The 72,089-nt window shown below is 37.3% G+C and overlaps 1 protein-coding gene and 1 pseudogene across 3 annotated transcripts; one reads left to right on the top strand and one right to left on the bottom strand.

Annotated features, from left to right (window-relative positions):
* Positions 1 to 29,507: 29,507 nt before the first annotated feature.
* Positions 29,508 to 33,782, bottom strand: LOC113772505. 3 transcript variants are annotated; one of them, XM_027317116.1, is made up of 5 exons: positions 33,740 to 33,782; positions 30,658 to 30,770; positions 30,233 to 30,446; positions 30,075 to 30,156; positions 29,508 to 29,767 (listed from the first exon to the last, which is right to left on the bottom strand). In XM_027317116.1, exons 1-5 carry the CDS (start codon positions 33,758 to 33,760, stop codon positions 29,610 to 29,612), a joined length of 588 nt encoding a protein of 195 aa, XP_027172917.1. In that variant the 5' UTR covers positions 33,761 to 33,782; the 3' UTR covers positions 29,508 to 29,609. The 3 variants fall into 3 exon arrangements, 2 of the variants coding, with proteins under 2 accessions (XP_027172917.1, XP_027172918.1); XR_003468555.1 differs by lacking the exon at positions 29,508 to 29,767 and adding an exon at positions 29,920 to 29,971 and having other exon boundaries at positions 30,654 to 30,770; XM_027317117.1 differs by lacking the exon at positions 29,508 to 29,767 and adding an exon at positions 29,920 to 29,971.
* An 18,030-nt stretch (positions 33,783 to 51,812) lies between these two features.
* LOC113771204 lies at positions 51,813 to 57,259 on the top strand (annotated as a pseudogene).
* The last annotated feature ends 14,830 nt before the right edge of the window (positions 57,260 to 72,089 follow it).

Raw genomic sequence — 72,089 nt, 5'->3', positions numbered from 1 at the left:
AATTTAAAATTTAAAATATTTCCACTATCTACTTCATGTTACCACTTATAGTTTGTTATTTATACTTTAAATCCTTTTTACTCCTTAATTAAAGACAAATGTTCATTTGTATGTTATTTTAATACAATGTTAAATTTTTATAATTAAGAAATATTTGTCACCACACTAACCCTATAACCACCCCTACAAATGAGCTTTGCAAATTACAATCACGTTTCAAAAAAATCACAAATGCACAACTAAATGTAAAGTTGAGGGGGTAAAGTGCAGATAAATGTAAAATTAAGGGACTTACTATATTTAACCCTAAAAAAAATCCCAAGAAGATTTTTGTATTTATTTTAATACATAAAAAGTAGTGGGTTATAACCAACCCTATCACTAGTCAAATTTAAAATTTAAAACTTTTCCATAATCTACTTCATAAACCGTTTATAGTTTGTTGTTTATACTTTTAATCCTTTTTACTCCTTAATTAAAGACAAATGCTCATTCACATGCTATTTTAATACAATTTTAATTCGGAAGCATACAACGTGATCAAGAAACAGCAGAACCAATTAGGACTAGATTTTGACCCAACAAAAAAATTAGGCCTAGATGCCACTGGTACGTTGCTGTAACTTGCGATGCCAATTAGGACTATTTAGCACTTTTTTCTTTTGCAAGGAGTTAGGACACTGTAAAGCTTATTTAGGCAAAATTTGGCTCATCAGTGATTTGAGTATCAAGTTATTGAATATACTACAAATCCTATAATATCAGTCTGCTACAAAAAATAATATTTTACTAGCATGTGGTATTTGCGTACAAAATTTTAGAGGTAAATCAAATGCTTTTACTTATATTCTATATAATTTAAATAGTTTTTTAGCGAATATAACCATACTGTGCTGGACCATCACTTTGTACAATTGGAGTTAGCAAATTGTATATCAATCACAATTTAGATTTTGCTCGATACCTGCGCAGTTGGTGAGTTCCATCATTAACACTACATCAAACTTTTAATGTTGTTTCATACTCTTATCAACATGTGTTTAAAATTGAAAATGATACATGTGCTCGAAAGTTAGTTACGTGGTTAAGGTAAGCGATTTTACAACATCACAAGCATTGTTGATAGCAAATTCAAAGAGAATATGGATATCCGAATATACAATTATGCATACGATAAACTTACTCTGTTTAATTTAATTATTGCACAAATTTTTTAAATTTATAATCATAACCTATACATTCTTTCATTCTTATTAGGTTAAATATTTTCGAATACTTGCTTACATTCAGAGCATTAACATAGAAAAAATGTTCTATGAGTTATGCAAAAATTGTGGACAACTATGTGAAGGTCATTTTTTGCATTGTAATGACGTGTAATTTCATGTACCTTTAATTTCAACAAATTTTTCTGTATTGTATATAACATTTTATTTGTCAAACAGGTACAATGTTAACATACAAATCAAAGATTCCAGTGATAACATGCATCTTAATCTACAGGACAGACATGCACGATTCGTATTTAGTTGTAATGCTTCTTATCTCAGAGAATTACAAAGAAATGTAGAATTTCTTGATATATGTTTATTTTTTATAATGCTATTTATAAACTATGTAAAAAAAATACACTAATTTTGAATTTCGCATGTACTTAATTCACAGGACAATGGTGATAGGTTGTTCAACCAACGAATCAATTCATGCAAAGATTGTGCATTTTCATTTGTAGTACGCATTGCACAAAATTCAACGGAATAAATTAAATCACCAATTTTGGCTTTTGTATTAAAAGTTGATTGATGTGAAGAGTGTTCGCACCTTTATACAAGATTATCAAATAGAATGCATAATATTTGTAAGTATTTCATTTTAACAACATTTAATTATATTCATTTTTATTCATATATCATTCATTTTCTAATAAAAATTTTTATTATTTTTTCAGGATTTATCTTCTGAAAAAAGGTAATTTTTGAATAATATACACATTCTATCATATTTCAAACTATTGTTAGATAGATATTATATTTTAATTGTGTTGGTACAATTTTTTAACCTTTTTTAATTCACCCTTTTATTTTCATTTTTTTAATAATATTAGCATCGTGCGTAGCACGGGTATTCATACTAGTATTTAATGTATCTTCAAGGAAATAAAAAAATCCGTTGATTTGACCCTTAGTAAATCCGATGATTGTTGTTTGACACGACTATATATTCATATGTCACACTTAGGGATGCAAACGAATAGAGTCGAGTCGAACTTTGGTCTAATCGAATTGATCTTCCAGTTAATTTTATGAAAATCGAACTCATGATTCCATGTTTGAAGCCCTAGTCACGTTTGGATAGATTCCATGTTTAAAGATCTAGTAGCTCAAATCGTACTACACCATCTCGTTAAAATGATGTGGCAAAATCTAATCAATTGAATTTTTTAAAAATCATGCCTATCCAAATTTTGATCCATATTCACAAGAGTATCATCACAAGTTAAAAGCGTGGTTCGCATAGGATTAATGAAAATCACCATAAACCGCCTATTATACAGGTGCAATATTTCAAGCTTTTATCTTTATTTAAAAGCAAGAGGGAAAAAAATAGTTGATTTGAGATAAAGCAGTAGCAGTAAAGAAAAAGGAAGCAGAGGGGACGATTATAAGTGAAGTGACGGAGAGTGGAAATGGCAGACGAGTGCGGTGGCCTCGTGCATGTCTGCCTCCGCAGAGCTGTGTCGCCAATATTTATACAAAGCAGATCAAGTCAACCCCACCACGTACTTCTTTTGAATACTTTTGCTCTGTTTGGATGTAGGAGTTTTTCAAAAAATAGTTTTTTAAATACTATAAAACTTTTTTGTAAAGATATTTTAAAATATATTTTGAGGTACCTTTTAAAACTAAAATATTTTTAGGATATTTTCTAAAAATTAATACTTCCACCCACAACTACAACCACCACCTCCTCCCTCCAACTCCCCCTCTCTCTTTCTCCTCCCTCTTCCCCTTTCTTCTTCCTCCACCCATCCCTTTCCCCTCCACCTCCAACCCTCCTCTCTCCCCCTCGATGCACGACCAAATCAAGAAGGGAAGGGAAGAGTTTGGGTGGGAGATAGGAGGAGGAAGAAAGGGGAGAGAGAGGAGGAGGAAGAGAAAGGGAGGAATAGGAAGATGAAGAGGGAAAAAGGAGGGGGTGGTGGTGATAGATAGAAAATGTTGTAGAATTTTTTATATATATTTGTCAGTTGTTTTTGATATATTGTATGGATGAAATATTTTTTGAGTTATTTTTATTTGTGTATTATAACTCCATTCAGATTAGTTATTTTTTGGGGTGTTTTAATTTGTATGCAAGTATTCTAGCCCCAACTAGTCTTAATCTATTCTTCTTCGGACGTGGTTGAACCTCCTCTGGCTGGGGATATGATGCATGGGAGATAGATTCATGCAATAGTAACGTAACAGGTTTTAAGGCTTCCTTTTGGCCTCAATAACAATTTGCTAGAACGTAACAGGTTTTAAGGCTTCCTTTGGGCTAGAATTTTTGCTCCATTTGGATTAGTTATTTTTTGGAATGTTTTTAAAATATTTTACTATAGTAGTGTATATGAAAAATTTTTACTATAGATGTTTTTCATGATGTTTTTGAAATATATTTTGAAGTACTTTTTAAAACTAAAATATTTTTAAAATATTTTTTAAAAATTAATACTACCACCCACAACAACAACCACATCCAACACTACCCCCACCTACCACCGTCACCACCTCCTACCTCCTACCTTCTCCTCCCCCCTTTCTTCCTACTCCCTCTTTCCTCTTTCCCTTTCTTCTTCGTCCACCCATCCCCTTCCCCTCCACCCCCCAGCCCTCCTCTTCCCCCCCTCGATGTGGTCGCACCGCGACCAGATCGAGAAGGAAAGGGAAGGGTTTGGGGGTGGGGGATGGGAGGAGGAATAAGGGGAAGAGGGAGGAGGAGGAAGAGAGAGGGAGGGGGAAGAGGAGGAAAAGGAAAGAGGGAAGGGATGGTGGTAGGTGGTGGTGATAGAAATAAAATGTTGTAGAATTTATTTTTTTAAAATTTTTTTGTGTATATTTGTGAATTATTTTTGATATATTGTATGGATGAGATTTTTTTTAATTATTTTTATTTGTGTATTACTGTAATATTGTATTTGAAAAACTTATTTTTTTATAAAATAAAGTCAATATTATTATTACATAAATTAGTTTTAAATCGTTTCAACACAAATTTGCTTGATAAAGAAATCTATACTAAGATTACACCGTAAATCACAAACTAGAAGTGGCAAAATGGATTCATATCCACCAATCCATCCATATAAACCAACATTAAATAGATTTGGATGATCCATATAAATTCAATGGTTTTAAATAGATAACCATTTAAATCCAATTATGTTGATGGATTTAAATGAATTATTCATGTCATCCATATACATCCATTTAACTTAAAAAACAGTCAACCTAGATAGGATTGACTAGGAGCTAATTAGTGCTTACAAATCTTTTTGGGTGGATTTTCTTATTTTTGTTATCATTAGTTGAGTGAATCAGAGCTGAACCGTATCGCTCGTGCAGTCTATGAACCGGACACGTGACACTTGTACATGTAACAAGCATTAGTTGGCCCGGTTACCAAAGAGACCCATTTATTTGGGTAAGAGCTGTGTTAAGGTGAAATAGGATGGGATTATACAATGTTGCACCTTCCAATCAGATGATATTTCTTCTTGGGGAGATCCAATCAAGTGACTTAGCGACATGTGATGCAACGTACGGCTGTTGATAGGTTTTGGTGGGTCCAGTTAAAATAATTTTTTATTTTTTTAATTCTTTTATTTATAAAAAGAACATTTCTTAAGATACGTAAATGACACCTTCTTCTTCTTCTTTTTTAAATAAGTGGAAGGTTTTGAATCCAAATTCTCGTACTTACAATCCCTCTCCCTTTATCACCCAACCCAACTAGGTACTATGTGTACATGTAATGAAAATATTTTACTTGTCAAATAACATAAGATTTCTTATTAGAACTCCACTTTTATTCAAATCATCCCTCTTGAACAGGAGTGCAAAAAATTGGAAACGTAAACTTCTTTTCACTGTAAAGCCGTATTCAATTCACCCAAAAGTTATAAAAATGTAGCCAAGTTCTTAACTGTTCATTACTTTACAAAATGATACTTAAACTAATGATGAAAGGTTAAATTGACCACAATAGTTAAATTTTCTTGGAACTAAACTAATTTTATGAAGAACTGAAATAGAGTAGTAGTACAAGCATTTGTTATTACCAAAAGGTTTTAGGTGATTTAAGTTGGGGATCTTGTATTTTTTGAAAAAAAAGCATTTGGATCTTAAATTTAGGATTTGGGAGAGTAAATGGATAAATGGATGGATCATGGTTTACACTATCCATTTAAATGACATCCATATAGATCCATTTATTAAATGGTTTTAATTGGATTGGATCAATTTGATCCACTATCCATTTAACTAAAACTATTTATCAACCATATATCCATTTTGCCACATCTATCACAAACCATCGATCTTGTCGCGCCCCATTTTTTAAGAAAAATTAAATTAGTTTGGGAAAATGAATTTTTGATTTAAAAAGAAAATGAAAAACATAGGTCTAAATGAGACTTGAAAATGCGACGATTTGACCTAAAATATAGTTTAAAAAGGGTTTTTTGAATGAAAAATGGAGTCGCCACTTGGTATAGAGTTAAGGTGTACCAAGTCACCTAAAAATGAATTTTTAAAGAAAAAAAAATAGAGAACCCTTTTTAAACGATTCCAAGTCTATGAAAATCAGAGAAAAAGATTCGGGAGTCACATTTGAAAAAAAGGAAGGCAATGATAAGAATTCAAGGCACCCTTTCAATCTAGCCAAGGCTAGTTGCGCGATTTAGTCAAAGATTTTCTTATTTTAACCTAAAAATTTATCACATTCGGATGTACTATATGAATGCAAAACCTAGACCTAAGAGGGTATCGGAGGGTCAAAATTTCTCTTCAAAGCTCAATTGGTGCCAATCACATTAATTGTGATGCCCAATAAAGACTTTTCGAAGAAATCACGAATAATGCAAATCATGAGACTCGAAAGAAAGAAAAAGTAAAGAAAATAATAATATACAAATGTGTATGTCCTAAAGGAATGCATCATAATGGGTACGGGGGACTTACACTCGTGACTTTCAATGTTCCCTTTAATAGAGGAATACGAGCGTGCTAAGGCTAAAAAAAACCAAACTCGTCTACATCCCATATCCAAGGGATTTTTCCCTATCTAATCAAGCAAATGCACTACACTAATTCTATTTCTTAAATAAAATGCAAATCTAATGTTATGTTTCCATTCAAAGGGGTAAGGAATATACATATACGGGAAAATATGGGGGTAGGGATATACGTATAAGAAGGGATATCATGCAAAAATGATAAAAGATCCTAAAAAAAAGTGAAAAAATATGCATGAGAATGTAATGTAGTCATACAAACATGATCTAGCGTAGGAGGTCCCTAAGGGTCTAGCATTGGACTAGCCCATGTCTATGAGTCCTCACTAGCGTTGGACTAGCGGAAAATCGGAATGAAGGGCCACAACTAGCGTTGGACTAGTGTGGATTCGGAAAAGGGGGCCACAACTAGCGTTGGACTAGTGTGGTGACGGCATGCATTTGTTATAATCAAATAAATCATGTAAAAACCTAAAAAAAGCATGTAAACACATAAATCATGTATACCACATAACACATAAGTATGGTATCTAGATGCAAAATCCTAGGAAAAGCGATTAACACGTAACACATAGGCATGCAAAAACACACAAGGCAAATAAAGTAAATAAAACCCTAACTATTACATTCGGGGAGCCCTACTACAATCTAAGAGGGGGGAATGACAATAATTAAAATAAATACCTAACTATTACAATTGTGGCGTTCAAGTGCCTTCCAAACGATCAAAATTGAACTAAAATAAAATAAATGTACTAAATTAAAACAAAGAAAGCGAATAAATAAATAAATAAAGTGAAAGCATTCAAAAGGCATGCAATTTAAACACGTAAAGTCACATAGGGCACATAGGATCAAATAAAGTAAGAAATAAGGGATTAGGGTGTACCTCCCTTGATTTGGAGCCTTAATGGAATAAAAATACTTATTTACCCTCCAAAATAAAAGAAAAGGTCAAGGCATCCCAAAATATCGAATAAATACGAAATTGAATCATTAAAAAAGCATTCAAATAACTAAACAGTCCATATTCACAACATTAGGATCCAATTGAAAGGAAAAAGAAAGTTTAAGGGATCAATTTTGATTAATTTTTCAATTGCTTGGGCCATAGTGAAACACAGGGAGACTTGGTGGGCCAAAGTGTAATTTTTAGAAAGATTCTCATGCAACATGCATGCAAATGCTACGAAGGAAATGAGCTTCTGCAACTAACATTCTTTCTGCAATTTTTGTTTCAAATACAGATTTCAGGAGCGCTTTGATCAAAACTTCTCATCTAAACTCCAAAAAACTTGAACTAAACAACAAAACACATATCTTTCACATCCAAACAAGCAAAACTTAGAAGGAAGTTATGCAAGTTCTAAACAAATCTACAGATGGAATAGGTCTGCAACTTTCTATGGTGGTTTCAGTGCTATGAATGCAACTCCTTTTCCATCCAAACATAACTAATGGCTTCAACCAACCCAACCGTGGATCAAAGTGGCACTGTAACCACTCATTCTTTCCAGTTTTTAAACTACCCAACTCTCATGTTTCAATGCAAAAATAGAGGTAAAGAGCATGCAAAAATCTAGAAAATGTTCTGCGACTTTCATGCTTTGAAACTTCGGAAACATCATGCGGCTAGTTTTAAAGATCATCTCAAGCAAGAATCCAGTCAAAAACTTATCATTAAGATAACATACTAAGCATACAAGGGAAAAGGAGAGGGTTGGTCGACACTACTGCAAGCAAACAAACCGAGACTATACAACTCAAAGAATCAACCATATTCTACAACTTTAGAAATTCATTCCTCGCAAACAACAGCAATGAACTCCAGTGGAACTTGCGAATCCATCAGGGAACACACTAAACCAAAACTCTAACATGATTACCAAGAACAAGCAGCAAACAACAATCAAGAGTGCCAAAACAGTCGTAACTTCGGCAATCCAAGAGAGGAAAAGCTGCTGCAACTCTAGGCGCAAAAGCATTCTAAGATCATGCAAACAAAACTCATCAAACTATTTCCAATCCTTGTGGGTGAGCTTAAGACATCGAAACCTGTTTTCAAAGCATTAAAACAAGCGGAAACTAAAAAATAAACAGCAGTCATGTATGCCAAAAGGGTCTAAACCCCCATCGAGTTTCCTACGCAAGTGTCGAAGAACTACTTCAACAATTCCACAACCTACTGCTGCAAAAATGCAGCTTATCAAAACACAACAAAAAATGCCTTAAACCTCCTGCCGAAACCTCAAAACAAATTCACAAGATAAGAACCTAAGGCCCAAACCATAATTTTGTAATCAAGAACGAGCAAAAGACTGAACATACTCAGCAAACATCTCTCCAGGTTCACGGATGGAAGCAAGCTGACACCTTTTATTCATAAGTCCTCAACAAGGAAACCCAAAGACAAGATTCTAATTACAAGCCACTGAACTTGCAAAAACAACGAAATCAGTGAGCTTCCTTGTCATCTCTTAATTCTAACAGAATCCAGGCAAAGAAAGCAGGAAAAACAGAATAAAAGTCATGCAAATCTGAAGAGAAAATCCTGTCATCTACTGGGTTCGCTACCAACTAAAAAAAAAAACATGGAGAATCTTCTACATAAAAGGAACTCATGACTCATCATAACACAGGACCCGAAGTATGAAGCCCAGATTTGAATGAACAACGCATGAACAGGAAAATACTGAAAGGAAAAAAAAAGAACGTGAAGACAAAAATCAAGTAGCGAAACTCTTGGTTACGGAGGCGGATGATGCGTAGGCGAAGGAGGATGAAAGAAAGGGTTACCTTGCAGGATGATGGAACTCCACAGAAAAGCAACGAGACCTGCTGCAACCTTGATGAAGGAAACCGCAAGTGAAAGTATGGAGATCTGTCAAACCCCGTTCTTTTTCATCCGCCGTCTCTTTTTTCTCTTCCAGATTTCTTTCTTCAGCCGCCCCCTTCAGCCGCCAACCATCTTTTTCTGGTTTTTTCTCCGCCGTTGCCTCCCAAGCTCACTCTATATCTTTTTCTTCTCTTTTTCTTTTACCCGTTGCTACTTTACTCCCCTCCAAACCCTAGCCGCTCCTAAACTCCCCTCTCTGGTTTCTTTTCTAATTTCCTCACTCAACCAGCCGTCAAAAGCCTCTCCCCTCTGCGTTTCTTTTTCCAGTCTTTTTATATCAAGTGGAAAACCCTAAACCCTCATTTCAATGGTCACCAGTAAACCTCAGCTCAGCCCTTCTCATTCGACCATCCGATTGGCCATCTTGCATGAAACAGCTTTTCCTCTTTTTTTTCATTTAATTAATAATAAACAAAATATAAAGAAAAATAACTAATTAAGAAAAATAACTAATTAAGAAAGATCGAATAAAATGAGCGGAACTAGGCAAAAAAGATAAAAAATGAAATGCTAATTTTCTTTCTCTTTTTCTTCTTTTCTTCTTTTCTCTTTTTTTTTCTTTCATTTTTTTAAATTAAATAACAATGAATTTAAATCTAAAATAACTAAAGCATATTTTTGTGAATGCCTTTCTTTTTTTTCGAGAAATTCTACGCTAAAATGGCTTAAAATAAAATAAAAAACTAAAAGACTAAAAGTAAATAAAAACTAACATGACAAATAAAAATAAAATAAATAGTAAATGAAATTACATTAAAAATTTGGTGTCTACAGTTTGCCCCTCTTTGTCTGAGTTTTAAAAAAAACTTGAGACAAAGAAGTAGACACCAAATACTTACCTGCGTTATTCGGCTGCGAATGATTCGAACAACTGACATTTTTGAAATGAGGACTGACCTCTTTAACAAAACTTTCAAAATTGGGACCGACCCAGACGAGCAATTTTAAACTGGACTGACTCGAACAGAAAATTTAAAATTGGGACTGACCCGAGACAGGAAATTTAAACGGGACTGACCCGAACAGAAAAATTAAAATCGGGACTGACCCGAGACAGGAAATTTAAACGGGACTGACCCGAACAGAAAATTTAAAATCGGGACTGACCCGAACAGGAAATTTAAAATCGGGACTGACCCGAGACAGGAAATTTAAACGGGACTAACCCGAACAGAAAATTTAAAAATCGGGACTGACCCGAACAAGAAATTTAAAATCGGGACTGACCCGAGACAGGAAATTTAAACGGGACTGACCCGAACAGAAAATTTAAAAATTGGGACTGACCCGAACAGGAAATTTAAAATCGGGACTGACCCGAGACAGGAAATTTAAACGAGAAATTCCAGTATACTTACCTGAAAATTGCCCAAAATTTTTCAGTAGAGGTTAAATCCTTGCTTCTGAGCCGATGGTTTATTCTGCATTGGCATGTTGTTGTACCTTTTGATCAAATTTGCTTACAACACCTTTGATCCGCCTTTGTTCATTGGAGAACTTTTCTCGACACTGATTCCAGTGCGAGGTGTGATTACTTTCATCTGTGCATGTAATTTTCTGCAAAAAAGAAAACAAAGAAATTGCCACCATCATTTTATCCGTTTTGCTTTGAGAATCGTATAAACATGAGTCTTTTGATGCCTTTGTCAACTTTTGCTGTGGCCTTTCCCTAGCTGACCCGGCATGCACTTGCCATATCATAAAAACTTGCGTACACAGCTTTGCTGGATCTCCACCATTTTCAAAAGAAAACTGAATCCGAATATGCTTCGAATAGACCGTGGGGATTGTCATTAACCAAAATTCAAAGATTAAAAAATAAAATGAGGTATGCAAGATAATTTCACATGTAATGCAGAAATGAACATGCAAAACAATGCAAACGAAACCAACTGTGCTCAGACCTATAAAATGCCACGACTACAAGCAATTGAAAAAAAATGAACTTAATAAGAAATGTACTTTGTAGAAAGAATATTTATTATTTATTTATTTTTTACAAAATGACACAACTTTCGGCCAACAGATGTCATATTTGAACCTCTGGATATCTTTGTTCTGGAATTCAACATTGGCAGAAGTATTACAAAAATGAGGAGAAATCCAAAGGAACCAAGCCACCAGCTGTTCCTCCTCGTGTTTGATCATTGCAGAACCCTACCTTGGCGTCCTTTCGGGTTTTCACCAAAGTTACCCCCACCCCTTTTGTTTTGTTTTTGTTTTTGTTTTTTTTTCTTCTCTTTCTTTTCTTTTTCTTTCTCTTTTCTTTTTTCCTTTTTTTTTTTTGAGGTGCCCTTTCGGGTTTTCACCTAAGGAACAATGAAAAAACTCGACCATGATCGACTCAAGAATGTGAGTTGAAAATCACTGGCATCAGTAGAATGCGCTTCCCTTATAAGTTTAGGTGAAGGCATTATGGACATCACTTGCCAGTTGATTAGCGAATTTCCTAATAGAAATACAGCAAGTGACGAAAGCCAGGATTTTTGGGCTTTTGTAATGAGGTCAGGTGGGGTGTTTCAAGAAAAGTTAAGGCTTGAAAGCAAAATTTTTTTTTTTTTTTATGAAAGGTGTGGAATAATTTGAGATTGCATCATTTGAAATCATCTCCAATTTCGAACGAAACTGAGGAAAATTTGCCCCAATTTGATTGAATTCTCTCTCTTTGGATTTTCATTGCATTTTCCTCACTTTTGCATTTTTCTTCAAAAACTAAATTTGTCCCAGTGTGGGGTTCTTTCTTTTTTCATCTCTCTTTCAAAATAAATTTGCCCCAGTGTGGGGTTTTCCTTTTCTTTTTTATCATCTCTTTTCAAAATGAATTTGCCCCAGTGTGGGATTTGCAATTCTCAGGGGCTGTCAAACGAAAATTATGGTTCTGATAGCTCAACGGGGATGACTAAGGATGAAATGTTTTGATTGGAAAGGAAGATGGCTTGACTTTTGCCTCGTCTCTTGTGTGATTTCCTAAAAGAAATTTGCATAATCAAATAAAGAACTTCTTGCACATGTCTGAGTTGATAGGTTGAGGGAATGTCTGTCCATCCATCTCTGCCAAAATGAGTGCTCCGCCAGGTAATACCTTTTGAACAATGAATGGCCCTTGCCAATTTGGAGCAAATTTGCCTTTGGCCTCATCCTGCACTGGCAAAATTCGTTTAAGTACTTTGTCGCCTTCCTCAAATGTACGCCGATGGACTTTCTTGTTGTAGGCCCGGGCCATGCGTTTTTGGTAACATTGGCCATGACAAATAGAATTAAGCCGTTTTTCATCAACCAAGGACAGTTATTCATAACGTTGTTTTATCCAATCAGCCTCTTCCAACTTGATCTCCATTAGAACCCGCAATGAAGGGATTTCGACCTCGGCAGGTAGCACAGCTTCCATTCCATACATGAGCGAGTAGGGGGTTGCCCTAGTTGAGGTTCGAATAGAAGTCCGATATGACATTAGTGCATACGGAAGCTTTTCATGCCAATCACGGTGCTTTTCGGTTATTTTTCAGATGATCTTCTTCAAATTCTTGTTTGCGGCTTCCACGGCTCCATTCATCTGCGGTCTATAGATGGCAGAATTGCAATGTCTGATTTTGAACTACTCGCATAGCCTGCCCACCATGTCATTGTTGAGATTCTTGGCATTGTCTGTAATCAGTGTTTCTGGCACCCCAAATCGGCATATGATGTGATCTCTTAAGAAATTTGCCACCACCTTCTTTGTCACGTGCTTGAATGATTCTGCTTCGACCCACTTGGTAAAATATTCAATTGCCATCAATATAAATCGATGCCCATTTGAAACAGGAGGGTCAATTGTGCCGATCACGTCCATACCCCACATTGAGCAGGGCCATGGGGCAATCATGTCATGCAATTCGGTGGGAGGAGTGCGTATAACATCGCCATGCATTTGACATTTGATACATTTCCGGACAAAGTCTATGCAATCACGTTCCATAGTGAGCCAGAAATACCCAGTTCTCATGATTTTCTTGGCTAACAAATGTCCATTCATGTGAGGTCCGCAAACACCGCTATGCACCTCTTTCATCATGTACTGAGCTTCATCTTCATCAATGCATCTTAAGAGGTTCAAATCTGAGGTCCTTCTGTACAATACCTCTCCATTTAAGAAAAACTTCGAGGCTATTCTACGCAGGAAACCTTTGTCATTTGCAGTAGCTTTTGGAGAGTAAGACCCGATTTTGATAAACTCCTTAATATCATTGTACCAAGGGCTATTGCCAGATGTTTTGTCTACGACCCAACAATGAGCAGGCTTGTCCTGGAGTTGGATCCGGATAGGCTCGATTCCTAGTTCGTCCGGATATTGTATCATAGAAGATAAGGTGGCCAAGGCATCGGCAAATGCATTTCGGGCTCGTGGGAGATGTCTGAATTCCAAACTTTGAAATTGTCTAGCCAGATTGAGCAAATTACAATGGTATGGCAAGATCTTGGAATCTTTGGTTATCAATTGTTTCAACATTTGGTGCACGAGTAAATCTGAATCACTGAAGGCTATCAACTCTTTAACTTCCATTTCCAAAGCCATTTTAAGACAAAAAATACAGGCTTCATACTCGGCCATATTGTTTGTACAAGCAAATTGCAATTTAGCAGCTCCGGGGTAATGCTTCCCTTTTGGAGATACAAGAACAGCTCCAATTTCAGCTCCGAAAGAATTAGCGACACCATCGAAAAATAACCTCCATTCAAGACACCGCTCACTCATATCTTCTGCAGCACCAACCATTAAAACCTCCTCATCGGGGAAATAAGTATGGAGCGGTTGATAGTCATCTTCGTTTGGATTTTCTGCCAAATGGTCGGCTATAGTTTGTCCCTTGACGGTCTTTTGCGAAGTGAAAACAATATCAAATTCCGAAAGAATCATCTGCCACTTGGCCAAACGCCCAGTTGGCATTGGCTTCTCCAAGAGATATTTCAGAGGATCAGAACGGGATATGAGATAGGTGGTGTGACTTAGCAGGTAGTGTCTCAACTTCTGAGCTGCCCAGGCCAATGCACAACAGCTTTTCTCCTTAAATGAATAATGAACCTCATACTGGGTGAATTTCTTGCTAAGATAGTAGATGGCCTGTTCTTTCCTTCCTGAATCATCGTGTTGTCCCAGAACACAACCTACTGCTCCGTCGAGCACGGATAAGTACATAATCAAAGGCCGTCCCGGCTTAAGTGGCACTAGGACCGGAGGGTGTAGTAAATAATCTTTAATTTTGTCAAAAGTTTGCTGGCACTCTTCATTCCAATGCAATGGCACATTCTTTTTTAACAACTTGAATAGTGGCTCACACGTAGCGGTTAATTGGGCAATGAATCTTCCAATGAAATTAATCTTCCCCAAGAAACTTTTCACATCTTTCTGCGTTTTCGGCACTGGCATGTCTCGAATTGCCTTGATTTTTGCCGGGTTTATCTCTATGCCCTTTTTGCTAACAATAAATCCCAACAGTTTACCAGCTGGTGCTCCAAAGGCGCATTTCGCAGGGTTTAACTTCAAATTGTACTTCCGCAACCTTTCGAACAACCTTCTTAGATCAATCAAATGGTCTTCCGCTTTCCTGGATTTGATTATAATGTCATCCACGTAAACCTCCATCTCCTGGTGGATCATATCATGAAACAAGGTAGTCATGGTCCTTTGATAAGTAGCTCCAGCATTCTTTAAACCAAATGGCATTACCCGATAGCAGAATGTGCCCCAAGGGGTGATAAAAGCAGTTTTTTCCCTATCTTCTTCGGCCATTAAGATCTGATGATATCCAGCGAAACAATCATAAAAAGACTCAATTTCGTGTCCAGCAGTGTTGTCCAGAATGATGTGGATATTTGGCAAAGGAAAGTCATCTTTCGGACTGACTTTGTTAAGGTCTCTATAATCAACACAGACTCGTACTTCTCCATTCTTCTTTGGAACAGGGACTGGATTTGAGAGCCAAACAGGGTAATGAAATACAATGATAATATTAGTCTTAAGCTGCTTTTCAATTTGCTCTTTTATTTTGAAACTCATGTCTGGTTTGAATTTACGGGGCTTTTGTTTCACGGGTGGAAAATTTGGGTCTGTAGGCAATCTGTGCACCTCGGTCAAAATACCAGTCATATCATCATAAGACCATGCAAATACATCTTGAAACATGGACAAAAATTCAATCATCTCCTCTTTCTGCTTTTTGTTCAAATGAATGTTGATTTGTATTTCCTTAACCTCAGTCTCAGTACCAATGTTAACAACTTCCGTTTCTTCCAGGTTCGGTTTAGATTTCTCCTCATATTGTTCAAGATCTTTTGAAAAAGAATCAAACACTTCCTCACTATCACTCTCGCTTTGAAATTCGGATTCCATAACTTCCAAGTCGTGAGTGATATAGAGATTGTCATCATCAGATTCCAGAACAGTGATATCCAAAGGGTCAAATAATTTTATTTTTGACCATCTGAAAGAATTAAGAAATTCGAGACAATAAGCAAATAGACACATGAATGAACGGCATGATAAAACAAACTACGCACTTTCATAAAACTTCAAATCAAAACGGAAACAAGCTTAAGACATAAGTGTAAAAGATGCTTTCATTGAACTATTTACATATGCAAGAAAAAGTGTTCATGAACTTTAGTAAATGACAACCCCCTGTAGATTTACCGAAACTCCTTTCGCACGGGGAAGTACTCGGCGATCCAGTTGTGTATAGCTCCTTGGGAAATGTCTGGGAATTCGGCATCATCTGACGGGCCATTTTCGGATATTACTCCCACAAACAAATGAGTCAAGCTTGTCTCCACTTCGTCGATTGGGCTAAACTCAGATGTAATGACTTCAGCTGGCTTTGGAAAGGTATAGCGTAATGGCGGAATGTCTAGCGCACTTTGTTTGCCTTCTTTTTCTCCCCTTTTGTGCGCTTTCATCTCTTGTATATCTCTGGCAGTCGGACGGAATCCCAAACCAAATTGGTCATTCTTTTCGATGAGTTCCACGGGCTTCAGCATGCCTTGCAGATTGTATCCCAATGCCTTGTCAAATTCATATCCTCCGCGAATCATTTCCTTGGCCATCATAACACTGGCCGCTGGCAAAACCATTTCGTCTTTTGAGTCCTCACTTGTTATCCAACTCACAGAGACAATATCAACTGTACGATAAGAGGAAACTGAAGCATTTCGATTACCATCCTCCTCAAGCTCGGAATCGGCAATTACAATGCAATCTTCTTCAGCAAAAATGGTTATTAGCTGGTCGTTCACCACGAATTTCAATACTTGATGCAAGGAAGAGGGCACAGCGCTCGAGCTATGAATCCACGGCTGCCCGAGCAAAACATTATAGACACTAGAAAAATGCATAACTTGACAGGCTATCTGAAATTGAGCGGGTCCCATTTCGACCACCAAATTTACTTCTCCTATGGGCTTTCGTTGGGCTCCGTCGAATCCTCTAACTACGGTCTCTGAGGGTTTTAATTTGACATTTTGCAGCCCTAACTTCACCAACGTGCTCCAAGGACAAATATTAAGGGCAGACCCATTGTCGATCAGTACTTTAGGCAACATTTTCCCATTGCACCTCACAGCTACATACAAGCCTTTGTTATGACCTCTTTCCGCAGGCAGTTCTTCGTCAGAAAAAGTGATTTGCTTGGAAGTCAGTACATTCCCAACTATGTGCGAGAAATTGTCAATCGAAATATCCTTGGGAATTCGAGCCTTAGTCAAAACTTCAAGTAACGCATCCCTGTGCAAGTCGGAGGAGAAAAGCAAGTTTAGGATGGAAATTTGGGCAGGCATTTTGTTCAGCTGTTCAACCACATTGTATTCGCTTCTCTTAAGCCTCTTGAGAAAATCTCACGCTTCTTTTCGGATACTGCGGGTTTGGTAGTCGGCTCACGATTGTTTAATTGAGCTGGGGCGCTAGCAGCGGATGGACTTGTAATCTTCCCTGACCTCGTAACAACAGACGCTTCTTCCTTCAAAACTGGTTTGCCTCCGATTTGCAAAACGGGCTTACTATAATTCCACGGCACTTGTCGTAGACTTAAAACTGGCACTTGTTCTGGGAATTCAATTACCATAGGTTCTAAGGCCGCACTTTCGGATGGAGTTAGGTCTAAAATGAAGGGCCTTTTGTCTTCCTCATACGATGCCTCCTCTATCACAAAAGGTTGGTCCATTATCCCAAATACTTCTTTCTCTTTTGACACGTTTCGGACAAGCTCTTTGAATTCCTCATCATCCATAATAACTTCAATAGTACCAGCGTGCTCCGGCAAGGGGTTCTTGTTCACATTCGGTCCTTACTCTTCTCTTTTCCTAATCACGATTTTTCCTGCTTCTAACATGTCTTGAATCCTATGTTTAAGGAGTCGACAATTGGCCGTGGAGTGACCAGGCGCTCCTGAATGATAAGCACAAGTAGCCTGTGGATTATACCCAGCTGCATGCCATAAGGGTAAGTTGGAGGGGGAATCACACCTATTTTATCGGCAGCCTTTAATTGCTCATACAACTGATCCAAAGGCCTGCCAAGGTTGGTGAATGTTCGAGTACGATTTTGATCGTAGGTTTCAGTAGGTTGGGGATAGTTGTAGGTGGGTCTGTTTGGTGGGGGAAATCTTTGGTGGTAAGGAGGTCGAGGACGAGTTTGTTGAAAATTAGGTTGAGATACTTGAAAAGGGGTCGTAAGCGGGTTGGCGTAGTTTGGATGAGGTCGGGGGTGCGAGATATTGGTATTGTAGACAGGGTAAGGACTTGGATAGTAGCGATAAGATGAATATGTTGGTTTATGTTGAAATCGGGGTCTTGGCATAGGGTTTTGATCCCAGATGAAGGCAGCTTCCCCCTCTTTCTTTTTAAATTGCGGTTTTTTCCCACTACTTCCTTGTCCTTGCAAAGCATCCAACTGCGATTTGAGGGCATAGACATTAACAATCTTCCCAACTCTTACAAAGTCATCGTACTCCTCAAGCTTATTGACAATGGCGGCGAACGAGCATCCAGTCATGCGAAAAATTTCTTCAAAGTACGGCGGATCATGTGCTTTAATGAAAGTGCGTATGATTTCATCCTCAGTCATTGATGGCTCGACTTTTGCAGCTATTTTCCTCTACCTCTTGGCATAAGTCTTGTGGTCCTCAGAGGGTTTTCTCTTCGTTCCTTCCAACGTAGTTCGTGTCGGAGCCAACTCACAGTTATACTCGTACTGCCTCACAAAAGCATTGGACAAATCAATCCAGGTTTTTACTTCTTCGGGCTTCAGATTGGAGTACCAGTCGAGTGCATCCCCCTCCAGACTTTCGGGGAACAACCTTAAAGGCAAATTCTCGTCGTCTACGGGCTTTCCCAACTTGTTAGCAAACAGTCGGAGGTGTGTTTTGGGATTACCCGTCCCATCATATTTGTTAAATTTAGGGGTTTTGAATCCCTCAGACAACTGCACATTCGGAAAAAGGTAAAGCTCATCGTAATCCAGGACTCCTTGTTTGTTCAACCCCTGACTTTTCCTCATAAACTCATCAAAACGGTCTAGGCGCTTGAGCAGCTTCATATCAACAGGAGCAGAAGATTTCCCCATTTCTGGCTTGGTTTGAACAGTATGATCTAGCAAGAAAGGCTCAGCAGCAGTGTGATACAAGGTGTGTGGCTCAAGTGGTATATTTGAAGTGACTTGGGGTTGTGGACCTCGCATGTGAGTAGGAAAAAATGAAGGATTAGGAGGGTAAGTGTATGGAAAATTTGTGGTGGGATAGGTGAAAGTTTCTTCGGGTGGAATAGGGAATGATGGAGTAACGGTGGCTTGAGCCGAAGGTATGACAAATGGCTCTTGCTCAGGCTGCCTGACGGGTACGGGCTCGTGTTGAATTCCGTTGCTAATTAGCTCATCAATCAATTTCCTTTGGTCTGCCATCTCGGTGACCATCTCACCAAACTTAGTAAGCATTTCGGTTAGCTGAACCCCTAAACTCGTGGTCTCGAGTTGGGCGGTAGTAGCAGACCTATCCGATTGTTGCGGTTGTGAACTTATGTTTACACGACTCCTCTGGCCTCGACTACGGGATCGCGTTATGATGGGGTTTCGACGAGAAAATATGTTTAAATATTACCTGAAAATACGAAATGGCTTGCTTTTAGATTCTAGCCCTGGCTTGGCTTTTCCAACAAAATAAAATAAAAAAAAAAGAAAAAGACAAGAGTTAGTAAATATCCAAAAAATTCGGATGCATGTCCTATTGGGGGCCCTTTTTATGCCAAGGGTAGGCCTAACATGATGCAACACCTTCGAAATGGGACCCGTTATACAAACCTGTTTTGACAACAAAAGAAAGATCAATTTCATTGATAAACTTGCCAATATTTACATCATATCACGAAGGCGGTTTCGTATAAGGTCGCCAAAGTTTCTGAACCTATCTAATACAGAATCCCTAGTTTCTCTAGCATATGAAATTCTGATACGTTCAGCTTGATCATACAATTCTCCGCATTTCTTTTTCAACTCCTGACGCTTCTCTCGCTCATCCTCGTACAATTGCTTATTTTACTCCGCTATTCCCTTGTGTGTCTCGATAGACTTACTTAACTGTAGAATTTCCCTGTCCTTTGACTCAATGATGGCTTTCAATTTTTTGATCTCCTCAACTGGTTCATTTTGTTGGCCTTGTGCAGTGGATCTTCTTACCCAGTCTTCGTATTGGGGAGTCGTCAAACCCTTTTGCTGGAGTTCCGGGACGTATCTAAAACACTCGTCGTTAGATAGTGTCACCTATGCTTCAATGATCCGGTCTTTCATATGGATTTGATTTGGGCACGTTCCTTCATTAAAAATAATGGTGAGTTCACTCATATCAAGTGCAGGTGGCACTTCTTGGGTACGTCCTAACTGTCTGAGAAACCTTTTGGGGTGTATGCGGTGATTCCTTGGGTACCCAGTAAGAGAACGAATTCGGATGCCTGAGTACGAAGAACAGGTTTAATACAATTGGTCCAATCCAATACCCATTTAATATTTTGATCGGTCACATTCTTCAAGAAATCCACAAACTCAGATGCATTACACGGCAGACTATGTCTATTAATTCTCTTGTGGTGTGTGATTATCCAGTTGTATGTAGACATTGGTAGACTCGTGGAAATAGACGATCGTCTCATGAAGTGCTCCATCCCCCATATATGTAAGATCAAATTTGAACCACAAAAGAACTTTTTCCCTTTCTGACAGGTAGTGCAGGCTACGAAGATGTCGGCCAAAATAGTCGGAATAATAGAACACGGCTTATCTTTGATTCCTAGAAACAGGTCATACAAGATTTTAGTAAGCTTAAAGGCTACCTTTTTGTCTTTCCTAGGGAAAATATAGGTTCCCGCCATGACTAATCCATACACCCAAACTCTCTTTCGATCCTACATTTCCTTGGAAGTAAACGAGAAATCCCCTCGATGCTTCTCAAAACCATCCCTTAATGCGAATCGATCAAATAAGAACTTTGCCTCTATATTTTGGTCCGACCCTTGTATTACTGATTCCCTTAACCCGGTGAAACGACAAAACTCGGCTTTGTTAGATACTAATGGGAATATCATGGCAGTTCCCTGAATCGGCAAATTGAGAAATCCAGCAACCTCCTCAATTGTTATGGTCATTTCCCTTTTTCCTAACCTAAAAGCAGAACAAGTAGGGTCCCATAGATGCACCAAGGCTTCTACCAAATAGCCATCGGGCTTAATGTCCTTAAAATCCCCGATGTGTCCTAATCGAACGGCTATTTGGTTAATCTCGCTGGGTGAAAGCAACGTGGGCCATCTTTGTACCTCAAATGGTACTACTAACATCTGTTGGACTCGGCGAGGGCTTTCCATCTAGGAACAAAAAGCTGTTGTCAAATACCTTACCTACAGGTCCCACTTTTCCGGTTGGCAAGAATTTAAACGTGCAATCCCTTAAAGGGTTACGTACCCACGGGAAAAATCAAGGTGGGTTTAATCCTAACAACGGGATTCCCTAAATGGCATTCCCTTTCTAGGGTTTATGCATAATGCCATTTTATCAAAGCGCGTAAACATGTAGTACACAAATGAAACGTGACCTAAAAGGAACCCTTTGTACGCCAGGGTGAGCCTAAAATGAAATGTATCCATGCTGCAAATACGAAGCATTGAATTTAAACATGTCACATCAAATAAGGTAGGCTCCTAGAGAGTACCATGCCAGGACTCTTATTTTCTAGGGCTTATGAATGCAATGGGGACAAAAACCAAGAAAGGTTAGTTCAATCAAATAAATACACATAACACATTTGTAGCAAAATAATACAAAGAGATAAACCAATAAAAGAAATAGAGGGGTTGGATCCCTCCCCTCGTGAATGGTGTCCCTAATAGGGTAAGGCAGACTCTACCCTAGGTGAACTATTATGGATGCATGAGATTGGGGTTCACTAATGCATCTAGACTCAATAAGTTCAGGTCCCCGAGCCTTCAGACTTGGAAACCAAAGGTCATTACTCCCAAGGTTCCTTGTCGGTGGCTCGAGCGATTCCCCAGACATTGCTACGCACACGTCGTGTCACGGCTACATATCCGGGTGAATCTAAAAAAATCCTCAACCTTCGACTAAAAACTAAAGGTTATTAACCCAAAGTTTAAAGCGGAAGATTGAGTGACCCCTCGGATCATGCTACGCACACGTCGTGTCGCGATCACACGTCCAAGTGGGTCGCCTAATCCTAATAGGGTGGAGTGGCGTGACAAGCCACTAAAGAAAAATAAATGAGGGATAAAAATAAAGCGTATGCACGTATGCTAGTGCTTTGTTTGGAGGGGAAGGATCGAGAACCAACGCGAGGCTCTAGGGTAATATCCCCCCATCCCAAAATGCAATTGCGAAACAAGTAAAAGTAAACAAATAAATGAACCATCCATTCATCACATACATAGTGTGCAAAGAGCGATTATACGCGTGGTAGATGCAAAAAAACCCTAAAAAAGGAAAAAATGCAACCCTAACTTCCCAATGTAATATATAAGAAGGTTAAAAGAAGAAAAAAGGTCGATTAAATCGAATGCTCGGACCCTCTAAGTCCCCAGTGGAGTCGCCGACTGTCGCGCCCCATTTTTTAAGAAAAATTAAATTAGTTTGGGAAAATGAATTTTTGATTTAAAAAGAAAATGAAAAACATGGGTCTAAATGGGACTTGAAAATGCGACGATTTGACCCAAAATATGGTTTAAAAAGGGTTTTTTGAATGAAAAATGGAGTCGCCACTTGGTATAGAGTTAAAGTGTACCAAGTCACCTAAAAATGAATTTTTAAAGAAAAAAAAAAATAGAGAACCCTTTTTAAACGACTCCAAGTCTATGAAAATCAGAAAAAAAGATTCGGGAGTCACATTTGAAGAAAGGGAAGGCAAGGATAAGAATCCAAGGCACCCTTTCAACCTAGCCAAGGCTAGTTGCGCGATTTAGTCAAAGATTTTCTTATTTTAACCTAAAAATTTATCACATTCGGATGTACTATATGAATGCAAAACCTAGACCTAAGAGGGTATCGGGGGGTCAAAATTTCTCTTCAAAGCTCAATTGGTGCCAATCACATTAATTGTGACGCCCAATAAAGACTTTTCGAAGAAGTCACGAATAATGCAAATCATGAGACTTGAAAGAAAGAAAAAGTAAAGAAAATAATAATATACAAATGTGTATGTCCTAAAGGAATGCATCATAATGGGTATGGGGGACTTACACTCGTGACTTTCAATGTTCCCTTTAATAGAGGGAATACGAGCGTGCTAAGGCTAAAAAAAGCCAAACTCGTCCATATCCCATATCCAAGGGGTTTTTTCCTATCTAATCAAGCAAATGCACTACACTAATTCTATTTCTTAAATGAAATGCAAATCTAATGTTATGTTTCCATTCAAAGGGGTAAGGAATATACATATACGGGAAAATATGGGGGAAGGGATATACGTATAAGAAGGGATATCATGCAAAAATGATAAAAGATCCTAAAAAAAAGTGAAAAAATATGCATGAGAATGTAATGTAGTCATACAAACATGATCTAGCGTAGGAGGTCCCTAAGGGTCTAGCATTGGACTAGCCCATGTCTATGAGTCCTCACTAGCGTTGGACTAGCGGAAAATCGGAATGAAGGGCCACAACTAGCGTTGGACTAGTGTGGATTCGGAAAAGGGGGCCACAACTAGCGTTGGACTAGTGTGGTGACGGCATGCATTTGTTATAATCAAATAAATCATGTAAAAACCTAAAAAAAGCATGTAAACACATAAATCATGTATACCACATAACACATAAGCATGGTATCTAGATGTAAAATCCTAGGAAAAGCGATTAACACGTAACACATAGGCATGCAAAAACATACAAGGCAAATAAAGTAAATAAAACCCTAACTATTACATTCGGGGAGCCCTACTACAACCTAAGAGGGGGGAATGACAATAATTAAAATAAATACCTAACTATTACAATTGTGGCATTCAAGTGCCTTCCAAACGATCAAAATTGAACTAAAATAAAATAAATGTACTAAATTAAAACAAAGAAAGCGAATAAATAAATAAATAAAGTGAAATAAAACTTTTATTCCATCTAGGAGTAGATGCTCCAATATATTTAGCCTTAAGAGACACTAGACTCAAAAGATATAAAACTTCTTTACTTTCTATGATTCAAACCAATGTATGTAATGGACCCATATATTTTAACTGTGCTCCAAATTTCTCAATAGATCTAACAGACCCACATATTTTGAACTCAGTAATATTAGATATTGATGGAATAAAGGTTTTATTGCAATTTGAATTAAACCTATATGAATATATCGGTATCCTTTGCTTAAATATTTTTGAATTGTACTATGATTTAATAATGGAATAGATTGATATTCTTCTTGAATAGATATTGTTTCTTCATGTGTTTTAACTGATAGAGCTGTTTTGAAATCTAGAGGACCTATTCTATATATATGTTCTAATTTTTCTTCTGGAATAGTCTAATCTGAATTATTTATAGGCATATGATATTCATGACTTTGTACTATATTAGCTTGCTTTGAATTAGATCCTATTTTTAATTGTCTAAGAAATGCAGCCATGTTCAATATTTATTTAAAAGTTTACCTAATCAGGAACAACTGAGCACTATGCCGAGAACATCCTACCTTGGACTTACCAACGGTCTAACAAGGCATCAAAGTCTTACCAATGATTTCAGTAAAATTTTAATTAAATATGCAAACATAAATGCATAAATTAGCAAATTTAAAATAGAAAGTAATTCAAATAAAGTAATAATAATTCAAAGTCTAAATTGGTAGGTGGCTTTGATACCACTTCTACCCAGGCTAGTATAAAATTGGACTTACTGAAAATTTAGAGTTGCCTTTGATAACGGAAGCTGATGTTTGTTGAATCCTTGTACTTCTTATTAGAATAGTTGGAGAAAGATACAAAAGTAGTTGAATGCAAAGAGTGGTTGAATAGAGAGATTGGGAGATTTTTCTTGGGAGTTTACACTAGAATGTTTCACCGATGATTTGTCTTTTGATTTGGGATCTATTTATAGAATCGTCTCGTCTTGCATTTCATCTTCATTTCAGTTTCATTTGCTTTCTTTTGAAATATGGCCGATATCTTTCTTCAAAAGTCATTTGGGTCTTGTCCGCATGGTCCCCCGAAAGGATCAAAAGTAGATTCGGATGATCCAGCTGACTCTTCAATTTTGTCGGTTTCTTCGTTCTTATCCTGCTTTTGCAAATAGTCCAAATATTCTTTGAGCATCTCCAGATTGTGCATCATCTTTTTTACCAAAAAGTCGTTTGTAATTGTCTCGGATGCCATATAGACAACTTTTTCTTTGTCTTTTCTTTTTGGAGTGGTTGGAGTGGTTGTCATTTGTGTAGTTGTTGGAGTGGTTGAAGTGGTTGGCTGACTTGTCCACTTGAGTTTGTCTCCGGTGGTTAGAAATCTTATCACATTTGCTTGATCTCCAAATTCTTGATTGAATCATGTCCACCATTTAATTTTGAATTCTCTAACTAGTGACATTGGAAGTAGTTTTTCTAACTCTTGATGAATTTTGAAACTCCAGCAAAAAATCCATGGTACTTTGAACTCCATATGAAATAATATTGGCCTTATATACTCTTCCCCCTTTGCTTTTTTGAGATATGTCTGAAATCCCATGGCCACATTTGGAGGTAGAATTTCTTTTTGGGGGCCGAACCATTGCCACCAATGATTAAACCAAATTGGAAATTCCCTGTTACAGCTTTCTTTGAATGTGAAGAACCATGAATGGTTGAATGGTCTGTATAAAAAAGCACGATACCATGCCATTTGGTAATCTTGATATGTAAATCCATCTGGAATGAATCTTACTGAGAATAATTTTTTGGAATAAAGAGAAGTCCATTCATTAGGTGAACAAACTTTCTTTATTATACACTTTGAATGGCTAATTGTATTTGGATTTTTTCTGTCTGGAATGGGGAATATTTCTACAGATTGAGTATCTATAAGAATTAATTCATAATAATCCAAATTTTTTGAAGGATCATCAGGTTGCCAATAACACTTTTGAGGAAAGATTCTTTGAGTAAGCTGATTGAGTGTAGAATATAATGGTATTTCTTGGAATCTGGTTAAAGTAATATGCTGATGGAATGGTTTAGTAAAGTAGGTATTTTCAATGAATTTTTCTGGGGTTTTTGGCTTTTGTTGAATTGGTCTTATTTGGGATGAAGTTGGGGTGCAAATAGCTTGACTGTAAGTTAAGGCTGGAAAATCTTGTAATAATTGAAATCTATGCAGTAGTTATGCTTAATAGAAAATTATTAAACCATTTTTACAGTACATAATTTCTCCTAAAATTTGTAACATTTACCATGACCTCTAACCTTGACATCGTTATTTAATTTACCTTCTAAATTTAATTTAATTTTCTTATATTAATTGTTATACTAATTTTATCATTTTTGTTATTATATTATTTCTCATTTTGTTTAGGCTTTTACTCTTATTATTTCTTGTGTCTCAGATGTAAATTTATTAAAACTTTATCATCTTATTATATTCATAGGTGTTAATTTATAAAAATTTTGATACATAAACAAGTAATATTCTATATATAACTAGGAAGATTTGTTGTTATTATTATCCAAACTTTCAAACTTTTCAAAAATTGAAAATAATAAAAAACTTATAGTATGACAAAATTTTATTACATATTTTACGAGATTATGTGAAAAGTCAAACTTTTTTCCATAGTATTTTAAAATATGTAAATAAATTTTTTCAAATGATAACTATAATCTTGTATTATGCAGGTATATTATGAGTACTTACTAACTAAGGTACTAAAAATTAATCATTAATAAAACATCTTATCATTATTTCAAATAAATTCCCTAACACTAGTTTGAAATATGTTTTAAAGTAAAATAGTACATGTGTCTCATAAATCAGTAAGTTTTGATTATTAATCAATTTTATCATGTTATCAGTAAGAATTACTATTTATGTATTAAAACTTACTATTACTTGAATTAAACTTACACTATAAAAAGTAAGTTTGGGATATAAAGTAGTAATTTATTTATTTAAAAAGTAAGTTTAATATTTATTTCAATTTACATTTTGAAGTATAAAAGTTACTAATTTATTACTGTTAACTTACTATTTTAGATGGAAAACTTACATTCTTATTTTTAAGTGTTATCCTATTTAGGTGGATAGGCCTATCAAATAATCAAATGGCCGCTAAAAGTAAATAAAAAATAAAACGAAAATGGTCATATAAGTGTTATCCTATTTATGTTTCAAAAAGTAAATCGAAATAAAAATGAAAGTTACTTTTTTAAAAATTAAATTACTACTCTACATTCGAAACTTAGTTTTGTAGGGAGTAAGTTTAGTTCAAGTAATAGTAAGTTTTTATAGATTAATAGTAAATCTTGTTGAAAGAATAGTAAATTTGGTTAATCATCAAAACTTACTAGTTTGTAGCATAAATTTACTATATTACTTAAAGAAACTTATATGAAACAAGTATTAGGAAGTTTATTTAAACTAGTGCTAAGATTTTTTTATTAATGGTTGAAACTTAATATTATAGTTAGTAGTTGCTGGTAACATAAATGTATAATAATGATTGTATGTTTCATTCATAAATGTTTTGCATTTTAAGCATTTTAATAAATGTATGTATCATTTATAAATGTTATGTGTTTTAATACATTTATTTTCTAGGTCACAAGTATAAAAGGTAAAGTGATCGTATCTAATGTAGCATAATCTTTTAAAATTATAGTAAATTTACCCATATATTAAGTTTCGTGAGTTTCAAATATATTTCGTATCATTCACAATATGGATTTACATGCACATTTTTTATGAAACTTACTTTTAATTGGCAAATAGTATGTAAATTATTATAAAATATCATTTTATAATAATCATAATTTTTATAGGTGAATGGTATTTTAGCTGCTAAAATTGTCAATTTATAAATGATCAAATCTTACTACTTTATGATGATTGGTTTACATGCAGCAATGATTGTGGTGTATACGTTATTAACTTCATGAAGTCATCTGAAGTGGAACAAATGAGTTCAATCATGGTATAGTTTTATAATTTAATATGAGTTTTTTGTGGTGAATAATTATGAATGTCAATAAACTGTTATCTTTACTTGCATGGTTAACTCGCTAATTCTAGTTGACTTTGTCATGAAATTTCAGTTTCACTCCGAGACTGAACGTTTTAACATTGCAATGGAATTGGTCCCTACACCCTAAGAATGCATGGGGATTTCTTCTAGAAGATCATTTGCAGAGAAGATGAACAATGAAAGTATTCATAGTTGAAAAAAATTATAATTTATCTTTGCTATTTCTAGCTGAATAACAAGTACCTAATAAGGCAGAAGAACGTTTCAAGTCTTGTTGCCACTTTATTTTATGGGCCCTTAATTTTGACGTGTACACAAACTTGCCATGGACTGCAGTCAAAGCACTACTGCTTGGTTCTAAGCTCAAACTGCTCCTTTTAGCTCAAAATGCTCAAAACCCTGTAGCGCTCGAGTGCATATGACAAACACTAATTTGCTGCGACACTAATGGGACATACATGTGATAAAGGGAACAGTGATCCATCCACCTTTTTTTTGGCGGGATTGGAAAGTTGACCTGCTTGGTTCTTCTGTGTCCATGGATGCAGGAATTAATTGTTAATATGAGGCAGGTGCCTAGCTAAAAGTTTGTCCCATTATTCCTAATTGGCAGATTGTCATTAAATAGAAAGGCAGATTGTCGTTTACGAGTAAAAACTTCTAATGCTCGCAGAAATAAATAAGAGTACGTGTTCCTACAACAGAATGGATGTTACACCGCCATTAATATGGTAAGGGCATCCTCCTGAACTTAAATCACAATTAGAAACGAACCATATGCTTGGTTTCAAACTCAAAAACTCATTTCGAAAGCTCCAGAGTTTCGAAATTCCTGCTTCATGGATACAAGCAAATCACATAAACGCACAGGTACTTGGTTAACACAGTAAAAAACTCCACGGGAAAGTTCATGTTGTGCTTATTTCTTAGAAGGAAATTGCAGACTATTAGTATAGCATAGCAGTCACAACACTTCCACAACACATCTTCAAGTTTTCCGAGATCTATCCAGTTTAAAGCCTAAAAAACCGTGTGCTGAGTATTGTATAACATGAGTATTTGAGTTTCTTTTCGCGTTCTGCTCATCAAGTAAGCCAGTCCAATTTGAAGTAAACAACAAAATCTACATGCACAAGACATTTGATATGAAATTGGTAGTTCAAAATAGGAGAAAACGGCTCATTTTGAGCATCAGAATGAATCTACTCACCTATTTATTTAATACTTGGAATAAACAAAGGTCCATCTAATTCAAATTGGCCAACAAGTCACTAGGAAATAGGATTTCACCTCCTTACATTGAAATGCAATGCTGGATTTAAAGTTTCCATGCAACGTGTTCTTCCACCTAAGGCCTTAAATATCGGAATTCCAGCCTAATTATAATGAACCGCACTTGCAGCAACTAGATTAATCTGAAAGAAGCAACAGCCGGCAGAGAATCAGAGCATATCATCATAAGGAAAATCAATCATTTGATGCTTACATCGGCTTATGTCTCTATTGCTTGTCCAGGTTCATGCATGTAGTTTGAATGTTTAACCACTAACAAAAATAGCAACCTGAGATTTAATATCATTTACTAACTTTTAATAATTGATACTTACGCATCAAATTAAGCTGGCAGGACACTAGATATAGCTATCTAAGCATGACAAGATTACATGGCCAAGAACTGAATTTAGAGCACAAAGACTTTGGCTTCAGAAATCTGAAGCAATCAAAAGGCTAGTAACTTGATTTGAGAATTTGATCACCAGCATCAAGGGCTCTGATATCACTATCAAAAGCTTCAGTTTGGATTGAAATTTCTGGTTTACAAACCCAAGAGCACTTGGATGCTAACAATATCTGAAATTTGATCACCAAACTTTTTTCCAAGCAAGCTGAAATTATTCACATTAAAACAAGTAAACACCAGAAATTGCAAACTAAGGAGATTATGTTCAGATTTACAATCAAAACGTATTAAACTACCTTCGAAGAAACTTAAATCATCCTAAAAGCTTTGAGCAAAGACGTGCAAAAACATTTGTAGTCTCTCAAGAATAAAATTCCTTAATGGTCTTGGCTGAAATCTGGTTCATTCACTACAAAACCATCACAAGATTTGTATTAAAAAAAGGCCACAACAACACATAATCATAGCAAATAAATAACATAAAACTTAGGCGTGAAGAAGGAAAAATGTACCTGAATACTTTTCATCTCCTAACAAGCTAGTGTTTTGTACATGACTTTGGATTAATGAAGGATTGCATGCCCACATTAATGCCTATACAAATGCAAATAGAGCACCATTATATTTCATGCCTTCACACAAAAATAAATAAAAGCAAGCTATACATTACCTGACCAGGAGGAATGATCTGAAACCAATTACTATCCATTAATTCCTTATTGCATCCATGCTGTGAATCTGATTGCAATAGGCCATCGGATGATCCTATCAGATTCAAATTTACATTCTCAACATAATTGGGTGCCCCAACATGATCATAATTGTGAGTTTCATATGCATCTGTGCACACTTTAGTACATTTTCGTCTATCATGTCCAAATGACCTGCGGGAAAAAAATTGCCAAGCACAATCCATAAACAATAAGATTGAATTTATAAAGGCGTATATGAAGTGTACATATATAACTAACATTTTTGGCCTTCTAACATAAAGCCAATGAGTGGATGAAATTTAGCATTGCTCATTCATATCTGGTTTTGCAAAGCTATTCTAACCGTAGAATAAGTCAATTTTAAGAGTAGGTGATTACTTGCAATTTTTGCATCGTCTTCGCTTTCGCTTGTGAGTGGACTGTTTTGCCTTTTGTCCCTTTGTAGCAACAACAATTGGACCAAGAGAAAGTATGGACCAAAGTGGAAACCTTTGCCTGGGAATTCAATCGTATCGTTGGAATTGAGAACTAAATAAGAAGAAGACAGATGACTTTAAAGAGATAGGTGATACCCGAAAGTGTTTCAGGAACCCAAAACCGTTTTCAGCAACCCAAAATCATTTTCAGAAACCCGGTGATTTTTTCACTTAAATATGTAAATTTTTTACTTTTAGTATTAGTAAGTTTAGTTTAAACATAAGTAAATTTTGTCAAATAATAAGTAAATTAAATTACTCAAAGTGTAAATTTCTATTTCTGACTAAAACTTATCTTTCAGGCATATACTTACTAGTTTGAATTAAAAACTTACTTATCTTCTCGACTTGGCAACCCGTTTCTTTTCTAGGTATTTTATGATTAGAACTCCATTCTCTCTATATTACAAACCATCATCAAACTAATTGAAAACCTCAATTCTCATATAAACCATTCATCTGAATTTTGTTCCAATCAACCCATTCAACAGATTTATGTTCCAGTCTAATCGTTATGATATAGCAATGGCATTAACAAGCTATTTTGACTCTCCCGGTAAGGGTTTACGTATTAGTAATTTTTTAGGAGGAAGATGAGTTATTCATATGTCCAAAATATCGAAACAACCAGCATAATCTAATCCTTAGTTCAATGAAAGTCACAAATTTGCGGGTAGGTAGATTAGATTATGTTGAATGCCTTTGGCTCTTTACAATGAAATTCAAAATTTTTTCTCATGACAGAGCAAAGATGGTGATATAATTGATTGTCTATATCTATCAACAACCAGCATTTGACAATCCTTTGCTCAAAGACCACTGGATTCTGCAGGTTTGCCCCATGCAACACCACTCAAAAGAAAAATAAACAAAAAAAAAAAGCAAAAATATGAAGTATGTATAACACCATAATTGATTGATGGTCGAAAGGAAGCTATATGTCTTTCTTTTGCAGATGAGACCAAATTATCAACCAGAACTGGGATTTACTGAGAATAAATTTTCCAACATTAAGTCCACTAACAATGAGCTTGAACAGAATCCAATCAGTCAGTTGTTGCAATTGGCCAACACAGTTTTCAGGAACCACTGTTTTGCCAAAAAAAAAAAAATAGCACTTACTATTTAGAAAAAAAAAAAGCTACTTAGGATTTTCTAAAATAAATCTATGTGAATGTCACTCTGAAAGTTCTATCTGCATTATCCGTACTGAAGATTTAACTTCTGGAAATAAGCCAAAACCTTTGTCGATGAGAAACATGCTTAATGTTTGAGGGCCAATTTGAAACAATGTTCTTGTTCTTCCGCTCGTTTTCTCTTTTTTCTATTTTTCCCTAAACTTTTCTGTCTCGTGTGGGATTTTTTAGTCTGTAGCTGCAGTAGTTCGAGAAGAAAAGCATTATGTATGGGAGCCCCGAGTTGACAGAAACCCAATGAATTTAGCTCATCTCAGCTTTGGATTACAGGAGGCTCTTGCGATTCAGATTTAAACGTCATTGAAGCAGGGTGGCATGTAAGTTTTCAACGAAGTATAGTTGTTCACATGATCACAACTCTTTCAAGTAGTGCAAACTTATAACGATAGGCACTCAATGAACATCCGTTTGTGAACTTAATTTACACCAAAACTATCGTATGAATACGTACGTTCATATTTATTTGGACTCTTTTATTTCAACATTGTCCATGTTTAATTTTAATTTATTTTTTAAAGAAACTATCACATAAAAGGGCACCTGTTACACACGCCTTTTTTTTTATTTTCTTCAAAATAGCATATATAAAATGATCACTTAATCATTCTATTAATTTTTTTGTGTGTCTTAATTGGACGACAACAGGTTTTTTTCCAGAATTATATGGAGATAAAAGAACAAGTTTTTTCATTTATTGGACTGTAAGCATCCCACATTTGTTGATAGTTTAAAATTAAATTAATCACTTTCCCTCGAGTCCTCAGAATGCAGTTAAAATATGACATCATGTATTTATCAGTCTGTCTTCCATCCAACAATGAACAGAGGAATAATTTTCGATCAACAGGATGCTACAACTTGCTCTGTCCAGGCTTTGCTCAAACCAGAAATGAATAAACATTGATCTTTATGTCCTGTTCCTTGATATTATTAGGTTGGTTTAGTATTTGAAATATCATCTCCCTTTTAGTGATCCCTCTTATTTCTGAAATCTTAACTGCTTACATTTGGAAACTGTTCTATGAATTACTCTCCTTTCCTGACTGAAGAAGAGGGAAGATGTGATTCTACAAAATCTACATGTATCATAGGATGGTAATAAGAATTGCTTCTACAACACAGATTTACAAGAGTAATAATGGCCAAATTTCCGTGGCATTGCAAACGTTACAATGGAGTTAAAAATTCAAGAGGCTGATAATAAATTTCCATAGATGGCTAAATTTCCGTGGCATTGCAGACGTTAACATGGAGTAAAAAATTCAAGAGGCTGATAATAAATTTCCATAGAAACAACAGATTCGCAACAATGATTCTAGATCAGTTCAGTTCAATAACATCTACTCCATCAAGCGTATCAACTTAGAATTCCAAAACGGGAGAAATCTCTCTTGCCTGAAGAATTCAAGTTATAAAGCTCATGTTGAGTTACTAATATATTAGTAATTCTCACCCGCATAGAGTAGCAATCACAACATACAAATTTCTCTTTGACATTTCACCAAACATCTTATATGCATTCACAAATTAATCACATTTAACTTAAACGCCTGATCTCAAGTCCTTTCCTAGATGTTTCACATGGCTATTAAGCATATTTTACCCGTAGACAATCAAAACTACAACCATTTCCTAGATGTTTCAACGGACATTTTTGGCCCCAAAATTGCAATAAAATCTTCAAATTCTCAACCTTGATTTCCCAAGAAAATCTTGACAAACAAAACAAATGAAATATAAATAAATTACAGCAATATAATCAAACGATTTCAAGAGAACATGATGATCTAACCTCGTCACTGCTATTTTTCATATGCTCTTTGGCTGGCTACCACCGTCTCTAACCCTTTTGTTGTGTCTGCATATGGCAGCACTCAAACCCAAACGAACGATGAGAAAGGATAGAGGGAAAGTGTGAACTAATGATGAAAATTTTGAAGTGAGAAGATTTATTCAATTGTAACAAAGACAAAGTGTGGACCAAAGTGGAAACCTTTGCCTGGGAATTCAATCGTATCATTGGAACTGAGAACTGAATAAGAAGAAGGTAGATGACTTTAAAGAGAAAGGTGAAACCCAAAACCGTTTTCAGGAATCCAAAACCGTTTTTTTTACTTAAATATGTACATTTTTTATTTTTAGTATTAGTAAGTTTAATTTAAACATAAGTAAATTTTGTCAAATAATAAGTAAATTAAATTACTCAAAGTGCAAATTTCTGTTTCTGACTAAATCTTATCTTTCAGACATATAATTACTAGTTTTAATTAAAAACTTACTAAAGTTAATATTAATTAGTTTAATATAATATTTAAAAAGTCACTAAAAGATTTGATCTGTCACTAAAGGTAATAGCAACCTATAATAGCAGATTTTTCTAATATCGTTACCATAATTATAGGCATTGTAGCACTGTCCTTTTTTTTTCCCTCTTGGTTTGGGTGGTTATATTCTACTTGCTGGAGTTTTACGATTTAGAGTAGAATGAATTTCTGTTTGTGATGATGTTTCTTTGGGTTTGGCTTGTTAAATTGCAATTGGAGGTTTTTGGGCCGGGCCGGGCCTGGCTCAAACCGATTATGGGAGAATGAAATGACGGCGTGAATAATTATGACATTCTATAGGACATTAACGAGTGAAAAATGATATGATGTTAAATAAAATTTTGTACATTGTGAATTTTACACTTGGAGGAGATATATTATCTGTAAGTCAGCTTCTTAATAGAGATGATGATGATTTTACTACAATAGGATTGGTAGAGAAAGGCATTTTACTACAATAGTGATGATAAATTTTTATTTTCTTGCATTAACAAAATATTTTTTCTAACTCCCTTTTTAGTTCACATATATCATATTAAAAAGGTGTTACAGTATTTTTTTTAAATTAGTTCTAATAATGCTAAGATTTTGGATGTAAATTGAGTTTCAATAATGAAAGCTAGCAAAGTTGTCCTAATGTTTAGTTAATATAAAAGAAATCAAAATTGGAAAGGTTACTAACTTCTATGTTAATATGGAATCACCTTTCAAATAGTTATAGTAGGTCGAAACCTAGTGGCTCTAATCATATTTTGAGCCAAAACTCAACCCATTTTTGTATTTGGCTAAGAAATCCAGGTGGTGCCCAATTAATAACTACTCCAACTATATTTCCGACAAGCAAATTTTAAGGTAGCTTGACCTTTGTGGCTACAGCACCACCATTCTTTTCCTTAAAGCAAGATCAAGGGGATGAGGACCTCTATAATTGTCATGAGAAATGTAAATTTAGGCTAATGGTTGATGTTATTCTATGTAAACTTTAAATCATTGTATTTTTTTAGGGATAAAATTCCGTAGAGGTGTTGTGGAACTCACAAATGAATGATACATTTGTTACATAGGATATAAATTTGTCGTTCAATGATTTAATTCTAGAATACTATTGAAACATGCAATTATAGTAGTCATTGATCCCATGCAAATACTTTCACAAGAAACTATTTATTTTTATGGAAGATGAGTCAAGCTGCAAATTATGAAATGGAACATTCTCTCGATTCAATATTCTTTCATAGACTAAGGTGGATTCCTAATATGATTACAATTAAGCGTGCGCAACAATTGGTTTGGACTAAAAATTGTCTAAATCAAATGATTTTAGGCTCTCCAATTCTTTTTCTGTATTCAATAAAATTCTATATTTGGTAATATAATTTTATCACGATTTTAAGATATTGAATTTGATTTTGATCAAAAAATTGAATCTCTTGATTTTCGAGCGTTTTACACATAAAAAACCATAAATCAGAAAGGTTAAAGGGCGTGTTGAACTAGACTTTATTTGTAAGAAAATAAGCAAATTTAAATCCCAATGGACTTCTATAACATGAATGGTAAAGCTTAAATTGGTTTCAATTGCAAAACTAATTTTGAATTTGGTACAGGAAAAATGCTTTTTTTGGGGGATGGACTAACTTGGTCCCCATTGTTTCAACTTAGACACATTTTTTACCAACTAGAGATAACAGATGTTCAATCACTTAATTTAGGCCAAAATTGATGTCCACTCAATCAATTTGGATGGAACAAAGTACATGAGGGCTATGCAGGCATGCACTGGTAGTAAGAACACTCGTGGGAATTCATCAAGATACCCATTTCTCATCCATCCGTTTCTCACTTTCCCCTTTGTCGTGAAATCCCTCTACTTCATGAACCCTACAAAATTAAGAAATAAGTCTTTATCAACTACAGTGAATCAAGAAGATCAAACATAAACAAAGTCAACAATAGTGAAAATCGACAATTGATTGGCTATATTGCAAGGATTTGAAGCATAATATCAGTTTTAAACAAGAGTTTAATAATTGGCCCATCCCAAATTATGCTAGCATTCCCTTCGTTTAACAATTGGCTCATAAGAGTTTTGATAATACACCTTTTTTTTTGTTATTTTTCAGCATATTTTTAGTTATATAGTACTGAAGTGGTTCCTTGTGATTAGATAATAGATGTGCTTTGTTGTTTATACATGGTTAGTATTTAAATAATGCAATATTCTTCTTGTTTTTTTTTTTTATCATTTATGGATTAAGTAGTAAAAAAATTGTCTTTTATGCCTGAACTATTGAAGATGTGATTCAACCCTAAATGTGAAAATGCAACAAAAATCTATGATTTGTATGTTCTATGTTGGTAACATGAACATGTTGATGCTTTTTCTTTTTCTTTTATCAGCAAAAAGTGGTCTCTTAGGTCTCTAGTGTGGAAAATGTGGTCCAATCCTGTGTGTGAAAATGCAACAAAAAATATTTACTTTGCCTATCTGGTGCTGGTAACATACACACGTTGATGCCTTTTCCTTTTCTTATATTACCAAGAAATAAAAACCACTTATTATGATGAGATTTCATTTTGGCAATTTGATTCCTCACACACCTCATGCCTAATATGAAGGTGGAGAATTATGTGTACAGAATTCACTACATGGAGAGTGTGGATTTATGTAGATTTGAAATGGATAGATTATGTGAAAACGTTCATATTTTGGCGGTACAAAAAATATTATAAGTGGGAAGACAGCAATTTTAGATGGTTTGATTCTAGTAGCGAGTTACATATAGATATTGAGAGAAATATTGAGCTAACTAGGAACATTGATTTGTATCTTGAGGTCATGAAATTTTAGTGTGTGTACTTACTATAATTCCTATTAAATTGACAATAAAGCAAATGAAGAGTAAAATGGTAATAATTTTGATCATGATAGAAATGTGATGGTGGTAGTGGTGGCAACCAAATCCATGGTAGTGAATCCGAGACAAGTAGTGGCGCATTTTTTTTTTTTTTTTGTAATAGATTCTGATTATAACATGAATGATGATGATAATAATGATGTTTTACACTATAAGAAAAAAGTGCTTAAGTGGCATTTATTCTAGTGGCATTTTGAACAATAATACCACGGTAATAGATTTTGATAATAACTTAAGAGAAAAATACCTTTAATAAAATAATTTGGTATGATGTCTCAATAACACTTTGCTTTTAAGTGCTGGTAATACTAGATATACTGGCAATGCTGTGGCATTCAATCATAAAGTGCTATAAAAGAATGTCATTTAGTTAAAAGTGCCAGTGCTACTAATTTTAGTAAATAAGTGATTTTCACAAAAATAAAAGAAATTATAAAAAATTGATAGGAATAGAGCGAATAGGTAAATCAAATATGAACTTTTAAAAACTCATCTATAAATTAAGCCTAAAACTAAATCTATCTCTATCTCTTGTCACTTTTTAGTTCTCGTTAAAAATTCTTTCCTAATTTTCGATCATCTATATTAACAATAATTAGGGCTTACAAAAATCATAAGTTCTCAGTCTGAAAACTATTAATTTGATGGCATATGGATTATCTATTTAGCACTTCATATTCAAGTGAGTCGTAATCTGTCAAATTGTAAAACTCTAATTTATTAAAAACAATTAGGTTTTTTTTTGTTCTTTATTTGTTATTCAAAAGGGATGGGTCAAAGGATAATTTTGTTCTTTAAATAATTTTTTTGAGGTTACATGTAAAATGCAAATTGGATATGTTGGCTTCATGTTAGATATCTTTCCTTTGCTTTCTCATTTTTATCTAATTCACAATTGCATTAAGATTAGATACAATTTGATCTTTTTCTTTGTAATTTTATGAAACCTCTTTGTATGTAGCATACTGAACTTGGAAATGATAAGTAAACATTGGTATTTTTTGTGTTTTATGTTTAACTTACTTATCTTGAAGACTTGCGTGATCTTTATTTCATCAATTTTGATGAACTTCTCCTCTAGTTTTCAATATCAAAATTAAAATATAAAGAAATGTTCTAAAGATAAATGTCTTCTTTTGTGAATTTTATTGAAATGTTAGATTGTTATATCCTTAATCTTGTAGCTAGATTGTTGGACCAAAAACTTTTGGATACAATCATCTCATTAATTTATTTTTGAGTTTTGTTTTGTTCGCAATAGTAGGTTGTAACTTATGAGTTGTTTTAGCCATAACAATTTTCTTTGACTAATTAAGTCCAAAATAGTAAACTTTTTAGCTTTTTGCATGAACTTTCTTTTCATAGTATATATGTAAATTAAATTTTTTATTACTAGCCTATCTGCAAGTTGTTTGAATTTTCTAGGTATATGGTTGTGATAAATGATGCTTGTTCTTCCATGTCAATCCTTAATTTAGTGAAACATATTCCAGTGCATAGATTTTATAACTTTGAATAGTTGGATGGAACTCCAGACCATGTGTTGTTTTCTCCAAAAGGGAAGAACAAGTTGAAAAAACAAGTTAGTGTTTTCTTGATTTATTGTCTTTTAGTCAGACTTTTTAAGCAAATTTAGGTCTTGAATATTCCTATGAATTTTGGGTGATATTGCAAATGTTATATATTCAATCTAAAGGTTCATAATCCATCTCAAGAATGGATTTTTGTTAGATAGTATGACATTTAGATTAAACATTTCAAACTAGTCCTTCAGGTCTATCAGCTAAATATATTGATATTTATGACCTTGCTTACATTAATAATTATGTTTTTAGTAAATAATTGCAAACCTCATCTGTGAGGACCCGAATTTTTATTTTACTTACTTTTATTTTATTTAACTATTTATTTATCCGTTTACTCCGATTAATTTATTTCATTCATTTTAATTTCATTTGCATGGAACAAAGTCTCATTTTATGTTTTAAAACATTTCACTAGTAAATTTAATTTTTCTGCTGCTCGTTTAGTAAGAAATAGCGACTACACGTTTTTTGAGGCAAATTCGGTCAGAGAGTGCAATAATCTTGGAGAATTAAGGGTGATCAATAATAGACTAAGAAAAATTAATTGAGGGATTAGAGGTGAGTGAGTTAAATTAAACCCAATTAGGAGCACTAATTACTCACTGTTCAATTGTTGACTTTTGGGTACCAAAATACCTTTATGTCATTCTTCCTTTTACTCCATCAAATCACCAACTACCACCCAAAACCCTTTCTTCCTCTTCTCCTCTCGGCCGACTCCCCCCTCCCCCATTTCTCCACAAAATTTCAGCTAGCTTTCTTCCATTTTTGTTCCAAGAAGACACTCCAAACTTGCTCCTTTTCTTGGTCCATCACTCAAGCTTGAAGGGAGTCTTGAAGGAGGAAGGAACTTTGGTGGTTTAAGAGCTTATATACTGGTGGTTGGTCTTCATTCTTGGAAGCAAGGTAATCCTCCAAGCTCTCATCTTTTCCTTTCAACTTATAGTAGTGAGATAGTTGTATCTAGTTAGTCTTTGGGTTGTTGATGGGTTCACAAGAACCTTGACACTAGGTAGAGGACTTGAGGTGGCTTTTAGGTAGAGGCCTTGACGATTATTGTGTGTTTACTTGTTTGTTTGGTGCTTGTTTTGATGTACTATGGCTTAGTTTTGGTTGGAAAGTTGAAAAGAAAACTATAAGAATGGAGGATGCTTGCTGTCCGAATTTTGGTTGGTTGAATCTCTCATGATAATTTCAAAATTTGATGTTATTTTGGTGCTATAACGCTTGTTATATATTGGTGTTTATGTGTGTTAAATATCTCCTTAAAAGCATTTCAATTGGTTGAGTAAAAGTTGGGTTAAAGTGAGGAAGAAATCTGAAAAATTGCTAACCAGGATACCAGTCCAGTGCACACGTTTCAGTCCATAACTTTTTGTCCAGAAGTTGAAATCACATGTTGTTTGTGTCATATGAAACTAGACTCCAAGGGCTTTCCAACGGTGTAAAATGCACCTCCTAATTCGTTTTCTATGAGCCGTAGTGAACCGGCAAAGATGATTGATTTTCCTCACTATTTTCAAGTATAGCTGCAGTTTGTAGCTCATTTTCTCCTATCTTGCCAGACGAATTTTAAGACAGTTTCTTCTAGTGAATTTTAGCATTTTGAATCTAGGTTTTAATGCCACAAACCATGCTAAGTTTTGAGTTGTTTAGTTTTAGTTATGACCAGGTTTTGAAACCCTGTCAAGTACTTCAAAACTGGAAATTTCGTGAAACAGATTCCAAAAGTCAGCTTTCTTAAAACTATTGTATCTTGGTGTAGAAAGGTCTGAATTGAGTTTCGTTTGTTGCATTTGAAACTAGATTTGAATTTCTATTAGTCATGTAAATTTCAAGGGCTGATTCCATTTCTATAAATTTTGCCAAATTTTCAAAGTTTACTGAATTTGCAAGCCTGTTTTGCTCTGTCCTGTCTAGAATAGTGACTTTGAGCTAAGATTTGAACGATTTCAGATTGGAGTCTGGGAAAAGTATCCTCTAGAGATTTTTAGTGCATTGAAACTAGTTTTCAATGGTATAAAGTTTCTAATTCCAACGAAAGAAGTACCCAGAAGAGGAGAGACCTAATAGCTTAAGTTTTTGGGTTAGAGTTTGGGTTCCTGATTTACATATTGGATTCTTTGATGGGCTCTCTTAAGGTGATTCTTCTTAATAGTTATTGCAATCACACAGTTGAACCTCTTGCATAGGCTCAAGTGAATAATATTTTGCTAAAAATGAGATATATGACTTGTTCAAATAATTTTATAGGCATGAAATATGGGGGGGGCCTTTTTTGGATAGTGCTCTAGTAAGTGGTAGAAGTTTGCCTATGCTGGAACTAATTCTTTCAAGAATGAAGCTAGAAGTAGAGAGCAAATGTTGCTGCAACCAAGGTCGCCTTCTTTTAAGAGTTCTCATAGTTTTGATAGGCAGAATGACTAAGAAATTTGCTGCCATTGGCCTATGATAGGTGTTGGAGTTCTTATTTTGTAGTATGTAGGTAATAGTTTATGTATTATGGTATTATTAAGTAGGTAGTTGCTTGTTTGTCTAATAAGTTGTTGTTAATGTTTGTGTATAACTATATAGATTGCCAAATAAATTTTTTATGCTTATTGTAGTATATGATTTGCTAAATTTAAAGGTGGCAAATTAAGAACAAAAAAACTGTTGGTGCTGCCTGATAAAAAAGAAAAAGCAAAGTGAATGAAATCTTTGAAACTTAAATCGTTATAGGATAAAAGTATTTGTGAGGCCTCGCAAATTAGGTTCTTATCTTTTATCTTGTTCTTCTTACTTGCCTTGAATTTGTAGTTACTTTGATAATTGAGGTGTGTTCTTAACCCTATTACTTTATTTACCTTGGTGCATGTTAAATTTTATAGTACATGATACTAGTGTGATCGACTAGTGAGGTGCGTGCAATAAATTGGAAGGATTAGAGGGAGTTTTGAGTAAAAAGAATTATATGACAAGAAGTGTTAAGAGTTAATTAGAGGGGTATTAAATATGTTAGTGATTGGAGACAAATAGAGAGGCAAAAAGATAGACAATACATCTTTCCTTGACATTTGTCAATTAGCCATCAAAGCTTGACCAAGACCATGCTTTCTTCTTCTTATCTTGACCAAACCTTTTTATTTTTATCATTTTTTTTCTTGCACACATCATGGACGAAATTTTGAGAGAGGAAAGGGAGAGAAAACACACAAAAAAAAATTCAGCCTTGATCTCTTGCTTAAATCATGAAGAATCCAACGAAAAATCCTAATCTACTCCGATCAATCTTGAGGTAAGTTTGGAGAGAAGCTTTTGGTGAAATTTTAGAAGAAGAAAATTTGTCATCCCTCTTGATTTGCTTATCATCTTTGGGTTTGGAGGTAAAAAGTTGAATTTGGTTAGAAACCTTAGTTTTCTTTTTTTATCTTTGATTTTATTTGAGGTTTGATGTTATAGAAGATAAAGGAAGTATGTTTGGGGCAATTTCATGGTTTTGCTAGGGTTTGTATGTATATGTGATTATTGTAGACACCAAATTTTTAAATAATTTGTATGTTGCATCTAATTCATGATTTTGTTTTAGATTGTCTGCATTTTAGTTGTTACCTTTTTATTTGTCTTTTATTTGCTAATTATTTGTCATATTAATTTTGTTCACGTTTTAGTTTTAGTTTTAGTTTTAAGTTTTAACGTAAAATTTGTGAAAAAAAGAAGGGAAAAATGATGAAAAATGATGAAAATGAAAGAAAAATCGAAAATGGTAATTTTGTTATTTTAGTTTGTTTACTTTGATGTGTTTGTAATTAAAATTGTTGTTTTTATTTAGTTTTACTATCATTTTTGTTAAATTATTGAGTTGAGGAAAAGAAAAAATGATGAAAATGGAAAATTGTGTTTTGTTGATTCTAGTTTATTTAGTTTTTACCCATTGTTAATTAAATTACTTTTTTTTGTTGTTTTTGTTGTTTGTTATTTATTTTTATTATCAGTTTTATTCAATTAATTTCAAAAAGGAAAAATCAAAATCAAAATCAAAAAATCACAACTCCATTTCTGCCGAATCCATTTTTCCACTCCATATACTAGCACCTTCCATCTTTCGGCCGAATCCATTTTCCACTTCACATTCCAGCGTCTTCCATTCCAAGTGCCGACTTAGCTCCACTTCAAACACTTCAATATATACATTCCACTACCTACACACTCCATCAGCCTCACCACGGTTTTTCTCCATTTCCTCTCCATACTACCACACCTCAAACCCACAACAACATTCTCCTTTGCCTTGTTATCATCGACAAGGAGGGAGAGAGAGCTGTACTCTGCAAGCCGAGAGGAAAGAAAAGAAAGGAAGCCGCGCGAGCTGCAACCTTTATGTTCTGTCCGAGCAAGTTAAGTGAGAGAGATAGAGAGAGATCGAGCGACGGCTGCGCAGGAGAAAGGCTGAAAAGAGAGAGAGCTACGGGGGCAGGGTTTGAACAGAAAACTAAAAAAAAACAGGGAGAGCTACGGAGGCTGGGAACTGAAAAGAAATCAGAAAAGAAGGAAAAACTGAGGAAATCAGAAGAAAAATGGGAAAGGTTTCGGCTGAATGCAAAAACGGAGGAGGAAAGGAGCAGGGAAAACTGGGGAAAGCGTAAGAGAGCTACGGCCAAGGAAAAAGGAAACGGAGAGGAACCAGGCGGCAGGCTAGGCGACGGGCAAAACGAAAGCTAGAGGGAGAAGAGCAGAGGAGCGGCTGGAAAAGGTTGGAGCTTGCCGGAATCTACTGCCATCACCGACGAACTGTCATCGAGAGGATAAGGTAAGCTATTCCTTTCCTTCAAATTTCATGCTCAGACTCTTAAAACTCAAAGCAGATTTGTTTACCACAATTTTCCAGCGATTATTCGCAATTTTTGGACATGCCTGTCTTATATATTGATTGAATTGAATTTCCTTGGTTTGCTGACAATTTTGGGGCTGATTACAACCCCAATTGAGCGAAAATTTGTTGAACTTTTTAATGCCCTCAATCTGCTCGATGAAATGTCTAGCCGAAAATTCTTGTTAAAAATGGTTTTGTGGCATTTTTTTTTACGTATGAAGAAATCAGATAAGTCAGTGAGTTGGGCTTGTTGTAACAATTCTTTTGTTTTCCCTTTGGGCTTGCTGAAATATTGTTTTCTGATGTCAATAAGATTGCCTCATGTCGCCTCTGTCATATATGATCTCTTTTAGAGGCCTGGTTCATCGATTTGGTACTTTAGTCAATGTTTGCTTCTGATTTTAGACGAGTAAATTGTTTCGGCTGTGGATTCGAAAGGCAGCTACTGGAACTCTGGTTTTGGTATTATGATTTTGTGTGTTTGGTCCTAAGTAATTCGGTTTGAGCCTTGGGGCATTAGTTGATGTATTTACATGCTCTATTGAGGTTTATAAATTCTATCACATGCATGCTGAAATGGTAGAAAGGAAACTGCCGCATGATTTGTTAGTCATATTGGGTTAAAATTCATAATTGCTCCAAATACTTGATTTTCTTGCCGTGTGATCAGGATAGCTGGTATAAAATTACTATAGGCTATGAAGAGTTGGTTTGCAAAGTGGCCTAAGGCAGATTTCACAAATCTTTTACCATGTTGCAAAAAAAATGAGTTTTCTGTGATTTCGTAATTTCCATTTTTCGTGTTGATCGTTCATTGATTTTAGAATTAGTGTGCCTTGCGTGTTTGATTGGACTGAATTTCTTTGGTTTTTGACAAATTTCTGGGTTAGTTATGCTTCAATTTGAGCAGAAATCTGGTAAGATTTTGATGCCTACAACCTGTTAGATGAAATGCCCAACTGAGTGTTCTAATTAAAAGATAACTGGTCTGCATTTTCGCGTGTGAAGGAACTGGATAAGTGAGCAAGTTCAATTTTTGCGTTTGAGAAAATTCTGATGAATCGGTGTTTTGCATCTTCTGTTCTTCTTGTTTTCTTATCGGGATACTCTCTGTTGGGATTAATAATAATAGACAGCCATGCTTGAATTATGATAAAGTTGAGGATTTGGAATTCACATGAGTTTGGGTGGACATATCACTACATACTCATTTTCATTACTTTGCATGATCACCATTTTCGGCTTGTAGCTGGAAAATTGCAGAATGTTGTTTTGATGTTCACATGCCCTTTTGTCTGATTTTTTTTTGGGTTTAAATTTAGAGGTTGCATGTTGCAAAGTAAAGGTTTAGGAAGTAGCTTTGTTTGTTCAATTTCAAACTAGATTTGATTGTGTTTGTGAGTTGGGTTTGTGAATTGCGAGTTGCAGAAGTTTTTGTCTAAATGAGGAAGAAACCTGCTCTTCGAAAGCTTGCTTGGGTTCTCCAAAAGATTTGCAATTTAACCCCTCAATTTCTATCTAATTGCATTGTGACCCAAAAACTAAAAAAATATCAAGTTGTTTTGGCCCTTCTAAGTTTCAGTTTGCCTTTTATATTTTCAGTGAGTTGTTCTGAGATTATGATATGATTAGGTATGTTTTTTTAGTTATCTTATTATTCTGATGGGTTTAACAAAAATTAGTTGGAAATTGGATTAGGTTTATTTTGATTGGGTCTTGATGGTGATTTGTTTGTTTGGATTGGGTTTTGTTTTGTTTATCTCCTGGGTTAGTAATTTGGGCTAGAGATTTGAAGCCATGCATTTTGTTGGCTTTTACTTGATAAAAAATGGGCTAGCCCACTCGTTTTTCCTTGAACTTCAGATTGGGCCAAGTGGTCTTGGCCCAAGAAGTGAATAAAATGGCCCAAGTGGCCTGATCCATTAAGAAACCAGAAAATGCATTTTGCACATCAGTCCCTGAATTTCCCCTTGACTGTACTGTGGCCCTGGATATTTTCAACTTCTTTCGATTATGTCCCTAACTTAATTGCAAATAGGTCCCTAAACTTTATTTTTCTTTGATTTTGACCTCAAAACTTTGTTAATTTTTGCAATCAAGGCCTTTCTTCTTTTGGCTTTTTAAGTGTGAGTTGTCTACATGATTTAATTGATTCAATTTCATGTTTATCTTTATCTTTTGTGATCATTTGTTAAATAAAGCGATGCCTTGATTCGTTTATTATTTTGGAGGGTAAATAAGTAATTTCACTACGTTAGAGCTTCACTCCAAGGGGGCGGTATAATCTCTTTTATCTTTTTGTTTCTCCTATGTGATCCAATGTGCTAAGTGAATTACATGTCTACTTTGCTTTCCTAGTTTTTCTTTAATTCCTTTTACTCATGTCATTTACTTTTTGTTTTCATTAAGTTATTCTTTTAATGGGGTATGTGTACACCTCTTGGCTTGTAATAGATAGGGCTTTGGCGAGCAATTTGGTCCATTTTCCCTTTCCCCCTTTTGTTTTAGTTAGTGAATGTAATAGATAGGGCTTGGAGGAGCATTCAATGAAGACCTATCGAAGACGTGTGCCTAGCTAGCAAATGTAATAGTTAGGGGTTTAATTGTCTTATGTGTCTTGCATGCTTAGTTGCTACGTGTTAATTTGCTTTGTTAGGACCTTGCATCTAGTCGAGCATGCTAAGTGTTATGTGCTATGTGTTTATGAGTGTTTGGCATGTCTACTCGCTTTCTATAGCCTGAATGAATGTGATGGATGAATGTACGTTTCCACTAGTCCAATGCTAGTCGGAATTCATAGAATGGGCTAGTCCAACGCTAGACCCTTAGGGATTTCCCCTCGTTAGCACATATTTGCATGTTCATTACATGTCATGCATTCTTTTTAGTTTTATCATTTTGCATGCCCCTCGAACCCCTTTTTCCTCCATTTTAGGATTTTTGCATTTCATGCTAGCTATAGGGTTCATTTGATTGAGAGTCCCCTTAAATATGGGATATAGACGAGTGTGGCTTTTTCTAAGCCTTAGCACGCTTGTATTCCCTCTATAAAAGGGCAAATTAAGTCACGATTTAGGTCTCCCCGTACCCAATATGCATGAATTCCCTAGGCTCATGCATTTTTTAATCCACTTTATCATTTTATACTTTCACTTCTCCTCTCATTTGCACACATACACCTTTATCCCTTCACTTGCACACGAACACTTCTCCTCTCATTTGCACACGTACACATTTATCCCTTCACTTGCACACGAACACTTCTCCTCTCATTTGCACACGTGCACCTTTTTATCCCTTCACTTGCACACGAACACTTTGTCTCATTTGCACATATGCATTTTTTATCCCTTTACTTGCACACGAGCACTTTTGCCTTCATTTGCACACCTCTCATATTTTCTTTCCTTGTTTGAGCATTCCACTTGCATTATTCGTGACTTCTTCGAAGGATCGTTATTGGGCTTCACAATTAATGTGATTGGCACCACTTAACCTTTGAAGAGAAATTTCCCCCAATACCCCTAGGTCTAGGGTTTGCATTCATATAGTGCATCCAAATGTAATAAATTCTTTGGTTAAAATAAGAAAATCTTTGATTAAATCATGCAACTAGCCTTGGCTAGGTCGAAGGGGTGCCTTGGATTTTTATCCTTGCCTTCCCCTTCGTCAAATGTGACTCCCGAACCTTTTTCGTGGGTTTACGTGGACTAGGAGTCGTTTAAAAGGGGTTTCTTACTACTTTTTCCTATTTTTCTTTAAAAAATTCATTTTTAGGTGACTTGGTACACCTTAACTCATTACCAAGTGGCGACTCCGATTTTTTATTTCAAAAAACCCTTTTTAAACTATAATTTTGGGTCAAATCGTCGCATTCTCAAAACCCCATTTAGACCCATTTTTCTTTTAAATCACAATTCATTTTCCAATCACACACAAATGCATTTTTTTTCAAACCATTTATTTATTTATCAAAAAATGGGGCGCGACAGTTGGCGACTCCACTGGGGACATTCGAGAGTCCGAGCAAATTTGATTTAATCAATCTTTTTCTTCTTTTAAACCTTTTTATTTATCACATTGGATGTTTAGGGTTGCATTTTTCCCTTTTCTAGGATTTTTGCATTTCGCGTATCAACTCACTTCCTCACACGTTCGCCTACGATTGTTTTGATGAATGGATGTTTGTATGTGATTCCGCGCTTTGCATTGCATTTGGGAGGGGATTCTACCTTAGAGCCTTGCGTGGGTTCTCGATCCCTCCCCTCCAAAACGTGCACTATCATACGCGCATACGCTTTATTATTCATCCCTCTTTATTTTCTTTTTAGTGGCTTGTCACGCCACTCCACCCTAGTAGGATTAGGAGACCCACTTGGACGTGTGACCGTGGCACGACGTGTGCGTAGCACGATCCAATGGGTCACTCGATCTTCCGCTTTAAACTTTGGGTTAATAGCCTTTAGTTTTTAGTCGAAGGTTGAGGATTTTTATAGATTCACTCAAACATGCAGCCGTAACACGACGTGTGCGTAGCGGTGTTTGGGGAATCGTTCGATCCACCGACAAAGGGCCTTGGGAGTGATGACCCTTGGTCACAAGTCTGAAGGCTCGGGGACCTATGACTTATCGAGTCTAGATGCATTAGTGAACCCCAACCTCATGCATCCATTTTAGAATTGCCTAAGGTAGAGTCGACCTTACCCTATTAGGGACACCATGCACGAGGGGAGGGATCCCACCCTCTTTCCTTATTTTTTTTGTTGCTTTTGTATTATCTAATTGTCCAACGTGTTATGTGATTATGTGTTGAACTAACGTTTCCTTGTTTCTTATCTTTTGCATTCACAAACGTTAGGAAATAAGAGGTCTGGCATGACCTCCTTTTAGGACCTACCCTTGTAGATAGGCTATTGCACGTTTGAAAATTGTGGTACATTTTGTTCATAAATTAATAATGCCATACCATTTTAGACCTACCCTGGCAAATAAGGGGTTCCTTAGGTCACGTTTCATTTCGAATTGCATTTTTCCTGCTTTAATAAATGGCATCATGCATAAACCCTAGAAAGGGAATGCCACATAGGGAATCCCGTGTTTAGGAATAAGCCACCTTGTGTCTCGGATACCTAATCCAACGAGACTTGCACGTTTACATTTTGTACCATCCAAAGGGGTAGTGCACAAGGTAAGGTAGGATCCGATCATTTTCATAGAGTGATTTTTGGAATATGAGCATCTAATAATCACTTTTTGGCCATTTTATCAAAAATTGGTAAAATTCCCTGGCATGAAGGACATTAATTTGAAAAAAATTCACAAATGATTCCTCCTATTGAGACGATAAATAAATTGAGGCCAAAATTTGATTTTTAGAAGGTCATAGACTAATGCACTTTAATAATTTTGAAATAACCAATGGCCGGACAATTCAACCAATCCATTTTGCCAATTCATTCAATAAATCATCAATTTGACTAATTTACCCTTTTTTGGGTGATTTGGTCGATTTTTGAATAAATCATCAATTTCAATCAATTCATTTGATCAATTTACCCTTTTTAGGGTCATTTGGTCAATTTTGAATAAATCGTCAATTCATTTGACCAATGTACCCTTTTTAGGGTCATTTGACCAATTTACCCTTTTTAGGGTCATGTGACCAATTTACCCTTTTTAGGACCATCTGGTCGATTTTGAATAAATCGTCAATTCATTTGACCAATTTAACCTTTTTAGGGTCATGTGACCAATTTACCCTTTTTAGGGCGATCTGGTCAATTTTGAATAAGATCCTCAATTTCATGCGATCAAATTCCTTTTTTAGGATGATCCGGCCAATTTTGAGTAAGTTTTTAAACTTCATTTAAGTCATTTGACCCGTTTCCCTTTTTAGGATAATCCGCTCGATTTTTAAATAAATTGTCAATTTCACTCAACCCATTTGACCAATTAGGGTTTCAATGTCAATTTCAAATTGGGAAACTTAGTCGATTTTTGAGAAAACCATCCATTGCATCCAGCCATTTGATCAGTTGGGGTTTTAACCCGTGATTCACTGAGAAATTTTATCAACGAATTCCAATCTCTTTGATAGGAAGTTCGTCAAGGTCAAACCCGTGCGTTTTTGCAAAATCTTGTATCGATCAAAAGTGATCAATCCATTCGGACGTTGACCTCATTTTGATAAATGTCTCTCGTCTCTCCAATTGACTAAATTTTTCAAAATTATTTTTTCACTCAATGAGTTGATCAGATCCATCAGGTACGGTATAGTGCCTACCTCAGAGGATTGCATTTTCATGCTAGGCCTACCCTTGGCACAAAAAGGGTTCCCCAAATAGGACATGCATCCGAATTGTTTGAATAATTACTAACTCATGTCTTTTTTCTCTTTTTGAATAAATTGCAGAAATTCAGTAATCATTGGTTTATCTAAGGGAGTTCTTTCTTCATTTCAGGTAAATTTCAAAATAGCTTTTCGAAAAGCCCCATTATTACGCGATCCCGAAGTAGAGCCCAAAGGAATCGTGTAGACATGAGTACTCAACCAGAATCATCCGAAAAGTTCGTTGCAACTACCCAGCCGGAAGCCGCAAGTCCTGGGGTTCAGTTGACTGAGTTACTCACTAAATTTGGGGAAATGGCATCAGAAATGGCCGCTCAGAAGAAGTTGATTGACGAGCTCGTTAGTAGCGGAGTGCGACCTGAACCTGTGCCCGCTACACAACCACAATCCGAACCATTTGTTATTCCTTCATTTCAAACCACGTTTGAGGGAACTTTCAATCCGCAATATGCTTATACTCAAAATCCTCCTTTTTATCCCCCTTATGGGCAAGGATTCCAGCCTCAGGGTGATCCAAACATGCATGTAACTCCACCGACTTTCTTTCAGACTACCGCAGAGCCCGTTGTGCCGGAGCACGTCTTTCAAAATAAGCCAGAAATGGGAGATTCGTCTGCCCAGATTGATATGAAGTTACTTAAACGCTTGGATCGTTTTGATGAATTTATCAGGAAAAGCCAAGGTTTAAGCAAGCAAGGGGTGCTGGATTACGATGATTTGTGCCTATTTCCAAACGTACAACTGCCGGAGGGGTTCAAGACTCCGAAGTTCAACAAATATGATGGCACGGGCAACCCAAAGACGCACTTGCGCTTGTTTGCTAACAAGTTGGGCAAGCCAGTGGATGACGAGAATTTGCCGTTGAGATTATTTCCAGAAAGCTTAGAAGGGGATGCTCTCGATTGGTACTCCAACCTAAAGCCAGAGGAAGTGAAGACCTGGCTCGATCTGTCCAATGCCTTCATTCGACAATATGAGTACAACTGCGAGCTAGCGCCAACCCGGACTACTCTGGAAGGAACGAAAAGGAAGCCTTCTGAGGACCACAAGACCTATGCCAAGAGGTGGAGAAAAGTAGCTGCGAAGGTGGAACCACCGATGACTGAGGATGAAATTATTCGCACATTCATAAAGGCGCATGATCCTCCATATTTCGAAGAAATTTTCCGTATGACTGGTTGTTCATTTGCTGCCATTGTGAATAAATTGGAAGAGTTTGACGACTTTGTAAGAGCCGGGAAAATTGTCAACGTCTCTGCTCTCAAATCTCAGTTGGATGCTTTACAAGGTCAAGGAAGCAATGTGAAAAAGTCGCCGTTCAAAAAGAAGGAGGGGGATGCAACCTTTATTTGGAACCAAAGCCCTTCACCCCGACCCCGATACCAACACAATCCAACCTACCAACCACATTATCCTTACTATTCAAACCCGTATCCTGTATATACCACCAACATCCACCACCCTCGGCCTCGCCCAAGCTATCCAAACCCACCTTCAGCCCCTTTTCAAATTTCCCAACCAAATCCACCTCAAAACCGACCTCGCCCTCCATATAACCCAAGATTTCCTCCACCAAATAGACCTGTTTACAACCATCCTCAACCTCTTGAATCTTACAACCGACCACCTAGCCGTACATTCACCAATTTAGGCAGGCCTCTGGACCAATTGTATGACCAGTTGAAGGCCGCCGGGAAAATTGGTACAGTACCCCCTCCTACCTACCCATATGGCATGCCCGTGTGGTATAATCCACAAGCTGTCTGTGCTTATCATTCTGGGGCCCCCGGACATGCCACCTTTGATTGCAAGGCGCTTAAGCATAAAATCCAGGATATGGTTGAAGCCGGGGAGATTGTAATCCGGAAAAGGGAGGCGCAAGGGCCGAACGTAAATAGGAACCCTTTACCGGAACATGCCAATATCATTGGGGTTATTCTGGATGATACGGAGTATGTGGAACCGGTCAAAGAATTGACAAGGGAAGCTGAAGTGTTTGGGGTCACAGACCAACCCTTTGTCATAGAATTGCCATTTGAAGAGGACGAAAAGCCCTTTGTTTTGGATCTCACGCCAGCGGAGAGTGAGGCTTTGGAGCCAGTAATCATCGAATTCCCGAAGCAGGAGCCTGTTCTGAGTCTGCAACAAGTGCCATGGAATTATGATGAACCTACTGTACAGATTGGGGAAAGGTCAATTGCAAAGAAGGAAGTATCAGTGGTCACAAGATCAGGGAAAATCGTAAGTCCATTTGAAGCTACCATTCCGATTCAAGCAAATAATTCCGAGCCACCCGCCAAACCAACAATCACTGAGAAGGAAGCCTTGGATTTTCTTAAAAGGCTCCAGAGAAGTGAATACAATGTGATTGAGAAGCTAAGCAAGTCACCTGCCCAGATATCCATGTTGGATTTACTTTTTTCTTCAGATGTGCATAGGGATGCGTTGATCGAGGTATTGACTAAAGCTCAAATCCCTAGGGACATTTCTGTTGATAATTTTTCGCACGTGGTTGGGAGTGTGTTATTCACCAAGCAAATTACTTTTTCTGACGAGGAATTGCCGGCGGAAGGCATTGGACATAACAAGGCCCTGTATATAGTTGTTAGGTGCAATGGGAAAAGGCTGCCGAAGGTTTTGATTGATAATGGATCCGCGCTTAATATCTGTCCTTGGAGCACCTTGGAGAAGCTGGGATTGCAAGACATCAAGCTGAGGCCTTCAGGGACTATCGTTCGAGGTTTTGATGGAGCACAAAGAGAGCCAATAGGAGAAGTAGACCTAGTGGTCGAGATGGGACCCGCACAATTTCAAATAACCTGCCAAGTCATGCACTTTCCTAGTGTTTACAACGTTTTGCTTGGCAGGCCATGGATTCACAAGTCTGGGGCGGTGCCTTCTTCATTACATCAGTTGTTGAAATTTGTAGTAAATGACAAGCTGATAACTATATTTGCCGAAGAGGATTGCCTTGTAATCATCGATTCCGAGTCCAAAGAAGAGGGTAGCCGAAGCTCCACAGTGACCCCTCATAGCACATCTGATATTGTCTCCGTCAGTTGGATAACAAAGGAGGAGCAAGCTCTATCAAGGGCCAGTGTCATGATGGCTAAGGAGATGATCCGCGGAGGCTATGAATTTGACAAAGGGCTGGGACGAGATCTGCAGGGAATTTTAAAGCCAGTGGAGATTGTGGAGAAAAATGATTCGTTTGGTTTGGGTTTCCGACCAACTGCTAAGGATATCAGAGAAATGAAGGAGCGCAAGAAAGCGGAGAAAGAAGGAAGGCAAAGGGCTCTTGACATTCCACCCCTGCATTATACTTTCCCACGACCAGCCGAGGTGATCATGTCAGAAATCAACCCAGTTGACGAAATTGAAGTTAGTTTGGCCCAATTATTCGTTGGGGCAACATTTGAAGACAGTGTTCCAGGCGAAGCTGAATTTCCTGACATCCCCGAAGGATCAATTCCCAATTGGACAGCCGAGTTCCTGCCCGTTCGGAAGGAGTTTCGGTAAACTGAAAGGGGTTTATCATTCATGTGAATTCATGAAAAGTTGCATCTGTAAATAGGCAATGAAAACAATTTTACTTTTTGACTAACATTTTCGCATGTAAATATTGTTAAGCTTTCGTTTCCATTTGCTTTCAATCAAAGGTTTTATGAAAATGTACAAGTTATTCTTGTCATGTTGTTTTGTTTATTCATTTGTTTATATCTTCGTTGTATTGCTTGACCATTTGTTTGTTGTATGCTTATTTGCTTATTATCCCACATTCGTTAATTCTTTCAGATGGCCAAAAATAAAATTATTTGACCCTTTGGATATCACAATTCTGGAATTCAATAACGGCAATCTCTATATCACTCATGACTTGGAGGTCTGTGAATCCGAACTCCAAAGCGAGAGTGATAATGAGGAGGTATTCGATTCTTTTGCAAAGGACCTTGAACAATATGAGGAAAAACCAAAACCGAACCTGGAAGAAACAGAAAAGGTTAACATTGGCACTAAGGATGAAGTTAAGGAGGTGCAAATTAGTATTCATTTGAATGAAAGGCAGAAAAAGGAGATGCTTGAATTCTTGACTATGTTCCAGGATGTATTTGCGTGGTCCTATGACGATATGATTGGCATTTCAACTGATGTGGTGGTGCATAGGTTGCCCACAGACCACAGACCCTTCTTTTCCACCCGTAAAGCAGAAACCCAGAAAATTCAAACCAGATATGAGCCTCAAAATAAAAGAGCAGATTGAAAAACAACTCAAAACCAACATTATCATTGTTTCTCATTACCCAATTTGGCTTTCAAATCCTGTCCCTGTTCCAAAAAAGAGTGGAGAGGTAAGAGTTTGTATTGATTATAGAGACCTTAATAAAGCCAGTCCTAAAGATGATTTCCCTCTACCAAACATTCACATTCTCTTAGACAATACTGCCGGACATGAGATTGAAACCTTTTGCGATTGTTTTGCTGGCTACCACCAAATTTTAATGGCAGAGGAGGATAGGGAGAAAACGGCTTTCATTACCCCTTGGGGTACCTTTTGCTACCGAGTCATGCCTTTCGGTTTAAAGAATGCTGGAGCAACATATCAGAGGACCATGACAACCCTATTTCATGATATGATCCATCGGGAGATGGAGGTCTACGTGGATGATATTATAATCAAGTCCAAAAGGGCAGAGGACCACTTGGTTGATCTGAAGAAATTATTCGAGAGGTTACGGAAGTACAATTTGAAGCTAAATCCTGCAAAATGCGCCTTTGGAGCACCTGCGGGTAAGCTGTTGGGATTCATTGTTAGCAAGAAGGGCATAGAAATAGATCCGGCAAAAATCAAAGCAATTCGAGATATGCCAGTGCCGAAAACTCAGAAGGACGTGAAAAGCTTCTTAGGGAAGATCAATTTCATTGGGAGGTTCATCGGCCAACTAACTGCCACATGCGAGCCGTTGTTCAAATTATTGAGAAAGAATGTGCCGTTGTATTGGAATGAGGAGTGTCAACAGGCTTTTGACAAGATTAAAGATTATTTGTTGCATCCACCAGTTTTAGTGCCGCCCAAACCGGGCCGACCTTTGATTATGTATTTATCTGTACTCGATGGAGCAGTAGGGTGTGTTCTGGGTCAGCACGATGAATCCGGAAGGAAAGAACAAGCCATTTACTATCTAAGCAAGAAGTTCACGCAGTACGAGGCTAATTATTCATTCATTGAGAAAAGCTGCTGTGCATTGGCCTGGGCAGCCCAGAAGTTGAGACACTATCTGTTGAGTCATACCACGTATCTTATTTCCCGGTCTGATCCTTTGAAATATCTTTTGGAGAAGCCGATGCTGACCGGACGCCTGGCCAAATGGCAGATAATTCTATCAGAGTTCGACATTGTTTTCACTTCACAAAAGGCGGTCAAGGGGCAAGTTATAGCTGATCATTTGGCGGAAAATCCAAGGGATGATGATTATCAACCACTCCGTACTTATTTCCCTGACGAGAGGGTCCTATTTGTAAGCGCTGCAGATGATATAAGTGAACAAAGTCCTGAATGGAGGCTTTTCTTCGATGGAGCTTCGAATTCCCTCGGAGTTGGAATTGGAGCTGTTTTGGTGTCACCCGAAGGGAAGCACTACCCTGCCGCTGCCAAATTGCAATTCGCTTGCACGAATAACATGGCTGAATATGAAGCTTGCATTTTTGGTCTCAAAATGGCTTTGGAAATGGAAATCAAGGAGTTGATAGCTTTTAGTGATTCAGATTTGCTCGTGAACCAAACTTTGAAGCAATGGATAACCAAAGATTCAAAAATTCTACCCTACCATTGTAGTCTGCTTACTCTGGCCAAGCAATTTCAAAATTTGGAATTCAGACATCTCCCTCGAGCCCGAAACGCATTTGCCGATGCTTTGGCCACTTTAGCTTCCATGATCCAGTATCCAGATGAATTAAAGATCGAACCAATCCAAGTTCAACTTCAAGACAAGCCTGCCCACTGCTGGGTTGCAAATGAGTCTTTTGACAATGTTCCCTGGTATAGTGATCTTAAGGAGTTTCTTAAAACTGGGTCTTACCCTCTGCATGCTGGTGCAAAAGACAAGAGTTTTCTGCGTAGAATGGCTTCCAAATTTTTCTTAAATGGTGAAGTGTTGTACAAAAGAACCTTTGATTTGAACCTTTTAAGGTGCATTGATGAGGATGAGGCTCAATATATGATGAAAGAAGTGCATAGTGGCGTTTGTGGACCTCACATGAATGGCCATTTGCTAGCAAAGAAAATCATGAGAACCGGATACTTCTGGCTTACTATGGAGCATGATTGTATAGACTTTGTCCGGAGATGTATAAAATGCCAAATGCACGGTGACATTATACGCGCTCCACCCACTGAGTTGCATAGCATGACCGCCCCGTGGCCTTGTTCAATGTGGGGTATGGACATGATTGGTACAATCGATCCTCCTGCTTCAAATGGACATCGATTTATATTGGTGGCAATTGAGTACTTTACCAAATGGGTTGAAGCAGAGTCATTCAAACATGTCACGAAGAAGGTAGTAGCCAATTTCTTGAGAGATCACATCGTCTGTCGCTTTGGGGTACCCGAAACGCTTATCACAGACAATGCCAAGAATCTGAACAATGACATGGTAGATGGACTATGCGAGCAGTTCAAAATCAAACACCGCAATTCTGCCATTTATAGGCCTCAGATGAATGGAGCTGTAGAAGCCGCAAATAAGAATTTGAAGAAGATTATCCGCAAAATGACAGAAAAGCATCGCGATTGGCATGAAAAGTTGCCTTATGCACTCATGGCGTACCGGACTTCTATTCGGACATCGACTGGGGCAACGCCATATTTACTTATGTATGGGATGGAAGCTGTATTACCAGTTGAGGTTGAAATTCCGTCACTACGAATCCTTATGGAAGCTAAATTGGAGGAGGCCGATTGGATCAAGCAGCGCCATGAGCAATTGACCTTGATAGATGAGAAGCGATTCAATGCTATCTGTCATGGGCAATGCTATCAAAAACGTGTGGCCCGAGCTTACAACAAAAAAGTTCATCGGCGGGCATTTGAAGAAGGTGATAAGGTACTGAAGCGAATTTTGTCAATGCAAGATGAAGCTAAAGGCAAGTTCGCTCCAAATTGGCAAGGGCCGTTCATTGTCCAAAAGGTATTACCTGGCGGAGCCCTTATTTTAGCAGAAATGGATGGACGAGCATTCCCTCAACCCATCAACTCAGATATGTGCAAAAAGTTTTTCATTTGATAATGCAAATTTTCTTCAGAAATTCATGCAAATGGCGAAATGCAAGTCAGGCCATCTTCCTTTACACTAAAAACATTTTATCTCTACTTGTCCCCTTTGAGCCATCAGAATTGACAAATTTCGCTTGATAACCCCTGAGAATTGCAAACCCCACACTGGGGCAAAATTTTAATTTTTGAAAGAGAGATGAGCAAAAGAAAGGGAAAAGAACTCCACACTGGGGCAAATTTAGTTTTCAAAGAAAAATTGCAAAAGCAAGGAAAATGCAATGAAGAAAATGCAAAGAGTGAAAATCCGATCAAACTGGGGCAAATTTTTCCCCGGTTTCGTTCAAAATCGGAAATGATTTCAGAATTGGGCAATCTCAGTTTATTTTACCCCTGGCATCGATTTTGCTTTCAAGCCTTAACCTTTCTGGAAAAACACCCCACCGGACCTCATTACAAAGCCCAAAGTCCTGGCTTCCGTTATTTGTTGCATTTCTATCAGCAAAATTTGATAATCAACTGGCAGGTGATGTCCGTAATGTCTTCGCCTAATCTTATAAGGGAAGTACATTTTACTGATGCCAGAAATCTTCAATTCATATTTCTGAGCCGATAATGGTCGAGATATTTCATGGTTCTCTAGGTGAAAACCCGAAAGGGCGCCTCAAAAAAAAAAGAAAAAAAAAAAGAAGAAGAAGAAAAGAAAAATAAAACAAAAAGGGTGGGGGCAACCTTGGTGAAAACCCGAAAGGGCGCCAAGGTAGGTTTTCTCAACAGACAAGCTCAAGAAGGAACAGCTGGTGACCTGGTGCATTTAGGGTTTTCCTCATATTTGTGATACTTCTGCCAATATCGGGTTCCAAGGAGAAAATATCCAAAGTCTTGAATATGATAGTCATCGGCTAAATTTGTATTATTCTTTACAAATATTCTTTGGCAAAATGTATCTTTATAAACCTCTTGGTTATTCTCAAATTATTTGTGTATGAATGCTTATGATTGTATACATTCTTTTGCATGCTCATTTTTGTTTAACATAGGAAATTATCTTGCATATACGTTGATTTTATATGACTAATTTTCATGCATCATTCTTTCACCATTAAATTCAAATGAATGATAAACCCTGAGGTTTGTGCAAAGATAGGGGATTCAATCATCAGTTACAGGGAATAATATACAATAAAGCTACCACCTGGATTGGGTGACGTGATAAATCTGCATTTTATCAGTCTCAGAAATTGAAAGGTTTAAGGCAGATGCCGCCGAGCCGAAATAAAAGCATCACAAGACTCATGTTTACACGACTCTTAAGGCAAACTGGATCAAATAATGGTGGCAAATCCATTATCATTTATTCTTTTCTTGCAGGAACACTGCGTTCACAAACAAAAGCGATCATTCTCTTTTTCAAATCTAAAGCAATGTTGTTTGCAAAGTTGGATTATAAGGACCAACGTCAGCCATCGCTTCAACTACAGAGATCCAATCTCTCTTTAGGTACAAAAATTTGAACTACTCTCAGGTAAAAATTCAATTCATCGTCTCAAACTTCCCCAGTGAAGTCCCGTTTTAAATCTCCTGTTCGGGTCAGTCCCGTTTTAAATTCCTGTTCGGGTCAGTCCCGTTTTAAATTTCCTGTTCGGGTCAGTCCCGTTTTTAAACTCCTGTTCGGGTCAGTCCCGTTTTAAATTTCCTGTTCGGGTCAGTCCCGTTTTAAACTCCTGTTCGGGTCAGTCCCGTTTTAAATTTCCTGTTCGGGTCAGTCCCGTTTTTAAAATTTCCTGTTCGGGTCAAACTCCTGTTCCAGTCCCGTTTTAAATTTCCTGTTCGGTCAGTTTTTAACTGTTGGTCAGTCCGTTTAACGTCGGGTCAGTCCCGTTTTAAAACTTCCTGTTCGGGTCAGTCCCGTTCGGGTTAAATCCTTGTTCGGGTCAGTCCCGTTTTAAAATTCCTGTTCGGGTCAGTCCCGTTTTAAATTTCCTGTTCGGGTCAGTCCCGTTGTAAAAATTCAATTCATTGTTTAAGTCTCCTTAGTGCAATCCCGTTTTAAATTCCTGTTCGGGTCCCGTTTTAAAATTCCTGTTCGGGTCAGTTTTAAATTCCCCAGTCCCGTTTTAAATTCCTGTTCGGGCCAGTCCCGTTTTAAATTCCTGTTCGGGTCAGTCCCGTTTTAAATTTTGTTCGGGCCAGTCCCGTTTTAAATTCCTTGTTCGGGCCAGTCCCGTTTTAAATTCCTTGTTCGGGTCAGTCCCGTTTTAAATTCCTCGTTCGGGTCAGTCCCGTTTTTAAAAAATTCTTGTCCGTTCGAATTATTTTGCAGCCGAATACCACAGGTAAGTATTTGGTGTCTACTTCTTTGTCTCAAGTTTTTTCAAAACTTAAACAAAGAGGGGCAAACTGTAGACACCAAATTTTTAAATAATTTGTATATTACATTTAATTCATGATTTTGTTTTAGATTGTCTGCATTTTAGTTGTTACCTTTTTATTTGTCTTTTATTTGCTAATTATTTGTCATATTAATTTTGTTCACGTTTTAGTTTTAGTTTTAGTTTTAAGTTTTAACGTAAAACTTGTGAAAAACAAAATGATGAAAAATGAAAGAAAAGATCGAAAATGGTAATTTTTGTTATTTTTAGTTTGTTTATTTTGATGTGTTTGTAATTAAAATTGTTGTTTTTAGTTAGTTTTACTTTTATCTTTGTTAAATTATTAAGTTGAGAAAAAGAAAAAAAAAGAAAATGATGAAAATTGATGAAAAATGGAAAATTGTGTTTTTGTTGATTCTAGTTTATTTAGTTTCTACCCAATGTTAATTAAATTACTTTTTTTTGTTGTTTTTGTTGTTTGTTATCTATTTTTATTATCATTTTTATATTAATTTCAAAAAGGAAAAGGAAAAAGAAAAATCAAAAAATCAAAAAAATCAAAAAAATGACAATTCCATTTTTCTGCCGAATCCATTTCCACTTCACATTCCAGCACTTTCCAGCCTTGACCAGAACACTTCGGAAGCTCAGGAGGACATACACACATTTCCATTTCTGCCGAAGTGCATTTTTTACTCAACCTCCACTACCGCGAAGGACTTGAGGATTCCAGCCTGACCACGGTTTTTCTCCATTTATTCCTATCCACTATCACACCTAAAAAAACAACAACAACACTTCACTTCCATTTTCCTGCCTTGTTATCATCGACAAGGAGGGAGAGAGATCTGTACTCTGCAAGCCGAGAGGAAAGAAAAGAAAGGAAGCCGCGCGAGCTGCAACCTTTATGTTCTGTCCGAGCAAGTTAAGTGAGAGAGATAGAGAGAGATCGAGCGACGGCTGCGCAGGAGAAAGGCTGAAAAGAGAGAGAGCTACGGGGGCAGGGTTTGAACAGAAAACTAAAAAAAACAGGGAGAGCTACGGAGGCTGGGAACTGAAAAGAAATCAGAAAAGAAGGAAAAACTGAGGAAATCAGAAGAAAAATGGGAAAGGTTTCGGCTGAATGCAAAAACGGAGGAGGAAAGGAGCAGGGAAAACTGGGGAAAGCGTAAGAGAGCTACGGCCAAGGAAAAAGGAAACGGAGAGGAACCAGGCGGCAGGCTAGGCGACGGGCAAAACGAAAGCTAGAGGGAGAAGAGCAGAGGAGCGGCTGGAAAAGGTTGGAGCTTGCCGGAATCTACTGCCATCACCGACGAACTGTCATCGAGAGGATAAGGTAAGCTATTCCTTTCCTTCAAATTTCATGCTCAGACTCTTAAAACTCAAAGCAGATTTGTTTACCACAATTTTCCAGCGATTATTCGCAATTTTTGGACATGCCTGTCTTATATATTGATTGAATTGAATTTCCTTGGTTTGCTGACAATTTTGGGGCTGATTACAACCCCAATTGAGCGAAAATTTGTTGAACTTTTTAATGCCCTCAATCTGCTCGATGAAATGTCTAGCCGAAAATTCTTGTTAAAAATGGTTTTGTGGCATTTTTTTTACGTATGAAGAAATCAGATAAGTCAGTGAGTTGGGCTTGTTGTGACAATTCTTTTGTTTTCCCTTTGGGCTTGCTAAAGTATTGTTTTCTGATGTCAATAAGATTGCCTCATGTCGCCTCTGTCATATATGATCTCTTTTAGAGGCCTGGTTCATCGATTTGGTACTTTAGTCAATGTTTGCTTCTGATTTTAGACGAGTAAATTGTTTCGGCTGTGGATTCGAAAGGCAGCTACTGGAACTCTGGTTTTGGTATTATGATTTTGTGTGTTTGGTCCTAAGTAATTCGGTTTGAGCCTTGGGGCATTAGTTGATGTATTTACATGCTCTATTGAGGTTTATAAATTCTATCACATGCATGCTGAAATGGTAGAAAGGAAACTGCCGCATGATTTGTTAGTCATATTGGGTTAAAATTCATAATTGCTCCAAATACTTGATTTTCTTGCCGTGTGATCAGGATAGCTGGTATAAAATTACTATAGGCTATGAAGAGTTGGTTTGCAAAGTGGCCTAAGGCAGATTTCACAAATCTTTTACCATGTTGCAAAAAAAATGAGTTTTCTGTGATTTCGTAATTTCCATTTTTCGTGTTGATCGTTCATTGATTTTAGAATTAGTGTGCCTTGCGTGTTTGATTGGACTGAATTTCTTTGGTTTTTGACAAATTTCTGGGTTAGTTATGCTTCAATTTGAGCAGAAATCTGGTAAGATTTTGATGCCTACAACCTGTTAGATGAAATGCCCAACTGAGTGTTCTAATTAAAAGATAACTGGTCTGCATTTTCGCGTGTGAAGGAACTGGATAAGTGAGCAAGTTCAATTTTTGCGTTTGAGAAAATTCTGATGAATCGGTGTTTTGCATCTTCTGTTCTTCTTGTTTTCTTATCGGGATACTCTCTGTTGGGATTAATAATAATAGACAGCCATGCTTGAATTATGATAAAGTTGAGGATTTGGAATTCACATGAGTTTGGGTGGACATATCACTACATACTCATTTTCATTACTTTGCATGATCACCATTTTCGGCTTGTAGCTGGAAAATTGCAGAATGTTGTTTTGATGTTCACATGCCCTTTTGTCTGATTTTTTTTTGGGTTTAAATTTAGAGGTTGCATGTTGCAAAGTAAAGGTTTAGGAAGTAGCTTTGTTTGTTCAATTTCAAACTAGATTTGATTGTGTTTGTGAGTTGGGTTTGTGAATTGCGAGTTGCAGAAGTTTTTGTCTAAATGAGGAAGAAACCTGCTCTTCGAAAGCTTGCTTGGGATTCTCCAAAAGATTTGCAATTTAACCCCTCAATTTCTATCTAATTGCATTGTGACCCAAAAACTAAAAAAATATCAAGTTGTTTTGGCCCTTCTAAGTTTCAGTTTGCCTTTTATATTTTCAGTGAGTTGTTCTGAGATTATGATATGATTAGGTATGTTTTTTTAGTTATCTTATTATTCTGATGGGTTTAACAAAAATTAGTTGGAAATTGGATTAGGTTTATTTTGATTGGGTCTTGATGGTGATTTGTTTGTTTGGATTGGGTTTTGTTTTGTTTATCTCCTGGGTTAGTAATTTGGGCTAGAGATTTGAAGCCATGCATTTTGTTGGCTTTTACTTGATAAAAATGGGCTAGCCCACTCGTTTTTCCTTGAACTTCAGATTGGGCCAAGTGGTCTTGGCCCAAGAAGTGAATAAAATGGCCCAAGTGGCCTGATCCATTAAGAAACCAGAAAATGTATTTTGCACATCAGTCCCTGAATTTCCCCTTGACTGTACTGTGGCCCTGGATATTTTCAACTTCTTTCGATTATGTCCCTAACTTAATTGCAAATAGGTCCCTAAACTTTATTTTTCTTTGATTTTGACCTCAAAACTTTGTTAATTTTTGCAATCAAGGCCTTTCTTCTTTTGGCTTTTTAAGTGTGAGTTGTCTACATGATTTAATTGATTCAATTTCATGTTTATCTTTATCTTTTGTGATCATTTGTTAAATAAAGCGATGCCTTGATTCGTTTATTATTTTGGAGGGTAAATAAGTAATTTCACTACGTTAGAGCTTCATTCCAAGGGGGCGGTATAATCTCTTTTATCTTTTTGTTTCTCCTATGTGATCCAATGTGCTAAGTGAATTACATGTCTACTTTGCTTTCCTAGTTTTTCTTTAATTCCTTTTACTCATGTCATTTACTTTTTGTTTTCATTAAGTTATTCTTTTAATGGGGTATGTGTACACCTTTTGGCTTGTAATAGATAGGGCTTTGGCGAGCAATTTGGTCCTTTTTCCCTTTCCCCCTTTTGTTTTAGTTAGTGAATGTAATAGATAGGGCTTGGAGGAGCATTCAATGAAGACCTATCGAAGACGTGTGCCTAGCTAGCAAATGTAATAGTTAGGGGTTTAATTGTCTTATGTGTCTTGCATGCTTAGTTGCTACGTGTTAATTTGCTTTGTTAGGACCTTGCATCTAGTCGAGCATGCTAAGTGTTATGTGCTATGTGTTTATGAGTGTTTGGCATGTCTACTCGCTTTTTATAGCCTGAATGAATGTGATGAATGAATGTACGTTTCCACTAGTCCAACGCTAGTCGGAATTCATAGAATGGGCTAGTCCAACGCTAGACCCTTAGGGATTTCCCCTCGTTAGTACATGTTTGCATGTTCACTACATTTCATGCATTTTTCTTAGTTTTATCATTTTGCATGCCCCTCGAACCCCTTTTCCCTCCATTTTAGGATTTTTGCACTTCATACTAGTCATAGGGTTCATTTGCCTGAAGAGTCCCCTTAAATATGGGATATAGACGAGTGTGGCTTTTTCTAAGCCTTAGCACGCTTGTATTTCCTCTATCAAAGGGCAAATTGAGTCACGATTTAGGTCTCCCCGTACCCAATATGCATGAATTCCCTAGGCTCATGCATTCTCAATCCACTCTATCATTACACTTTCACTTTTGTCTCATTTGAACACATGCACCCTTTTATCACTTTCACTTGCACACGAACACTTTTTTTTATCTTCACTTGCACACGAACACTCTTATCTACACTCGCACACGAGTACTTTCACCCTCGTTTGCACACCGATATTTTCGCACTTTTCTTTAAGTTGCATACATGCATTTTTGCCCACTTGCACTCGGAGTATATATATATTTGCATTCAAAGACATTTGCACACCTCCACTTGTATCGTATTTTTATCAATCTTCTCACTTCACACAAACTCACACTTTCACATGGCATGCATTTCACTCATTTTTCACGTCATTTAGGTTTAGGTGTGACCTCTCCAAAAGGGTCATTATTGGGCTTCACAATTAATGTGATTGGCACCACTCAACCTTTGAAGAGAAATTTCCCCCAATCCCCCTAGGTCTAGGTTTTTGCATTCATATAGACATATCCAATACGCGATACATACCTTGGGTAGAAAAATTAGGAAAAATTGGTTAAGTCGCGCAACTAGCCTTGGCTAGGTCAAAGGGGTGCCTTGGATTCTATCCTTGCTTTCCCCTTTGTCAAACGTGACCCCCGAACCTTTTTCTTTGGCTTACGTGGACTAGGAGTCGTTTTAAAAAGGGTTTTGCTACTTTGTCTGTTAAAAACACTTTTTGGGTGACTTGGTACACCCCAAATCTATACCAAGTGGCGACTCCGTTTTCATATTTAAAAACCCTTTTTAAAATTTCATTTGGCCAAATCGTCGCTTTCCAAAGTCCCATGGCCTTTTTACTTTTCATTTTGCACACGTTCACACCACACTTCACACATCACAATCCACACATTTTTCATTCGAAAAGTGGGGCGCGACAGCAGCGGCAGGGTAGTGCTTCCCTTCGGGTGACACCAAAACAGCTCCAATTCCAACTCCGAGAGAATTCGAAGCTCCATCGAAGAAAAGCCTCCATTCAGGACTTTGTTCACTTATATCATCTGCAGCGCTTACAAATAGGACCCTCTCGTCAGGGAAATAAGTACGGAGTGGTTGATAATCATCATCCCTTGGATTTTCCGCCAAATGATCAGCTATAACTTGCCCCTTGACCGCCTTTTGTGAGGTGAAAACAATATCGAATTCTGAGAGAATTATTTGCCATTTCGCCAAACGCCCAGTCAGCATCGGCTTCTCCAAAAGATCCTTCAAAGGATCAGACCGGGAAATAAGATACGTGGTATGACTCAACAGATAGTGTCTCAACTTCTGGGCTGCCCAGGCCAATGCACAGCAGCTTTTCTCAATGAATGAATAATTAGCCTCGTACTGCGTGAACTTTTTGCTTAGATAGTAAATGGCTTGTTCTTTCCTTCCGGATTCATCGTGCTGACCTAGAACACACCCTACTGCTCCATCGAGTACAGATAAATACATAATCAAAGGTCGGCCCGGTTTGGGCGGCACTAAGACTGGTGGATGCAACAAATAATCTTTAATCTTGTCGAAAGCCTGTTGACACTCCTCATTCCAATACAACGGCACATTCTTTCTCAATAATTTGAACAACGGCTCGCATGTGGCAGTTAGTTGGCCGATGAACCTCCCAATAAAATTAATCTTCCCTAAGAAGCTTTTCACGTCCTTCTGAGTTTTTGGCACTGGCATATCTCGAATTGCTTTGATTTTCGCCGGATCTATTTCTATGCCCTTCTTGCTAACAATGAATCCCAACAGCTTACCCGCAGGTGCTCCAAAGGCGCATTTCGCAGGATTTAACTTCAAATTGTACTTCCGCAATCTTTCGAATAACTTCTTCAAATCAACCAAATGGTCCTCTGCCCTTTTAGACTTGATTATAATATCATCCACGTAGACCTCCATCTCCCGGTGGATCATATCATGAAATAGGGTTGTCATGGTCCTCTGATACGTTGCTCCAGCATTCTTTAAACCGAAAGGCATGACTTGGTAGCAAAAGGTACCCCAAGGGGTAATGAAAGCAGTTTTCTCCCTATCCTCTTCTGCCATCAAAATTTGGTGGTAGCCAGCAAAACAATCGCAAAAGGATTCAATCTCATGTCCGGCAGTATTGTCTAAGAGAATGTGAATGTTTGGTAGAGGGAAATCATCTTTAGGACTGGCTTTATTAAGGTCTCTATAGTCAACACAAACTCTCACCTCTCCACTCTTTTTTGGAACAGGGACTGGATTTGAAAGCCAAATTGGGTAATGGGAAACAATGATAATGTTGGTTTTGAGTTGTTTTTCAATTTGCTCTTTTATTTTGAGGCTCATATCGGGTTTGAACTTTCTGGGTTTTTGCTTTACGGGTGGAAAAGAAGGATCTGTGGGTAACCTATGCACTACCACGTCAGTTGAAATGCCAGTCATGTCATCATAGGACCACGCAAATACATCCTGGAACATGGTCAAGAATTCAAGTATCTCCTTTTTCTGCCTTTCATTCAAATGAATACTAATTTGCACCTCCTTAACCTCATCCTCAGTGCCAATGTTAACCTTTTCTGTTTCTTCCAGGTTCGGTTTTGGTTTTTCCTCATATTGTTCAAAGTCCTTTGCAAAAGAATCGAATACTTCCTCATTATCACTCTCGCCTTGGAGTTCAGATTCACAGACCTCCAAGTCGTGAGTGATATAGAGATTGCCATTATCGTATTCCAGAACTGTGATATCCAAAGGGTCAAATAATTTTATTTTTGGCCATCTGAAAGAATTAACGAATGTGGGATAATAAGTAAATAAGCATACAACAAACAAATGAATCAAGCAATATGAATATAAACAATCGAATAAACAACACAACAATGACAAGAACAACTTGTGCATTTTCATAAAGACCTTTGATTGAAAGCAAATTGAAGCGAAAACTTAACAATATTTACATGCACAAACGTTAGTTAAAAGGAAAATTGTTTTCATTGGCTATTTACAGATGCAAAGGTATTTTCATGAATTCACATGAATGATAAACCCCTTTTAGTTTACCGAAACTCCTTCCGAACGGGCAGGGACTCGGCTGTCCAATTGGGAATTGATCCTTCGGGGATGTCAGGAAATTCAGCTTCGCCTGGAACACTATCCTCAAATGTTGCCCCAACGAACAATTGAGCCAAACTTGCTTCAATTTCGTCGACTGGATTAACCTCTGATGTGATAACCTCTGTTGGTCGTGGAAAAGTATACCACAGTGGTGGAATGTCAAAAACCCTTTGCCTGCCCTCTTTCTCTGCTTTCTTACGTTCCTTCATTTCTTTGATATCCTTAGCAGTTGGTCGGAACCCTAAGCCAAATGAATCTTTCTTCTCCATAATCTCCACTGGCTTCAAAACTCCTTGCAGATTTCGTCCTAGTCCCTTGTCAAATTCATAACCTCCTCGGATCATTTCCTTAGCCATCATAACACTGGCCTTTGGTAGAACTTGCTCCTCGTTTGTGATCCAACTTACAGAGACGATATCAGCCGTGCTATGGGGAGTCATGGTGACATTGCGGCTTCCATCCTCTTTTGTCCCAGAATCAGTGATTACAAGGCAATCCTCTTCGGCAAATATAGTGATCAGCTTGTCATTCACTACAAACTTTAGCAATTGATGCAATGAAGAAGGCACAGCCCCAGACTTGTGAATCCATGGCCTGCCAAGCAAAACGTTGTAAACACTAGAAAAATGCATGACTTGGCAGGTTATTTGAAACTGGGCGGGCCCCATTTCAACTACTAAATCAATTTCTCCTATTGGCTCTCTTTGCGCTCCATCAAAACCTCGGACTATGGTCCCTGAAGGCCTCAACTTGACGTCTTGCAATCCTAGCTTTTCCAAGGTGCTCCAGGGACATATATTAAGAGCAGATCCATTGTCAATTAATACCTTCGGCAGCATTTTTCCGTTGCACCTCACAACTATGTACAGGGCCTTGTTATGTCCAATGCCTTCCGACGGCAATTCCTCGTCGGAAAAAGTAATTTGCTTGGTGAAGAGTACATTCCCAACTACGTGTGAGAAATTATCAACTGAAATGTCTCTAGGAATTTGAGCTTTAGTCAGTACTTCGAGCAATGCATCCCTATGCACATCTGATGAAAAAAGTAGATCCAACATGGATATTTGAGCGGGCGACTTGCTAAGCTTCTCGATCACATTGTATTCGCTTCTTTGGAGCCTTTTAAGGAAATCTAAGGCTTCTCTCTCGGTAATTGTTGGTTTGGCGGGTGGCTCAGAGTTATTTGCTTGAATCGGAATGGTTGCTTCAAACGGGCTTGCAATTTTCCCCGATCTTGTGACCACTGATACTTCCTTCTTTGCAATTGACCTTTCCCCAATCTGCACGTCAGGTTCATCATAATTCCATGGTACTTGTTGCAGGCTCAGGACAGGCTCCTGCTTCGGGAATTCAATAACCACCGGCTCCAAAGACTCACTCTCAGCTGGCGTGAGATCCAAGATAAAGGGTTTCTCGTCCTCTTCAAATGGCAGTTCTATGACAAAAGGTTGGTCTGTGACCCCAAACACTTCAGCTTCCCTTGCCAATTCTTTGACTGGTTCCACATACTCCGTATCATCCAGAATAACCCCAATGGTATTGGCATGTTCCGGTAAAGGGTTCCTATTTACGTTCGGCCCTTGCGCCTCCCTTTTCCGGATTACAATCTCCCCGGCTTCAACCATATCTTGGATTTTATGCTTAAGCGCTTTGCAATCAAAGGTGGCATGTCCGGGGGCCCCAGAATGATAAGCACAGACAGCTTGTGGATTATACCACGCGGGCATACCATATGGGTAGGTAGGAGGGGGTACTGTACCAATTTTCCCGGCGGCCTTCAACTGGTCATACAATTGGTCCAGAGGCCTGCCTAAATTGGTAAATGTACGGCTAGGGGGTCGGTTGTAAGGTTCAGGAGGTTGAGGATGGTTGTAAACAGGTCTATTTGGTGGAGGAAATCTTGGGTTATATGGAGGGCGAGGTCGGTTTTGAGGTGGATTTGGTTGGGAAATTTGAAAAGGGGCTGAAGGTGGGTTTGGATAGCTTGGGCGAGGTCGAGGGTGGTGGATGTTGGTAGTATATACAGGATGCGGATTTGAGTAGTAAGGGTAATGGGGTTGGTAGATTGGGCTGTGTTGGTATCGGGGTCTGGGTGAAGGGTTTTGATTCCAAATAAATGTTGCATCCCCCTCTTTCTTTTTGAACGGCGGCTTTTTCACATTGCTTCCTTGACCTTGTAAAGCATCCAACTGAGATTTCAGGGCAGAGACATTGACAATCTTCCCGGCTCTCACAAAGTCGTCAAACTCTTCCAATTTATTTACAATTGCAGCAAAAGAACAACCAGTCATACGGAAAATTTCTTCGAAATATGGAGGATCATGCGCCTTTATGAATGTGCGAATAATTTCATCCTCAGTCATCGGTGGCTCCACCTTCGCAGCTATCTTTCTCCATCTCTTGGCATATGTCTTATGATCTTCAGATGGTCGCCTTTTCGTTCCTTCCAGAGTAGTCCGAGTTGGCGCTAGCTCACAGTTATACTCATATTGTCTAATGAAGGCATTGGACAGATCGAGCCATGTCTTCACTTCCTCCGGCTTTAGGTTGGAATACCAGTCAAGCGCATCCCCTTCTAAGCTTTCTGGAAATAATCTCAACGGCAAATTCTCGTCATCCACTGGCTTGCCCAACTTGTTAGCAAACAAGCGCAGGTGCGTTTTAGGGTTGCTTGTTCCATCATATTTGTTGAATTTAGGGGTCTTGAACCCCACTGGCAGTTGCACGCTCGGAAACAGGCACAAATCATCATAATCCAACACCCCTTGTTTGCTTAAACCTTGGCTTTTCCGGATAAATTCATCAAAACGATCCAAGCGTTTAAGTAACTTCATATTAATCTGGGCAGACGACTCTCCCATTTCTGGCTTATTTTGAAAAGTGTGCTCCGGCACCACGGGCTCCGCGGTGGTTTGATAAAAAGCTGGTGGGTTCTGATGCATGTTTGGGTCGCTTTGAGGCTGAAATCCTTGACCATAAGGAGGGTAGAAAGGAGGATTTTGAGTAAAAGCATATTGCGGGTTAAAAGTTCCCTCAAAGGTGGTTTGAAATGGAGGAATAACAAATGGTTCGGATTGTGGTTGTGTAGCGGGTACAGGCTCAGGTTGCACTCCGCTACTAACGAGCTCGTCAATCAACTTCTTCTGAGCGGCCATTTCTGACGCCATTTCCCCAAATTTTGTGAGTAACTCTGTCAACTGAACCCCAGGACTTGCAGCTTCCGGCTGGGTAGTGGCAACGGCCTTATCGGATGATTCTGGTTGAGTACTCATGTCTACACGATTCCTTTGGGCCTTACTTCGGGATCGCGTAATAATGGGGCTTTTCCGAAAAGCTATTTTGAAATTTACCTGAAATGAAGAAAGAACTCCCTTAGATAAACCAATGATTACTGAATTTCTGCAATTTATTCAAAAAGAGAAAAAAGAAAAAGGCATGAGTTAGTAATTATTCGAAAAATTCGGATGCATGTCCTATGGGGGGGCCCTTTTTGTGCCAAGGGTAGGCCTAGCATGATGCAACACTTTCGGAATGAGACCCATTAATCAAACCTGTTATTTGACAAACACTTTGTGAGAAGGGATTCATTGCAAAAACCAAATACATCTGTTTACATTATATTGCGAAGGCGATTTTGTACAAGATCACCAAAGTTCCTAAGCCTATCTAGTACAGAGTCTTTACTCTCTCTAGTATATGGCATCTGGACACGTTCGGCTTGATCATATAATTCCCCACATTTCCGCTTCATCTCTTGGCGCCTTTCTCGCTCCTTCTCATATAACCTCTTGTTTTCTTCTGCCTTTCCTTTGTGCACTTCGATGGATTTCTTCAACTGTACCACCTCCATGTCCTTGGCTTTAATGATGGCTCTCAGCTTCTCAATTTCCTCATACGACTCATGTTGCAACCCTTGCGTGGTGGAATCTTTCAACCAATCCTCGTATGGTGCGGTCATTACCCCACTCTGTTTGAGCTCCGGAAGATAACGAATGCTTCTATCATTGGATATTGTTCTCCAAGATTCAGTGATTTGGCTCTTCATAGGGATCTCTTTTGGGCATACCCCCTGATCAAAGAAAATGGTGACTTCACTAAACTCGGAAATCGGTGGCGGCCCCTGAATGCGACCTAGTTGTCTGAGAAATCTTTTCGGGGTATATGAGATGATTCCTTGAGTTCCCAGCAAGAGAACACGTTCGGATTCCTTAGTGCGAAGTATCGGCTCAAAGCAGTCTGTCCAATCTAATACCCACCTAATGTTGAAATCTTGCAATGTTTCCAAGTAATCCACACATTCGGATGCGTTCTTAGGTAGATCTCCCTCGTTGACTCTTTTGGGATGTGTGATTACCCAATTATATCCAACCACCGGCAAACTATCGGCAACTGATGCTTGTCTCTTAAAATGTTCCGTAGCCCATATGTATAAAACCAAGTTCGCCCCATGGAAAAACTTTTCTCCCTTTCGACAACCAGTACAAGCTAAGAAAATATCTGCGAGAATGGTCGGGACTATAGAGCATTGCTTACCCTGAATTCCTAAGAGAAGGTCATTCACAATTTTTGCTGATTTGAAGGCTATCTTTTGATCTTTTCGCGGAAAGAGATAGGTCCCAGCCATAACTACCCCATATACTAGTAGCCTTTTGCGCTCCCATACGGCTTTGGAAGTGAACACAAAATCCGTCACATGCCTCTCGAATCCATCGCGTGGCGCAAATCGTTCAAACAGAATATTCACAGCGACGCCCTGATCTGACCTTCGTAGCACGGACTCTTTCAATCCTATAATTTGACAAAATTCGGCCTTGTCGGAAGCAAATGGAAACACCAAGGCAGTTCCTCGTGTGGGTAAACCAAGGAGGCCAGCTACT

Source organism: Coffea eugenioides, chromosome 5 (genome assembly GCF_003713205.1).
Source record: "Coffea eugenioides isolate CCC68of chromosome 5, Ceug_1.0, whole genome shotgun sequence".
NCBI classification, from domain to species: Eukaryota; Viridiplantae; Streptophyta; class Magnoliopsida; order Gentianales; family Rubiaceae; genus Coffea; species Coffea eugenioides.
This window is presented reverse-complemented; position numbering and strand designations above follow the sequence as displayed.

Excerpts from the sequence above, each read along its gene's own strand:
- LOC113772505 (XM_027317116.1), bottom strand. The coding sequence starts at position 33,760 with ATGAAAAATAGCAGTGACGAG. Across the intron at positions 30,447-30,657 it reads GCGAAGACGATGCAAAAATT|GTCATTTGGACATGATAGAC; the intron begins GCAAGTAATCAC and ends TTTTTCCCGCAG. Across the intron at positions 30,157-30,232 it reads AGATCATTCCTCCTGGTCAG|GCATTAATGTGGGCATGCAA; the intron begins GTAATGTATAGC and ends GCATTTGTATAG.